At 33.3% G+C, this 72,089-nt stretch overlaps 3 pseudogenes; all 3 read left to right on the forward strand.

Annotated features, from left to right (window-relative positions):
* The first annotated feature begins 11,976 nt into the window (after nucleotides 1-11,976).
* LOC120174387 lies at nucleotides 11,977-12,982 on the forward strand (annotated as a pseudogene).
* A 1,727-nt stretch (nucleotides 12,983-14,709) lies between these two features.
* On the forward strand, nucleotides 14,710-38,853 carry LOC120174377 (annotated as a pseudogene).
* Nucleotides 27,709-32,944, forward strand: LOC120174388 (annotated as a pseudogene).
* Nucleotides 38,854-72,089: the final 33,236 nt, after the last annotated feature.

A 72,089-nucleotide genomic window follows, 5' to 3' on the forward strand; every position in this document is an offset into this window, starting at 1 on the left:
CAAACAATTTTAAATTAAAAGGGTATTACCCTTAATCCAATTATGTAATTATGTCAAGTTGTGCATATGAGGTCAGCATACAAAAATAAAAAATGATGCCAAAAAAACCTATATCTAGATAAATACACAAATAAATAATAATGCCATAACAAACAAACATAAGGATCGAAAAGAAATGCGCATAAAAACTTAAAGTTAAAATCATAAATTGAACACAAATTAAGTTCTAAAATATAAACCATCACATTCTATGTACTAAAATTGAAATAAATCCCTAAACATGCGTAGGACTGAAATTAAATTATAAAATAAAGAAACAAAATTATAAACATGAAAATTTTGACCTAGGGACTAAAATGAAACATGCAACAATTAAAAGTGAAATGTCTAAACAAAAGAACTTAAATACATTATATTCAGGACTAAAATTAAATGCAGGTAAAATAAAGTAACAAAATTAAATATACGTACACCTTCAATTAAGGATTAAAATAAATTAAAAAGAAAATCAGAACAGCCCAAACAGAAAATAACCCATGTGGAAAATGGGGTAACCTATACCCCTAAATACTACCGTTTCAAGGCTAGGATATAAAGGATGCTTAGGGTGAATTCTCACTCTAATTTCAATTGCAAACTTCCTCTCATACTCTCTCAGTGTCGTTCTTCACTTCTTCCCCTATCAAAATTTCAGTCGCCTCTCCCTTCTTCACAATCGACTGACAAAACAAAAGGGAAAAGAAGACCTTCCCCGAAGCCTTACCTCCTGATGCTATACTCGACTCTTCGATGATGAGATCGCAACGAAGGAAACTATATGATACAGGTAAGCCCGAACAACCCTCTTTATCTCTTACTCTCTTTATTTTTAAAAACCCTTATCTAAAATTACACTTATAGTCTACATGCAAGCCCTCCGAGAGATCCCCAACGCCGACCAGAACTGATCCCTCGCTTCGCAACCCGATGAAGAACGAAAACGACGCCTAATGTACGAAACTAGACCCTTCTATATTAATTCATTTAAAAACCGTAACAACAAAATGAAACCTTGCTGAAATATTTCTTTCTTTTTTATTTTCACGAGAAATGAAACAACGTACTTGCTGAAAATGAAGAAAAATAAAGGACCTTTGAACCTAGGTTTTTTTTTGTTTTTTCGAATGGATATTGCTTCGTTTCATTTAGTTGCAAAATAACACATGCACACACACAAAAACTAGAAAACCAAAAAGAAAACCCAAGAAGAATACCTCAAGAATCCTCGTATTTCTATTGTTTTCCCTATTTTTTTAATGACAATATTACATTTTTTTTTCTCTTTTACATTGATTTCCTTTTCGTTTCAAGGAAAGAGACCCACCAAGACTCTTGTTACCCTTGTTTCCCCCTGTCTTGTTTTGGTGTTCTTTGTTGTTTGAATGGTTCCCCCTGTGTTTTTTGTGTTTGTTCCTTGCCCTCCTTTTGCTGGTTATCTCTCGTTGATATGTGTTTTTTGTTTCTCTTCCTTCTCCCCATTCTCTTCTCTCATCGTCCCCTTTTCTATATTTTCCACCGAATTCTGCTTGTCTTCTTCTTTGATTTTCTTTGTTATTTGGTGAGATTTTGATAGGTTTAGGTATTGACTTTGATGACATTTTCGGTGGCTAATTATGTTTGTTGACTTTGGAGATATTTGGCTATGGATTTGTTGCAGGTTTCACGTGATATGCTGAAGATGGCAATTTGGAATGGTCACGGTCAGGTCTTTGCTAAACACGGGTTTGGATCCGGGTCTTGGGCTTGAACCGGGTTGTAACTTGTAATGGGTCTCAAAGCCTGCAAATGTAAAATACAATAATTAATAATAATTAATAATAATAATAATAATATACTATTAATATTTATAGCTCGGACAAAAACGGGTGTCTACAAATATAATCTATTATTTTATAATATTTTAAATCACATATTGTTTATTAATAATATATTATTATTATTATGATCTTATATTAGATTTATTTAATAATATTTATTTAAATAATATTTTATATTAAAAGTATTTAGTGACTTTTTTAATTCTCATGTATAAAATATTATAAAAATAATATCAAATTTATTATTTAGCCTACTTCTATTATACCTTAATGACACATGTTCAAGACTTTTTATACATTTCAATTTTATTTTTGTGCCAACAGTGATCAAAAGATGTATAAATAATAGTGTGAAAATTAACGTAGTAGAGAGAGGTTAGTGCAATAGTTGAGGTGTGTTTCTATTAGCCTGTCGAATGCAGATTCAATTCTCCATACTCTCATTTATGCTCTTTCATTAGTTTTTCACTTAATCGGGGTGGTGTTACATTCACCACCTGATTTGATAAAAAAATATTTAATAAAATAAATATTCTCCAATCAAGTGATGACACGTGTCACCATCGGATTGAAAGATTAATTTATTGAATTAAATTTAAATTGGGATTAAATAAATAATATATAAGTATTGAGGATTAAATCTAGAATTATTCCAATTTTTTAACTACCACATCAGTATTACCGTCAATTGTTATTTAGTGGTTTAATTGACAATAATTAAATAATTAAATAGTCTGATTGATAAAACTAAAAGATTGATAATAAAAGTAAAAGGACTAAATAATTGAGTGGTCAATGTTATAGTTTCCTAAAAAAGAATCATTTGGACAATCAAAGCGGTTTAAGTTTTGGGCTTCCCGTTTCAATAGTAAATGGAACTAGGCAGGCTGAAAGAGGCCTATTATTTGTCTAAGCAGCAGAGTTTTTATTATGGTTGTAAATGAGACGAGACATAGTGCGAACTACTCGAGATCGATTTAGTTAAGGCTCGATAATTACTCGGATCGAACTCGACTCGAATTCTTAACGAGCCGAAACAAACTACTTGATACTCGACTCGAAAAGTTCGTGAACAGCTCGAAAATATATATTAAGATTTTATTTTTAAAAAATAAATTATTAATAATATTAACATTTATGTGCTGATTTTTTTTAAAAATACAATAAGGATTTCATGTATTTAAAGTTCAAGTTTAAGTTTGAGGATTTAATCTTGTTTAGTTTAAGAATTTTTTTTTCATTTCGAGCCTATTCGAGCTGCTCACGAGCTTCAGTTCAAGATTTCGAGTTCGAGTCGAGCTTAAAAATTTTAAACTCGCGAGTTTTCGAGTCGAGTAGAGCTCGACTCGGTTGGTTTACTGATACATGCACCAGAGTCCATAATACATGCTTCTTTGGACTAATGTTTTTACTCGAACCTATTAGAAGAACAAAGTCTCAAAGATTCAAAGCATATCTATTCGGTAAGTATAATGTGAATGAATAATTAAACGATTCTAATGTTGCTCCCTTTAATGTTTCAGATTCGAGGTCGAATCTTTTTGAAGAAAGGGAGGACGATACATGCATCACAATGCTCACATCAAAGGAAGAAGTAATAACTCTTCCAAATGATCCACTCGTCCAAGCATTGGAAAAGAAGATCAGAAGAGAAGCAGACTTACGATGACTTTTTGAATGGTATCCTGATCTTATTTAGTCAATATTTCTTCTGGAGATACGACCGCCTGTCTCTTATCTTTCCAACGGTTCTTGAATCGTATCAATCCGATATCGGGAACTCAAGATATGGCTATTTTACTGAAGATGGTGCATGCAGAAAATCCTATACGGGATTTTGTAAATATTACGAATTTTCAATATTTTTATGATTATTTGTAATATAACCTAATATAGGATGATGCATTATCTTTTAGGATTAGATTTATATTTATTAGGAATTAAGGTTGGGTTAAAATATTATCTTTAGTTATTATTTTATTAGGAATTAGAGTTAAGATATGTTTAGTTTATTATTATTTTATTCAGTTATTTAGGACCTTTAGAACTCAGCCCCTATATAAAGGAGGCTTCATTAAACTTTTTAATTCACGATTTCTTTGATTAATAATACAACGAGAGTTCGTTTTGCAAGTGATTGCCTTGTGCCTTCGAAGCTTCTTCTCCTTGAGTTCTTTCAAGTTCTTGTGAGGGAGATTAATCTTCACACTCCAATTTGCCTTTTCATCGCGACTAGAAGGGTTAGTTAGAGCCATATTATCATGTTTGCCTTTTCATTGCGACTAGGAGGGCTCGATAGGACATTATCCATCGATTTTCCACATATCCATCCACGTCATCAATCATCTTTACCATTCACTTCATAAGGGAGATCTTTGATTTCTTGGTTATCTTATTTTATTTGCATTCCTTTATCTTTCTTTATCTTGTTTTAATCTTATTTCTTATCTTGTTTCTAGCACCAAAAAGAAACCCTAAAGAACCCTATTTATTACCGCCACCTTCCCCATTCATCCCTTATTGTTCTTCATCGAGTCTTAGATCTTTTCTAGGTTTGATTCTTCAAAAAAGCAACATTCATCAATCCGCCACCGATTCCCTATCAATTGGTATCAGATTTGGGTCGATTCTTGGAAAGAAGCAAGCAATCTTGCTTGTTCTTGCACACAAAACCGTCAAGGTATCCCAACGGAGCTAGTCCAGAAAAGATTCATTGTTTCAGGTTCTTTTTATTTAATTTTAATTTAGATTCAATTACTTCTTATTAGTTTGCTATTTTTTTCAAACAAAAAAAACAAAAAAAAAACAAAAAAGCCAAAATTTCAAAAAATTACAAACAACGGTATTTAGGGCTGATTTTATCCAGATATCATATTCATCCTAATATAAATCTCCAGTCCGAAATTCACCCAAATCGGAGTTCATTAGAGCCTTCAAATACATTCTTCAAGTTTCATCGGCAGATTTGGTCTACGATCTTGTCAAATTTCTTGAAAATTCTACAGGATTAATTTCGTGGTGAAAATTTCCAGATTGAAACTTCATATATTGAAGATCATTTACACAAAAAATCATAATATTTGGAGATCAAGAACACCTTCGAACAAAGTGATCAAGAAAAATAGATTGTTTGAGGACTCACCGTTCAACAAAGTCCACTGGATACTACTGAAGGTATTTGGTTCTGAAATTTTACAGGTAGTTTCTTGGCTCATTGAAAGACATTCAAGAATTTCCCCAAAATTTTTGGACACCGTTAAACTCCTCAAAAACGTTTCTCAAGTTGATCCAGCGTTTTCCAGGTTTCTGGGTTGGTTCTTTTTTTTTTCTTTGACTCTTAGTGCTTTAAGTTCTTTTGTTTTTTCTTTTTATTGTTCTTGTGCATTATATAACACATTATCTTTCTTGTGTTAGTAGGACTAAAGAGTTTGCATACTTCTTCCTTCTTTGCATGCTCGTTCTCTTGGAGTCTAACCCTTGTTTGGCCTCTTAGAACTTTTAAGTTTTTTCTTATCGCCTTTGCTAGTAATCAAACTCCGATACGAACTGTGGAAGACTACTTGGTAAAGTGAGTTTTAAAGAGTACAAGATCGGCTTAGTTGCCTCTCGTTGTGTTACTTTCTTGGAGTGACTTGTGAGGTTTCTTGCTTTGTTGAATTTTTTTCCTTTTAATTTTATTTTACTTTAAAATTTTGTTTTGAGTGTTATGATTTCAGGATGGGCGACATTAACAACAAGACACTTACGGATATCTTAGCCACACTTACCCGAATCACGACTCAAGTTTAAAGATTTGATGAAATCGTGAGAGAATGACAAAAACCACAACTGGATCTACCAAACCAGAATCCAAGACCTAACAATGCTGAACTTTTGGTACTCGGGCGAGAACAACCACGTTTTCAAGCACCCGAACTCTTTGCAAAACCAAAGTTCACGATCCCGTCTTTCAAAGGAGACAATGATCCAGACAGGTACATCGAATGGGAAGGAAAAGTTAATCTCATGTTCGCACACCATGACTGCCCCCAAGCTAAACAAGTTCACCTCATCACCACACAATTCGAAGGATATGCTCAAACTTGGTGGATGCAAACAAGGAAAAAGATCCAGAACTTCCAAATTCCAACAATCACTTCTTGGAACGACCTCAAACAAACCATGAGGAACCGATTCCTACCGACACATTATACACGAGAAGTTAAACAACGACTACACCGACTTCGACAAGGTAGAAGTTCAGTTGAAGATTACTACAAGGAGATGCAGTCCTTACTCAATAGGGCTAACATAACCGAAAAAGAAGAAGTCACCATGTCAAGATTCGTCGTCGGCTTAAACTCAAACATCACTGATCTTCTTGATCTACAAGGGTACGAAAACCTTGAAGATACACTAAAGAAAGCAATGACAATCAAAGCACAAATCCAAAAGAGATCTCGATTCAGTGAACATTACCAAGGTACTTCAACCTCTTACCAAGGTAATCCTTCAAATCCTTCCTCATCTTCTACTCCATCTTCTTTGAAAAAGCCAAGAGATGACAAACCTGACAAGGAGAAAGAAAGACCAGCAAAGAATGACACACTTCCAGTCCCTAAAGATCAAATGATAATTTATGAGGAGGTAGGGAAAGCAAAAAAAGAAAAAGTTGAGAAAGAGGCAAAAGCAAAAGAGGTCACTAGTTATAAAAGCCAAAAGAATAATGACCCATGGGAGGTGAGTGAACCTAAATGTGAGAAGAAAAAAGTGACTCAAAATCTATGTGTGAGCACAAAAGAATTGAGAGAGAACCTTCTTTACAAATAACCTTTCATCCTTGTTCGCTTTAGGGAATCAATTGTTTCGATTTTTAACATTAACAAGGATTTGCCTAGTGTGTTTTCATCTCTTTTACAGGATTTTCGAGAAGTGTTAGGCGATCTACCTAATGAACTACCACTGAAAAGAGGAAAACAATGCCAAACCAATCTAATTCAAGGTTCCATCATACCTCGTCAAACATACAATCTCGAAGAAACCAAAGAGTTGGATTTGTTACAAAAAGGCTACATCCAGGAAAGCCTTAGTCGTAACGGCATCTTAATGACGAAACATGATTTGAATAACACTACAGGCTTTATAGTTCGTGCAAAGGAAATCCATGTAAATGATGAAATAGTAAAAGCAACACGAGACTGGCCCACACCATCTTCCATAGCCAAGAGTTGTCGAATAATATTAGGTGACCCTCCTGACGGGTTACCACCTGAAAGCCCTAATCACTATGCCATATCAATGAAGAGTCACGATTTACGGGAGTCCAAAGGTAAGTATTTTATTACTCATTTTAATGACATTGTAACATACTTATTCTCCTTCTTACAAGGTAAGGCTCATGAAGTTGTCATCCATACTAAACACAACTCCTTTATGTGCGTAGCTGGCATAGGTAAGCAAAACACATTAGACGATGCACTACCACGAAGGTATACTCTTAAGCATGCTACTATTCCAAGAATTGAACATATAAAATATGTATATCACGATAACTCGGATATTTCTGATATTTCTTCCCATACTTTTAAAAGTACTTTTAATGAGTTTGATCTTGTATATGAGTTTCCTTGCCAACTAAACAGGTTCTACAATCCACAAATCTCCTGCCGAGAATTATTAATTCATGAACCACACTTAGGAGACTTAAGGGATTACTTTAACAAACCAAATGACATGGTTTTTAAACACTCATTCTCACCACACACGAATAAAACCATGGAGAAATTATCTGAAAAAATCATACATAAAGCAAACAGTGGTCGACACTATGTTGAATTTCAACCTAAACATCAGATTACAAGACTTGTATGCAAAAGTGGATTTCAAGACTACAAGAAATCAGTTCCTACAAAGAAGAAACCTTGACTGAAACGCATAAAGACACATCACATTGATCCTGGTAAATGTTTCACAAGTTTTCCTTTCAACACATCTAAGTCTCTTTCTCTTGGATTTTCAGATTCGAGGACGAATCCTTTAGAGGAGTGGGGGAATGATACATGCACCAGAGTCCATAATACATGCTTCTTTGGACTAATGTTTCTACTCGAACCTATTAGAAGAACAAAGTCTCGAAGATTCAAAGCATATCAATTCGGTAAGTATAATATGAATGAATCATTAAACGATTCTAATGTTGCTCCCTTTAATGTTTCAGATTCGAGGTCGAATCTTTTTGAAGAAAGGGAGGATGATACATGCATCACAAGGCTCACGTCAAAGGAAGAAGTAATAACTCTTCCAAATGATCCACACGTCCAAGCATTGGAAAAGAAGATCAGAAGAGAAGCAGACTTACGACGACTTTTTTAATGGCATCCTGATCTTATTTAGTCAAGATTTCTTTTGGAGATACGACCTTCTGTCTCTTAACTTTCCAACAGTTCTTGAATCGTATCAATCCGATATCGGGAACTCAAGAAATGGCTATTTTACTGAAGACGGTGCATGCAGAAAATACTATACGGGATTAATACGGGATTTTGTAAATATTACAAATTTTCAATATTTTTATTGATTATTTGTAATATAACTTAATATAGGATGATGCATTATCTTTTAGGATTATATTTATTATTTTATTAGGAATTAAGGTTGGGTTAAAAATATTATCTTTAGTTATTATTATTTTATTAGGAATTAGATTTAAGATATGTTTAGTTTATTATTATTTTATTCATTAGTTATTTAGGACCTTTAGAACTCAGCCCCTATATAAAGGAGGCTTCATTAAACTTTGTAATTCAAGATTTCTTTGATTAATAATACAACGAGAGTTCGTTTTTGCAAGTGTTGATTGCCTTGTGCCTTCGAAGCTTCTTCTCCTTGAGTTCTTTCAAGTTCTTGTGAGGGAGATTAATCTTCACACTCCAATTTGCCTTTTCATCGCGACTATGAGGGTTGGTTAGAGCCATATTATCATGTTTTCCTTTTCATTGTGACTCGGAGGGCTCGATAGGACATTATCCATCAATTTTCCACATATCCATCCACGTCATCAATCATCTTTACTGTTCACCTTCATAAGGGAGATCTTTTGATTTCTTGGTTATCTTATTTTATTTGCAATTCCTTTATCTTTTCTTTATCTTGTTTTAATCTTATTTCTTATCTTGTTTCCAGCACCAAAAAGAAACCCTAAAGAACCCTATCTATTGCCGCCACCTTCCCCATTCATCCCTTATTGTTCTTCATCGAGTCTTAGATCTTTTCTAGGTTTGATTATTCAACAAGAGCAATGTTCATCAATCCGCCACCGCTTCCTTATCATTTACACCCCTAGTTTTTATGGCAACCAATGAAGGGGAAATGAAATACCAACGTCCAACGGTGAAGATTGTGGGTTTAACGATGAGTCCAACTCCAACCAGTTGCGGTGACGAAGGCAGAAGCAGCAGCGGGGAAGAAGACGGAGACGCCGAGTGGCCATTCAATCTATAGCCGCTACCACAACGGCCTCTTTCTCTGCTATGAGCTCCGCGATTACAAAAAGGAACAACCTTTCGAACCCAGATACAAATGATTATGTTGATGAAGCTGATGAAATAGATCAGAAAAAGCATCCCCATAAGCTTACACACTACCAACTCAAGGTTCCCAAGCTTTTTCCATGCTTCTATCTTCAGTTTTTATTAGCATTAGCTTATCTGGGTAATTTTGTGAACAATTTGATTCATATCTACGTCAAAAATATGAACTTCTAGATTCCATGTTAAGTTTTCAGTCCAACTTATGGATTGATAGTTCCCATCAAATTCATTTCCCCCAATAAGTTGGCATCTAATTCAAGTACCGGGCAGGGATTTAAATTATGGTTGTGTTGCATTTATTGCTATTGCCGAGATATTAGGTTTTATTAAGGGTATGGCGAAGTCGGTTCTGCAATAACAATTATGGAGCGTATTTCAATACGCTCAACAACTTAAAGGGACTCGAACTTTAGTAATTGTCTATTCTTGATGTTTAATATTATATATACATTCGATTACAATATATTATTCTGTGTGAACACTTGTCCTGCACTGTTCTGTTTGCTAACTGATTAGAGTCATAAGCAGCACTGTCGTAGCGTCTTTCGGGTGGGTCTTGAATTGGATTACAACTTGAAAAAAAATAGGTTATACTTGCCACTGATCATTTTAAAAAAAAATATTTAGGTTGATCGGACACCATCTTACCTGATTTGCATTTTACCAGAAATGTGTCAGGTTCGGGAGTCGGTTACAGTCAAGGAATGATTAGCACCCTTGTACTGCCCTTTCGGTACCAATTAATTTGTTGGTTATCTTAATCACGGAAATTAAAATTTAAAAACCCGATTCGAATTACTTACCTTTGATTGGTTGAAAGTATCCCTAAAAAATAAAAATATTATAAGAAATAATTAATAAATATTAAATAAATTAAAGGAGCGAAAAAAAAGTAAAAATAAAAAAATATAAATAGAGATAAAAGTAAAAAAATAAATCAAAGGAAAAAAAATGAAAATGAAAATGAAAAAATAAAAATAAAATTTAATTTTAAATTTTAAAAGTAACAAAAAAATAATAATAAGTAAAAAATAAAAACAAATAATGAAAAAAAGCTAAAAAAGAAGAAAAAAAATGAATAACTAAAAAATTTAAAGGATTCGATTGAAACACATTGAAATTGATGGATCAAATTTGTACTAAAAATGAGTTGCAAAAGAAGATAAAGAGTTAGAGGGGTTAAATTGCAAAAAATGTAAATTATAAATGGGGATCGAATTGAATAAATTGAAGATTCAGAGGCCAAATTAAGCACAGTGACCGAAATGAATTATGCTTCAAAAGTATAGAGACTGCGGAAATAATTTAAAAATCTACTAATTATAATTTAGTCCCCATATAAATACCCCAAAACACACAAAAAATCATTTCCCTCATTTTCTCAAAAACCCTTCTCCCTCATCTCTCCCCTAACCGGTCGAAGGCCGGTCACCTTCCCCGGCCATGATTCCGCAGCCGACCGCCTCCGGCCGTCGCCTCTGACGGCCGGAAAAAATCAAAATCAATAGGCCAAACGCCCTAGATCTGGGCAAAAACCCCTCGGTTCCCTTACCTTTTCGACGACTCTTCGGTTTTCGAAGGTGTTTGGCTCCTCGTGGTTCCAACGAACAACCGATGTTATGTTTTTATACTATTTTTTGCTTTGTATTTATGTGGGTTTCGAATGTTTTTGTTTCGTGTGATTTGTTGATGCTTGTTTGCTTGCTAATATTTGGTTGTTTAATGTTGGGTTATTTTGGCTTCGTTACCTTGTCTTGCTTGGCCTCACCGGGGCTTTTTATAGCCATGGTCTTGGCCATTTTGAGTCCCGAACAGGATGGGATTTGTGGGTTGTTTGCTCATCTGATATTCTTGTGCACGTCTTTCAGTCGTTCGTGATACCGGTAGTTTCGGGATGGTTCAGTCCAGGGATTTCGGCCGAAAATTATGTTGGTCGTTTGGCGCATGGCCGCCACGCGCGTAAGTTGTTTCAACTTATGTGGTGCCTTGGCTGAAGCGTGAAAACCCTAATTCGGGATTGGGTTGGGTCAGGCCCAAATCCGATTAGGTTTCTGTTGGACCCGAACATTGGACCCATTGGACCTGTAAAAAAAAGAAAATTAAATTAAATAAAAAATAAAATAATATTAATAAAATAGTAAATAAAAATAAATAATATTAATATAATATATAATAATAAAAAATAAAATTTTAAAACTATATATCATATATGCGTTTTAAAAAAAATTATTTTCAAAACCATATAATATAATATATTTTCAAAAATATTTTAAAACTATATATTATACATATTTTTTAAAAATGTTTTCAAAACTATATATTATATATGCATTTTTAAAATGTTTTCAAAAATTATATATTGTATATATATTTTCAAAAACTATATATATATATATATTCAAAATGTTTTCAAAAACTATATATTATATATATTTTCAAAATATTTTCAAAAACTATATATATATTTCAAAATATTTCAAAAACTATATATTATATATATTTCAAAAACCGATTTTTTTTAAAAAAATTATACGATATTATTATATACGAAAATGAGTGTCTATAAACACAAGCTTTTGGATGAGGTTTTAGAGAAAAACTTAATGATTGTGAAGGATTGCAATGTTCCAGATGATGATAGTTTGGGAAACAATATCGGGGTTCGTTTATTTAAAAATTCTGCTCCTGGGATAGTATTTGACCATGTAGGTGACTATGTTTTTCGCTCGTTGTCATCTCTTGCTGCAGTTAAGAGAACATTTTACAATTTGCTTTTTTCAACCTTTTCCTTGTCTCTGTTGCTAGTATATCAGTCTCGAGTGTTCGATTCTGGATTCGGAGTTTAGTGAATGGGAAAATAGTAGAACCCTTTTTCAAGAACAAACGAAACTTTTCTCATGGATTCTATTATTTGTTTTGAAGAAATTTTTACATTTTTTATAGGATATCAGATGTATTGATGATTGGTGTTGATATGGCAATGTGTTTGTGCATTTGGTTTTCCATAGGTGATGGTATTTTAAGTATGTGAATCATTTGTTTGCTATCAGATGAAATTCAAGGACCCAGAAAGAAACCTAAAATCCTTCCCGGAAGAGGGATCGATGAGAACTCGATAGAGGTTCGCTTGTAGTCTTGATATCGCTTTTGATTCCGTTAACTCTTTTCTTCTCCCTTTTCACTTTGGATGAATCCCTCTTAATTTAAATCCGCCTATCATGGTGGCATGCAGTTTAGACGACAACTACGGTCTATAGCTGTGACTGAAAGGATATATTGGCTGCTGCAAGAGATGCAAGCCACAAAGCACTAGCTAGACTAGAAGCTAAAGATGCAGCAGCTAGAGAAAAGGCCAAGAAAGAAGAAGCAAGAATCGCACAACTGAAGAAGATAAGAGGAGAGAAATGGCTACCTTCAATGGCTAGAGAGATGCAGGTAAATCCCAAGTTTGAGAAATCATGATCTCCGTTGCATTTTCAGTCATCTAATCTCCTGTTTTCGTTTTTCGTTTTTCGTTTTCTGGATCAGTTAAGCAAACGTTCTGGTCAGCAGATATAGGCCAATCACTTGAAGCTGTTTAGATAGTTGTTTTTCCGTTATGAATATTACTGATTCGTAACCTAGAATGACAATGCCTCCCGTTCTTCCTCTACTTTTATGTTACATTTAACTTTTACATGTTCTGTAATAGTCTGTTTTCGAAATAGGAGGATGCAAGCTCCTCTTAATCGAGTTTTTTCGTACATGTAATAAGTACAAAGCATAGGATGAGTTATCAATGTTTCAACCATTTCGCATGGGGAAGCACAATTGTTTCCACTTTGTGGTAATACTAACTGTAACATATATAGAAAAAGGTTTGAGTTTTGTTATACCTCTTCCGGATATTAGCATCTCTGGAGAACAAACTTGCAATGAATGAGTACAGAAAAGAGTCTTCGGAATGCGGAATCTCAATCGGAGTTTCAAACGCCCAACATCCTTCGAGCGCTTCGAAAGAAAGATCTCGAAGACTTATCGACCTGACTTTTGATAGATCCACATGACCAGCTAGAACCAAATCCACCACTGAATATATGCCTATCAACCTATTAGGGGTGTTTAATAAGTCGAGCGGCTCATGAGTAGTTTAAACTCGACTCGGTCAAAATTTGGTAAAAGCTCGATTCGGGTTGACTTGACTCAAACTCGACCCCAATTCAAGTACTTAACGAGTTGAGTTGAGAAAAATCTAACTCGACTCAATAAGTTCGTGAACAACTCATTAATTTTTTATATATTTTTTAACAGTCATCTTAAAAAATTATTAATTCAAAAAATTATTAATTTATTCATAGATAATAAAAAAAGATGATATCTGTTAATTTTCTAATAAATAACAAAAAAAATACTAAGTTATTAATTAATATTTTATTATTCTAAAAAATCAAACCCTATTTATTATTTTAATATTTTGTGAATTGTTACTTCGGAGTTTAAACTTTGAAATTGATTCATACACTTTTTGATAATTTTTTTGTTAAATTTATTAATTTATGTTTATATTAATCTCTATATAGTATAAGTAGATTTTATCTATATTTAAGAAAACAAGGTAATTTTTTTGTGCATTTAACGAGCAACGAGGCAAGCAACAAGCTTAATTAGCAATGAGCAATGAGTCGAGCAATAAATATTTTATTGAGCACATGTTGAGTAAAATTTTAACAAGTTTAATGAACAATAAATCGAGTCGAGCAATAAAATTTTTAAGAGCACGATTCGAATACTGTCTAACTCACGATCGACTCGCTCAATAAGAACCCTTAATTATAATCATATAGTTAACACACACTAGAGACCTCTATAAAACCTCTTTAGGATGACTGAGAGACGAGAAGTGACATTGATGAAATTACCTTACCTTAAACTCTTTTTTGCATATTACACACATTTATTAGCACGAACTAAATTATTTTAGTTGTTAAAGAGATGATTGTTATCACTAAATATCTTATGTTCAAACACATAGTATGTCAAACGTGTTTGAACATTATTGTTTGAACATTTATTTTCAAATGGATTGAGTATATTTCGAACATATACTACATTATAATTACTATTAATTAATTAAAAAACATACAATCATCACTGAAAAATAAATGAAATATTTCAAATTGGAAAGAGAAAGGAAAATAGTCCACAACCCACAGAAAAGGCCTAGAAAGTTACACCCTAGGCCCAACAAATCCCAAATTAACCTAATTTCCCCCACAACACTTCGTCATATACTCTCAAAACCCTACTTCTGAAATTCTAAATTGGCCGTCGTCGAGTCGAAGAGGAATCAAACCCCCTTCTCCGCAGCGAAAATGAAGTACAACCCACGGGTCTCCTCCTCTCGCCGCAAAAGCCGCAAGGATCATTTCACCGCGCCCTCGTCGGTCCGCCGCGTGCTAATGAGCGCGCCGCTCTCATCCGAGTTGAGGTCCAAGTACAACGTCCGGTCCATGCCGGTCCGCAATGAAGACGAGGTCCAAGCTGTCTGCGGTACCTACAAAGGCCGTGAAGGGAAAGTGTTTCAAGTTTACCGGCGCAAATGGATAGTCCACATCGAACGCATCACCCGAGAGAAGGTGACCGGACGACCGTGAACGTCGGCATCAACCCATCCAAGGTCCTGATTACCAAGCTGAGGCTCGACAAGGACCGAAAGTCGTTGTTGATCGTAAGACAAAGGGACGGGCTGCTGCTGATAAGGATAAGGGTACCAAATTTTCTGCTGAGGATATCATGCAGAGTGTCGACTAAGGTTGCCTTCTTTTTCATTGTTATGATATGCACTTTTATGTTGCCATTTATTGAATTCGCAGCTATTGGACATCATTTTTCATATTAATTTTATTTTATAGGCTGGTTTTTTTATGAAGAATCTGGGATTTTGTGTCTTTGATAATGCTATATATTGCAAATTTTGTTTTTATCTTAATTTTGTGGGATTTATAATATTTTCGATTGCAACTGAACAAGTTATATTGCGGCCTGTTTAGGATATACAATTGAAAAAGTTATATAATTTGTAATAATTTCTCTTACAATCGAAAGAAAAAGGTAATATTTTCGATCCTAACCTAAAATGTTGCACCTTAAATAAAATTTTCAGTTGCAGCCAATTTATCTCGTTTTTAGCCTTATATTTTGGACTCTCACAGGTTTGTAGTCATGAATCTTAAGATGTTAAATTCACATCATTTGTTGCTTAAACGGTTGAACGCTATCAATGTGTCTTAAATTTTGGCCTTAACAAATGCATCAATATGCATTGTGATTTGATTTCTTTCAAATGCTACATCATCCATGCCTAGCTTTTGAATTCTTGCTTGTTTACCATTGTATTTGAGTTTGTTCTTTAGAAGCATAATGCATTTCTTGTTCAAATCCTATATATGTATTCTTTTCAACTGGATAATGTTTTAAGATTAATTTTCAGTTCTCATGAACCTTATGATTTCCAAGCTCCGAGAGTCATCCTGCACGAATGATATTTTAGGTATGACTGATATTTGAGCATATTGACTTAATGACTTGGGTTCTCTTTGCATTGTGCTGCATCGAGTTGCAGTGTTTTGTTCAGTTAATAAGGTTTAGGGGTTTAGATAAAGGGTTTAGGGTTGAGGCAGTGGCATGTTAATAAGCTTCCCATGATTATTGAACTTAGCTGTAATCAGTGTGAGATGATCAACAACATAGGCTCCAGTGGTATGTTAATAAGCTTACCATGATTATTGAACTTAGCTGTAATCAGTGTGATATGATCAACAACATAGGCTCCTCCAACGGTTAAAGTGTTCTCATCTGTTAAATACTTAATGATAATCTCGATGTACAGATAATGCACATAAGATGCTTTTATGTTGTCGCCATTGTCTCTTCTGAAAGAATTTGTGCCAAAAGATTAGAGTCTTGCTTATATCAAACGGAGCAAATATGGTTAGTTTACGAGAACTCAAATAGAAGCACATGAACCTGGTTTCGTCACACTAATACCAGCAGTGTACGGTAGGATGGTAACTCTTTTTTCCCTGAGTCATCTGGTTTAAATTCTTCTACTTGTTAATACTACTAAATTTGATCAAAAGTTTCATTTATCAGACCAGATTCCGTCAATGATCCAAGTTCCCCCCCCCCCCAATTTCAAATCCTTCAAAGATGACAATTTCACTCAACCTTCGAAGTTTTATCCTAATTTTTCATTTGGGTATTTATTAAATTCCATTGGCTCAATTGGGCTTGATCCATTAATGGCAATGGAGGCTGAGGAGGGAACAAAATAGACCAAAAATTACGCTGAATAACTTTGAGCTGATAGTGTGAAAGAAAATGAGGAAGGAGGAGATGAACAAAGTACAAGCAGAGGAGGAAATGGCCCGAAAGAAGAATGCTTTCTTTATGATGCGAAAATCACATCAGAAATTGTTGATGAATTTGACATTTCTTTAGCAATAATTACATAGATTGTAACAACCCAGAAATTTGAAAAAAAATATTTAATTGGAATTTGAGGAGTTAATTAAGTAAATTGGTGAAATTTAGGGATTAAATTGAAAGTTTTTAAAATTTGTAGTCTATTTAGAGTTAAAGAAAATTTAGGGAACAAACCCTGAATTTTCCTGGAAGTGTCGGCAAAACCATGTTATATACGTGATTTTCTGTTTCAAAACAAAAAACCATTCCCAAATTTACTGTTCGAAACCTATCATTTGAAACCCGATTCTGACGTTGTCTGACCTCTGATCGTCGATTTGAAAATACCATTGTGTTCATCATCGAGTGAGGAACAAATCCCTTAAATTAATTGAAGTGAAAAAGCTGCCAAACGCCGTGAATTTCAAGTCAAAGTCTCGACGTTTTTTTAGCACCATCGCCGAGAAAATCTTAAATTCATCATCGATCGTTGCTTCGTTTTCGACTCTTCCCGCACCATCGTGTTCCTTGTCGTTTCGAGTCCGTCGGTGTCATCCTTGGTCTCCGTCGACGGCAGCGCGTGAGGAGGTGAGACGGTCAAAGTTTCCGATTTGTTGAAATCGAGTTTTCCGCCGTTCAAAAATTTGAACCGAGCTTTGTAAGTACCTCGAAATCGCTCAAAATAATTTTTAGCATTTTTTTATGTGAATTTTACGCGGACGAAGAGGTCCCACGTGCCCCCATACGCCGCCACTGCGCGTGGGGAAGGTTAAAATAACCAGTTTGACCGGTTCCAACCCGACCTGACCGTTGACTCGACCCGACCCGTTGACTCAACCTGTTGACCGTTGACCGGGTGGTATTTTTGTAATTATTTTGAAATTGGTGGTATTTTGTTAATTATTTTGAAAATGGTGCTATTTTCATAATTTTTTTTAAATTGATAATTTCGTAATTATTTTAAAAAAAGTGATATTTTGTAATTATTTTAAAAAGGTGATAGTTTTGTAATTATTTTTAAAAGGGTGAGACAACCTTTGACCAGAACTTTGATCGACTTTGACCGATCATTAAACAGCCATTAATCTTTTCCGAGTATACTTATCCTGATATTTTTTGACGTTCTGAATCTATTTTTGGGGTCTGTTTTACCAAATTTGAACACAAAAGTCTCCAAATTGTCAGTCAAACCCGTTGACTTTGATTTTGACCAAGAATTCAAATTTCCGGAAGGTCGTATTTTATGTTTTTTGACGTCCTGAATGATAAAAGTCCGTTTTTCCAAATTCTGACCCGAAATTCCCGAATTGAGCATGTGAACCCAAAAACTTAGTATTTTAGTATTTTGATTATTTATTTGAGATTTGGTTAAGGAATTGATTCAGTAAAATATTTTATTAAGGTACTCGTGTTTCACCTGAGCGAGGATCAGTTAGGTCTGGTGTTGTTCGTTTGTTAAATCACCCGAACCGTATACTACAAGAATTACTCGTAGGTTTCCGTATATTATTTGAATAAAGATTAAGATTATTTATATTAGGATTCCAATAAGGATTTTTCCAATTCGTAGATCTAGCACTGCAGTAGAGTTGATCGACAGACCCAGTAATAGGCTTCCTATCTGATTTCTCATACTGTTACAGATGTGTTTCCTGACAGTGTTACATTACTGTTTAAAGTATATATATCTGAATATTGTATATCTGATATCTGATTTACCGTATATTTCTAATATGAGTTCTGGTTACGATATTTTATATCGATTTCTGAATACTAATTACCCAGTATCTAAATTAGCATGCATTACTGATTTGATTTTTTATTTATGTATTTTTGTTTATAGTTTTCAAGCTTGAAACATTTTTATGTTTTTAAAGAATTATTCATTGTTTTACTTGAATACATTCATGTTCATTATTATCATTGGGGGAATTATTGTTGGAGGAAGATTATCTGCAGGCTCCTCGGCTGTGTGCTCAGGGCCTTACTGGTTGTGCGGGATGTATGGTTATGGGGAACCTACACAAACAGATTGTGAAAGGCTGGGGGTAGTGTTCATGTTTTCAAAACATGTTGCATAAACAAATTTTATTGAAATATTTTATTAGTATATTTTTATACACTGTATGGAGCACACTGAGCTTTTTAGCTCATTCTGTAATTTTAACCTTTTTCAGATAGAAGCAGACAGTAAGTTAGCAGATTTGGCATCAGGGGAGATCAACTACTTTATTTTATACGAACATATATATCTCTATATTTTTCAGTTGTGTTTTGTGATATGTATTTTGCTATCATTTTAGGTATATTTGTATTATCGATATTTCATTTTGTATTACCTGTAATGTTTTATAAGTTTTAAAAAAAATCTTGAATGAGATATGTGATCATTTAGGTTTGAGTCTAACTTACAGACCGGTCTGGAGGTTACATTTGGTGGTATCAGAGCTTTCGTTGTAAACACTCCGACTGCATATGGGACCTAAACTTTGGATTTTAAGAAATTTTGAAGAAAAACAAAACGTGTCACCTTATTTTATGATTTAAAGTTTTCTCGAGATCCCTGATGCTAATCTGACATATGTTTCAAATTCTTTCTGTAGAGCCTTATAGATCCAGCGATGAGTGCTACTAGAGGTCGTAGGACAGGACGTGGCCGTGGTCGAGGACGAGTCACTCGACCTTCTGTTACGATAGACGATCCAATGTCACTACGTGATCTTCCTGTTCCGCAAGTAGATTCGACCCTTTCTCATGATGATCAGTTTACTCCTGTGAGAGACCCTCCCGTCACTGAAGATGAGGATACTGAGATAAACGAAGACGCCATTAATAGGTTATCTTTCGCATGTTTCAGAGAGCTGCCAGAGCCCCTAGTAATATGATTGCAGTGGAGATTTCGAATTCTTTGGTCACTGCTGGTGTAGTTCCATTCGAGGGTATTATTGGTGGACCTCCGACCGACAGACGCTGAGTATTGGCCGGAGGACACAGAGAGGATTATGGATGAGATGTATCTCAGACCTGAGCATAAGTTGAAGGGGGCCCTAATTATGTTGAAGAAAGAAAGCTTTAGATGGTGGCAATCAATTTCTGGTAGTATTCCGAGGAGCCAATTAACATGGGATCTTTTGAAGACACGTTTTCAGAGTCGCTATATTGGGGACAGATATCTGCAGGAGCGACGCCTGGAGTTTCAAAATCTGGAGCAGGGAAATATGTCTGTTATGGACTACGATGTTGAGTTCATCCAATTGAGTCGCTATGCTCCTGGACTTGTTGATACCGAGACAGACAAATGCTTGAGGTTCGAGAATGGACTCAGTATGAGATCAGAGTCGAGTCGTTACCCACCGGGAGAGGAATTTGACGTCTTGGTTGAGATAGCCAAGACTATAGGAAATAGAGTGATTGGGAGCGCAGAGAGATAGAGATCGAGCTCTAGACCGATTCAAGAGGCCTTCTGGTTCTGTTGTTTTTTTTGCACATCCCAGCAAGAGAGGTAGGAGGTGTCTTTTCAGAGAGGTGGGGCTAGTGTCAGGCCTATGGTATCTGGTTCTTCAGCTGTATATTCTTCTAGACATGGTGGTTCTTCTGGGTCATAGCCTTTGCAATTGTGTAATTATTATGGGAGACCTCATTTTGGGGAATGCAGGAGGAGATTGGGTACCTGTTTTAGATGTGGTTCAGGTGACCATATTGTAAAGGATTATCCAGAGTTAACTCATTCAGTTCAGACACCAGCTCGTGCTCCCGCTAGTTCTCATAGTACAGTTCAGACTCCAGCAGGGGGTCGTACTCAGGAGAGAGCACCTGGATCGACTAGTAGAGGCCGAGCATCTCAAGGTAGGAGTCCATTCAGATCTGAGGCCAGACAACCTGCATTGGTTTACACTGCTAGACTTCGACAAGATCGCGATAGGCCTAATGTGATTGCAGGTACTGTTACTATTCGTTCAGTTCCCTACTTTGTCTTGTTTGATAGTGGCTCTACAAATTCCTATGTATCACATTCTGTTTCTGAGGGTCTAAATATTCATGTTGAGAATATTGAGCATCGTTGATAGTTCAAAGTCCCTTAGGCAAGTCCATTGTGTTGGATCGTATTTTTATAGAGTGTCCTATAGAGATCAATGGGAGATTTTTCTAGCTGACCTAATGGAGTTACCTTTGGAAGAGTTTGATTTGATTCTCGGCGTAGATTGGTTAGACAAACATCGAGTAAATATTGATTTTGAGACCAAGAGAGCTGTTCTGAAGACCCTAGATAATCGAAAGATTGTAATGATCGGGGAACACCGTGGATTTCTGACAAATGTTGTGTTGCTTTGGTAGCTGAGAAGATGATCAGGAAAGGTTCTGAGGCATTTCTTGCTTATATTTTGATACTAGGAGTTCTCAATCTGATATTGAAGGCATCCGGATTGTCAAGGAATTTCCGATGTTTTTCCTGAGGAGTTGCCTGGATTACCTCCGGATAGAGAAGTTGAATTTGAGATTGAAGTATATTCTGGTTCCACTCCCGTTTCAATGGATCCTTATCGTATGGCCCCAAAGGAGCTTAAGGAATTGAAAGTCCAACTCCAGGAGTTATTGGACAGGGGATTTATCCGACCTAGTGTTTCATCGTGGGGAGCCCTAGTTCTCTTTGTCAAGAAGAAAGATGAGACATTAAGACTCTGTATTGATTATAGGAAACTGAACAAGCTCACGGTTAAAAACAAATATCCTCTGCCCAGGATCGATGATCTATTTGACCAATTTCGAGGGGCTTCTATCTTTTCCAAAATAGACTTGAGATATGGTTATTATCAACTCAAAGTGAAAGATTCGGATATTCTGAAGACTGCTTTCCGTACTCGGTATGGGCATTATGAGTTTTTAGTGATGTCATTCGGGTTAAAAAATGCCCCTGCTGCTTTTATGGATCTTATGCATAGGGTGTTTCGACCTTATTTGGATCAGTTTGTAGTTGTGTTCAGTGATGACATACTGGTGTATTCTAGAAGTGAAGCAGAACATGAGGAGTATTTAAGGATTATTCTACAGACTCTAAGGGAGAATAAGCTATACGCTAAGTTGAGAAAGTGTGAGTTTTGGCTCAGCGAAGTGACTTTTCTTGGACATATCGTTTCTGTTGATGGTATTCAGGTGGATCCAAGCAAAGTGGAGGCTATTCTAAACTGAAGAAATCCAGGAACGTTTCTGAGATCCGTAGTTTCTTGGGCTTAGCTGGTTACTACCGTCGTTTCGTTGAGGGGTTCTCCCTTATTGCAAATCCTCTGACGAAACTATTGAGGAAAGATGTTCCATTTGTCTGGTCTGAGAACCAACAAGCTAGCTTTAAGAAGTTAAAGACTGTTCTAACTCAAACCCAGTGTTGATTCAGCCTGAATCTGGGAAAGATTTTTCTGTCTACAGTGACACTTCTCACTCTGGATTAGGATGTGCCTTGATGCAAGATGGGAAGGTTGTCGCTTATGCTTCGCGTCAATTAAAGCCTCATGAACGTAACTATCCTATTCACGATCTAGAGTTAGCTACTGTGGTTTTTGCTTTAAAGATCTGGAGACACTACCTCTACGGAGAAAAGTGTTATATTTATACTGATCATAAAAGTCTGAAGTATCTGTTTACTCAGAAAGAATTAAATTTGAGACAGCGTCGCTGGTTGGAGGTTCTAAAAGTCTATGATTTAGAGATAGAATATCATCCAGGGAAGACTAATGTGGTGGCAGACGCCTTGAGTCGTAAGGTGATATCAGATCTCAGAGCCTTATTCGCCAACTTGATTTTATTTGATGATAACAGTTTGTTAGTAGATTTGCAGGTTAAACCTACTTTGGCCGAGGAGATTAAGACTAAACAACTTCTGGATAGCTCATTGCTTCCCATTATTGAAGCTGAGATCGAGTTCAGAGTATATTGTGGATCAGGATGGTATTTTGTGTTTTCATGGTCGTTACTGTGTTCCTAAAGATGATGAGTTGAGACGGATTATTCTTCAGGAGGCTCATAGTAGTCCTTATGCTATGCATCCTGGCGGGGACAAAATGTACAATAATCTTAAGGAGCGCTACTTTTGGACTGGTATGAAAAAGAATATTTCAGATTTTATGGCGAGGTGTTTGACTTGTCAGCATATTAAGGCAGAACATCAGCATCCATCTAGATTGTTACAGTCAATTAAGATTCCTGAATGGAAATGGGAGCGCATTACGATGGACTTTGTTACTGGTCTTCCTCTGACTTCTTCCAAAAAAGATTCTATTTAGGTGATTGTTGATCGACTCACCAAGTCAGCGCACTTTATTCCTATCCGGATTAATTATTCTCTGGACAAACTGGCTAAGTTGTACATTTATGAGATCGTTAAACTTCATGGTGTACCGTTGTCTATCATATTTGATCGAGATCCGAGGTTCACTTCCAGGTTCTGGAAGGCTTTGCATGAAGCTCTGGGTACTCATTTGAATTTCAGTACAACTTTTCATCCTCAGACTGATGGACAGTCTGAGCGAGTTATTCAGGTGTTGGATGATATGTTACGGGGTTGTGTGATTGATTTTCTTGGTAGTTGGGAAGATTTATTGCCGTTAGCTGAGTTTGCTTACAAGAATAGTTATCAGGCTAGTATTCGCATGGCACCGTACGAGGCTCTGTATGGACGTAGATGTCGTACTCCTATATGTTGGACAGAGTTGCATGATAGAAAAACTTTGGGTCCAGACTTGGTTCGAGAGACTGAAGATACTGTCAGATTGATCCGTGATCGCTTAAAAAGGCATTTGATAGGCAGAAATCATACGCAGATAAGCGACGTAAGGATATCGAGTTTGAGGTTGGAGATCAGGTTTTTCTCAAGGTATCTCCATGGAAGAAGGTATTGAGATTTGGATGTAAGGGTAAACTGAGTCCGAGATTTATTGGGCCTTATCGTATTCTGAAGAAAGTCGGACCTATTGCTTATCAACTTGAGTTGTAATGTTTTTCATGTGTCTATGTTGAGGCGATATAGTCCAGATCCATATCACATCATTCAAGTTGATGAGGTAGAGCTGAGACCTGATTTGTCATATGAGGAGAGCTTATTCAGGTTTTAGAGAGGGATGAGCGAGTTCTTCGGAATAGGCGTATTCTAATGGTCAAAGTTTAGTGGAGTAATCGTAGCCCCTCAGAAGCTACTTGGGAGATATTGGAGTTTATGGAGGCTCAATTCCTCATCTATTTTCATAAGGTAAATTTCGAGGATAAAATTTCTTGTATAGGGGGAGAATTGTAACAACCGAGAAATTTGAAAAAAATATTTAATTGGAATTTGAGGAGTTAATTAAGTAAATTGGTGAAATTTGGGGATTAAATTGAAAGTTTTTAAAATTTGTAGCATGTTTTAGAGTTAAAAGAAATTTAGGGACCAAACCCTGAATTTACCCTAAAGTGTCAGCAAAACCATGTTATATACGTGGTTTTCTATTTCAAAACAGAAAACCATTCCCAAATTTGCTCTCCGAAACCTCTCATTTGAAACCCGATTTCGAAGCCGTCCGACTTCCGATCTCCGATTTGAAAACACCATTGTGTTCATCATCGAGCGAGGAATAAATCCCTTAAATTAATTGAAGTGAAACGCTGCCAAACGCCGTGAATTTCAAGTCAAAGCCTTGACGTTATTTTAGCATCATCGCCGAGAAAATCTTAAATTCATCGTCGATTGCTCCGTTTTCGACACCTCTCGCACCATCGTGTTCCTTATGCCGTTTCGAGTCCGCCGGTGTCATCCTTGGTCTCCGTCGACGGTGGCGCATTAGGAGGTGAGACGGTTAAAGTTTCCGATTTGTTGAAATCGAGCTCTCCGCCGTTCAAAAATTTGAACCGAGCTTTTTAAGTACCTCGAAACCGCTCAAAATAATTTTTAAAAATTTTTATGTGAATTTACGCTGACAGAAGAGGTCCCACGCGCTGTCATTACACGTGGGGAAGGTTAAAATAACCGGTTTGACCGGTTCCAACCCAACCCATTGACCCGACCCGTTGATCGTTGACCGTTGACAGGGTGGTATTTTTGTAATTATTTTGAAATTGGTGGTATTTTGGTAATTATTTTGAAAATGATGCTATTTTCGTAATTTTTTTAAAAGTGATAATTTCTTAATTATTTAAAAAAGTGATATTTTCGTAATTATTTAAAAAAGATGATAGTTTTGTAATTATTTTTAAAAGGGTGACATTTTCGTAAATATTTCTTAAAAGGGTGATAATGTGTAAAATGGTTGATCATCTGTTGACCACCTTTGACCAGAACTTTGACCGGCCATTAAACGGCCATTAATCTTTTCCGACTATATCTATCTTCATTTTGTTGACGTTCTGAATTCGTTTTTGGGGTCCGTTTCACCAAATTCGAACCCGAAAGTCTCCAAATTGTCAGTCAAACCCATTGACTTTGATTTTGACCAAGAATTCAAATTTTCGGAAGGTCATACTTTATGTTTTTCGACGTCCTGAATCTGATTCCAAAGTCTGTTTTTCCAAATTTTGACCCGAAATTCCCGAATCGAGCATGTGAACCCAAAAGGCTTAGTATTTTAGTATTTTGATTATTTATTTGAGTTTGGTTAAGGAATTGATTCAGTAAAATATTTTATGAAGGTACTCGTGTTTCACCTGAGCGAGGATCAGTTAGGTCTGGTGTTGTCCGTTCGTTAGATCAGCCTAAACTGCATACTACAAGAATTACTCGTAGGTTTCCGTATATTATTTGAATAAAGATTAAGATTATTTATATTAGGATTCCAATATGGATTTTTCCAATTCGTATGATCTAGCGCTGTAGCAGAGCGTGATTGACAGACCCAGTAATAGGCTTCCCTATCTGATTTCTCATACTGTTACAGGTGTGTTTCCTGACATGTTACATTACTGTTTTAAAGTATATATATCTGAATATTATATATCTGATATCTGATTTACCACATATTTCTGATATGAGTTATGGTTACAGTATTTTATACCGATTTCTGAATACTAATTACCCAGCATCTGAATTAGCATGCATTACTGATTTGATTTTTTATTTACGTATTTTTGCTTATAGTTTTCAAGCTTGAAACATTTTTATGTTTTTAAAGAATTATTCATTGTTTTACTTGAATACATTGATGTTCATTATTATCATTGGGGGATTATTGTTGGAGGAAGATTATTTGCAGGCTCCTCGGCTGTGTGCTCAGGGCCTTACTGGTTGTGCGGGGTATGGTCCTGGGGAACCTACACAAACAGATTGTGAAAGGCTGGGGGTAGTGTTCATGTTTTCAAAACATGTTGCATAGACAATTTTTTTGAAATATTTTATTAGTATATTTTTATACACTGTATGGAATACACTGGGCTTTTTAGCTCATTCTGTAATTTAACCTTTTTAGATAGAAGCAGACAGTAAGTTAGCAGATTTGACATCAGGGGTCAACTACTTTATTTTGTACGAACGTATATATCTCTATGTTTTTCAGTTGTGTTTTGTGATATGTATTTTGCTATCGTTTTGGGTATATTTGTATTATCGATATTTTATTTTGTATTACCTGTAATGTTTTATAAGTTGTTTTAAAAAAAAATCTTTGAATGGGATTTGTAACTACTTAGGTTTGAGTCTAAGTTACAGACCGGGTCTGGGGTTACATAGATTATCATAAAATCAAGGGTAAATTATATGTTTAATACCTAAACTATCGGTTTTGTTTTGTTTTAATATTTAACGTTTATTTCTTGTTTCAAAATTATATTTAGCATTTACTTTTTGTTTTATTTTAGTATCTCACAGTTAAAAATTTAACAATACTGCATTTTTATAGATAAATTATATCATTCATCAATTAAACTTCTATTTTTGTCACTAAAGTTAAATTTTCAATTTAATTATTTAACTTTCAAAGTGTTCTTATTTTAATCACTTTAATTTATTTTATTAATAACTTTTGTAACATATCATTTTTATTATTATTTTACTGATATATAGTTAAAATAAAAAATAAATTTGAAAGTTAAGTAATCAATTAAAAAAATTTAAACTTCATTAACCAAAATAAAAGTGAGAAGATAGTTGAGTGATGAATAGTGTAATCTACTCATAAACAATGTGTCACATACAAGTTTCGTTGTTGACAGTGAGTACCAAAATGAAACAAAAAGTAAACGTTTAGTATGGTTTTCAAACAAATGAAAATCTAATTACTAAAAAGAAAAAGAAAAGAATTAATAGCTTAAGTATTAAATGTGTAATTTATCCTAAAATTAACATTAGCTTTACTTATTTTTTGAATAAAAGAAGAAAAAAAACCGACCCCTAGTTAAGCTTTTTTAAGGGTAAATTACACCATATATAAGGAAACTTTAGGTGTTGTATGTTTATACTATTAAACTTTTGTTTTGTTAACTATAACACTTAATTTTGATTTTTGTTTTAATTATAGCATTGAGTTGTTACATCGTTAACAGTTGGATCAATTTGATATCGCTTTGGCGAGGTGTCTAGGTAGACAATTGTCAGCACGTCATTGTGCCGTTAACTATTTAATGGTTCAATGGTAAATTGAAACGAAAATCAAAGTTTAGTGTTATAATTGATAAAATTAAAGTTCAGTGGTATAAATGATATAACACCTAAAGTTTAGAGGTATATGATATAGTTTACCTTTTTTATTTTCAGTACATGTTACATTAAAACCGAGCAGGCCCAACCCAAGTTGTATATAAATCATCGTCCCTCGAAATTAAAATTTAAACGATTCCTTCATTTCCCCCAATTTTCGATTTTTCAAGCTGTTCCAAGCGGGAAAAGTAACATGGAAAAGAGGCTCCGCTCCTCCCTCAAGTCCTCCGCCGAGGACTTCCTCTCCTCCCCGTGAAACTAACCCTAAAATCTTCAAAGGAATCTCTCAAATCCCTTTTCCACTCCATTCCTCCCTCTTCCCCTCTCTCCTCCACTCTCCCTCCTCCTCTCCACCTCTCCATCTCCGACTCGATTCGCTCACTCCAAAACAAAACAGCCCACCACGAAGCCGACTCCTCCCATTCGCCGCCCTCCAAGCGCACTTGCCTCTCCTGCCGGAGCTCCAGCCCCCAAGACGAACGAGTTGGCAATAGTAGCGAAACCCTTCGCACCCTCGCTTATATCACCGGCTTATGCGTTTCACATCCCCGAAACGTGTTTCAACACTCCGATTTAATCCCATCCGTCCGATATCTGCACGACAGCCTCATCGTTTTCGAGTCGGAGCCTGTTTTGTCCTATGAAATAGCGTGTCTATGTGAAGAATGGTGGAAACGGGACTTGCCGGAAAAAGAAATCCTGATTTCGCAAACGCTGCCGTTTTTGCTCTCGAAGTCGTTAACTATGAAGAAAAAGGTGGATGTGCACAGAGTTTATTCGCTCCGTGAAGCTTCAATTTCTTTGATTTTGAAGACGAAGGCATTGAAGATTTGAATCTGTTATTAATCCGATGTGTCATCGAGCCTTTGTATTTGAAAACGGAAGAAGGAAAGAGGTTCCTGGCGTTTGCATTTGGGTTAAGTCTGCAGTTCTTGAAGGAATGTTTGGCGATGATAAAAACTCAGATTCCGTTTGGGAGGAAATCAATGCTGGAAGCTTACGGGGAGATAGTGTTTAAGGGGTTGAAGGGGAACTGAAAAGGGAAATCGAAGATGGTTTCTTGATGGGTTTAGTTGAAGGAGCCATACATGCAAGCTCGAAAAGTTTGGGAAGTAGTATTAGAAGGGTTTTAGGTGGGTTTATTAACCAGAGAACTGTTGATGGAGTTGAGAAGTTGCTTTTTAGAGTAGCTGAGCCTGTGATTTTCCGGTCTTTGCAGGTAGATATTTTCCCTGAAATTTTGGTGTACTTGTCGTGGATGTGAATATCAATATTTATTTGGCATTTATTTAGTCTCTTCTCTTGTCGATATTGAAAGAACAAGAGAGAGGGGGGAAATGTTATGTTATGAAAGCAAACAAGCTCTTTTCAAGTTTGTAGAATCAAAGTTTTAATTTAATAAATAAGTGTGCATGATTTTTTCTTGTATAAATAGTTATGTTTAAATTGGGTTGTATTGTAGTTAAAATTTGTAAATATTCTTGCTAGAAATTTCATGGAGGCATGCCTTTTTGGATTAGATATCTTTAGCCTTATTAGGATAACCTTTTCTTTGTAAGTTGACAAGTTTTTAACTAGGTATTTGGGTGTTTTGGTTGAGAACTATTTCATCAAGCTGCGTGGTCCTTTGATAGGTTGCAAATTCAATTCACCAAAATGCATTGCATTTACTTTTAGACTTGTTTCCTTTTGAAGACCCTGATGCCACCAAAGAGGCTAAAGATGCATTGCTGGATAAACAGTTCTTTTTGTTGGAGAGGTTACTCATGGATGATTGTCCTGATGTGAGAGTTATTGCTGTGGAAGGATGTTTTCGCATTCTCCATTTGTTTTGGGAAATTATCCCTCCTCCTACCATTACGAAGATGATCACGAAAGTTTTCGATGAGATGGCATATGACGCATGCAGTGAGGTTCGGTTTTCCACATTGATTGGCATTATCTATTTACTTGGCAATCCCCAATCGCATGAAATTCTTAAAGTGCTTATGCCCAGGCTGGGGCATCTGATGTTAGATAATGTTCTTTCAGTAAGAGTTGCTATGGTAGATCTCCTCGTCCTTTTAAAGGACACTCGAACTTTCCAATTTAATAAGGTATAGAGTACTTTTCAAATTTAATCTTAAACCAGCAGTACCTTATTTTTCTAACGTGGGGTTTGATATTGTTCACTGCTTTATTTTTGAAGGTGGTTGGTTTAGAAGTTTTGTTGAATACACTTGCAAGTGACCAACCTCATGTTGCTCAGAAGATCACAAGATTGCTTATGCCATCATACTTCCCCGCGAGACTAGCCATTGAGGAGGCATGTAATCGTTGTGTCACACTTATGAAAAGGTCTCCACTAGCTGGAGCAAGGTTTTGTGAGTTTGCTTTATTAGAAGGTGCATCTCTTAAATCCATGATGGAACTTTTCAAGGTTTTCATCAGCTTACGGTTGTCGAATGCTAAACTCGGTGCTCCAGTTGTTGAGGGTTTACTGGTTGCATCAGCCAACCTTTGCAGTAGCCTAGCAAATGAACAAACCCAGCAGGATTCCCTTAGAGAGTTGTTTTCTGGTGGAAGAGTTAAGCGCTTGTTAGCCGTGGCATCTACTGCTCACCTTGGAAATTGCATGAGCATAGTCACTGATTGTAGTGATTTATCAGAAAATTTAGAAAAGCAGGCTGAAGTGAGGTCTTCCCTCAAATTATTGATATCATGTGATTCCTTTGATGATATGTTTGAGGCTTTAACAAGGCTTTTGCAAAAAAAACTGCCTATAGCTGTCATATTAAATTTGGCACTGAAGCACCAAAACAGAATGTATCTCCTGTGAAAAGAAAGAAAGCGAAGTCTTCATCAAAAACTTCTGTTAAATGGCAACATGTTAGTGGAAAAAAAGTAATCCAATTTCAAGGATGATTATTCAGTTGCTATTGGGTTATCGTGGCAGATAAAAGATATGCTTTCTTCCGAGGACACTCGGAAAGCTATGATAAGTTCTCAAGCTTTGGAATTGCCATTCCTTGCTTTAAAGGTTATCTCTGAGGTCAGCATCGAACAGTGTGAGTATTATGAATATCTGGACCCATATCCTGTGTTGGCATATACAACTCTTGCTCTGCAGATGGCCCTTCAAATGCAACTGAATCTGGTACTAAGAAGGATGAACAAATCAAAACATCAGGTCTAATTTCAAAGGCACGTTACGATTTCGACTTTTCTTGAACTTCTTATTTTAAAATTACTTTCTAGCTCTTCCTTCACGGAGTTATAACTGTTGATTTGCTCTTATCTGCAATTCTTCCACAGGGATTGGTCAAAACTTAAATGAACTTGAGGATTCCAGGTTCCTTGCAACGATTTTTAGTAGGGCCGAGCAACGAAACCGTGAAATCTGAAAAATCGATCTGAGCTGGACTATTGGTTTGGTTCGGTTTTGGTTTAAAAACATAAATATGCAATTCGGATCGGTTTCGGTTTTTCATATGTAAACTGTTTGAACGAATTTAAATAAATAAAATATTAAAACTAATAATATTTTTTATAAATTTAAATTTATATATTTGCACTCGATTTAAGTTTTAAGTTTGTCTTTTTTGGAGGTTGATTTTTATAAATAGTGAACAGTCAAAAACTGTCGAGCCGATCTGAACTGAATCAAAAATTGTGGTTTTTATGTCATTTGATTTCGGTTTCGGTTCCCATTTTTAAAAACCCACAAAGTGTGGTTCGGTTCATGTTTTAGTGAAAAATTCAGCCTAACCAAACCGAAACACACCTAGTTTTTAGTAAATAAGACTACAATGTTTTGATTTTCACCTGGTTGAAGCTTGTTAGTAGGATTAAATATTTGAAACTGCTACAATGTCTATCTTTGATATTTAATGCTAGAAATCTCTTCTCCTTAAAAATAAAATAATGGCTCTAGTAAAACTCATGCCACTGATGGGCTGAGTGCTTTGTTTATATATATATATTAATTCTTGTGTTAAATTTCAGACAGGCCATGCTAGTCCAGGTAATGGATCACCTGCTTGATTGTACAGATAAGCCCTTTGAAGAAGGTGACTCGGAAAAGAATGCGAAATCACTTCCAAAATCTAAGCAGAACAGCAAGAGAGCCACACGGCTTGAGAAGAAACAGGGAGAAGCTCAAACAGATGCCTCTAGCTCTAGTACTGATGGTAAGTGATTTGGATAATAATCCATTACGGAACTTGTGTATGTGGGTTGTGTTTAGACTTGGATAGAAAGATGAAGTACATTATTCGGAAATCTGCAACTATTAACTTGCATTTTTGGATTAAGAGAGACTACAAACATGAAAATATAGATTAGAATATATCCCTTGTATTAACTTCCATTTTGTAGGCCTTCTTGTGGTTCTTGTCTCTGTGTTTTGGAATAGGTTATGAAATAATGCATTGTTTTTTCCTATATCCATGTAGGTTCAGCATATACCAAGCAAAAACAGATGTCAAAGAAGGTTACAATGTTCACAACTGTTCTCAAGTTTATTGTCGATTCTATCGCAATGGGCTTTGCTCCTCGTAACCATACAAGGTGCATGAGGTTTTTGTCGGCATACATTCAGTACATCATCTGGTGCCTAAAGCAGCTATTTACAGATAAAGCTCAGTTGAAGGAAGAGAAATCAAAACAATGTTTTGTGTGTGTGAAGAGCTCTTTCAGCTATGCATTTAAGTTACTGAATCTAGTCCATAATGCTGCCACCGAAGCTTCACCAGCACCGGTGGAGTCTTTTAATCTTGCCAATGACTTGCTAGATCTCATCATCCCGGGTGAATTGTTTTTGTGTTTGAATTATGCCGCCCAACTTGTTGGTGTAGCAAAGCCTTGGCTCCCTGATTTGATTCTGGCACTAGGTTCTACAAGTATGCTTGAGCAGAGTATAGAGGCCATATTTGACTGCATTGGATCATATTAAGCCCCAATTTCCATCATGGTCCCTAATTTTGGCCAAGATTGAACTTGCCGAAATGAGTGAACATGATTGTGATGACGAGGACAATCAAGTGTCCGAACCGGAATTCTCCTAGTTCAAGAAACTCATGGGAATCATAGTTTCGTTACTAAAGGGAAATCGTAGCATACTCAATGCTATTGGCGTTATCTTCCTTGCTCCATCAGTTATAGGGCTAGAAAGAAAGGACTTTGATCTGCTACTTGGACTGCTAAGCTTTGTTTGCCCGAAGTTGATCGGACAAGAAGACCGTGAATGGGATGGGCTTGACATGATGTTGGTTTCTCTGCCGGACGTGTATCCTCCTATCGAGAGGGAGATCGGAGAACAAGATGATGATGATGAAGATGAAAGCCATAATAAATTAGCTAGTGCCAAAGCATCGCTTGAACCTGTCTGGTTATATCATGTTTATGAAACTCAAAAGGTTTTCAGAGGTGGCATAATAGATGGAATATAAAAATATAATATTTCATTGTAACAAGAGCTGATTTTGAAGCTCGGAGAATTTTATTAAAGAGTGCCTTAATAAAGTTCTCGTAATGTAGTTTATTCAATAATGATTGGTATAACGGGACGAGACTTAGATTTTTTAAATGAAGATAAATTGAATTAAAAGAGTTGCTCTTATAATGGTTAATTTTATTTAAATTAATCAATTAACTATAAATAATTAATTTTTTATTGATGAAAAATGTTTATCTTTATTAAAAGGATACATGGAGATATTATAATAGCTAAACATAATAAAAATATATATTAAAAACATAAGACTAAAAATGTAAAAAAATTTAATATATGATAGAAGATCTAAAAGTTATTATTTTAATGGTTGTTCTTTTTAGAGGTTTTAGGCTTGAGCACCAAAGATTATATAGAGTATTTGAGCGTTCATTGTCAAATGGTTGAGAGTTTATAATAAATACTACCACTTGTAAGCACCCTATTAATAAAAAAAATTACCCATAATTTTTCTTATGTTGATTAATTACATAGTTTTAGAAGATAAATTTGAGCACATTTAAAGTTATAAAATGAGAGAAATTACGAGCAAACACATTTGATCAATTGACCAACTACACATGTTTGTTCTCTCATATTCTCTTAAATTATGGGTTCTAGAGCCACTAAGAACACTCTCCTTTTTCATAGAGTCATCCCTTTTCCTCGATTGAGAAAAATGACAAAATTATTCTCAAAAGGGGATAAATTTGACAATTATATTTTGATAAATATAAAAGAATATGGCATACGAGGATCAAAAAAATACAAGTGTTATTTTTTATTAACTTTTCTAGCAAGACATTTTACATGGGACAATTTTTAAATTCAAAAAACATATATTTAATGCCAGAGTATTATAATTTAGGCTAAAGTGCATAAAATGTCTCTCGGTTATATGGTATTGTTTTATTAAGTACATCGATTATTAAAATTTACAAAATAATCATTGAAACATAAAGTCTTTCTTTGTTTTGTAATACCCCAAATTTTGGATAGTGACCAAAATGTAAAATTTGAAAGTTAACTGGCCAAAGTATAAAATTTAGAAAAGTTTAGGGACTAAAATGGTAATTTTAAAAGTTGCAATCCGTTCCTGTAAATAAATATTTTACCTCAAGAATGACGTTTCTGTGAGAATCATATTTTTCGTACGGATTTTGTATTAAAAGCTATAAAGTGATAAATTTTCAAAAAAATTCTGTAAATCGGATCAAATAGAAATTTTAGGAAAAATTGAAGGATGATAAATTAGGCTTAAACTATTATTTCCACATTTTAAAATGTTGGAAAATAATATAAACCATTGGATTTGAGGATTTAATTCCATGTTAAATCTGGACCGTTAGATTAAAGTGGCAAGATTGTAATTTTAGGAAATTTCAAGGGCAAATCGATAAAGTGTGAATTTGTTTGTTCATATTTGACTTTTGGAAGATGATAAGGTTGAGATGTCTTGGTTTTATGGTAAATATGAAGTTTCATTGAGGGTAAATTGGTATTTTCCCAATTAAATGAATTTAATATTCATTAAAACTTAAATTGAAGGTAAATTAGCATAAAATTTATCTAAAATTTTATGTCATCTTATTCATACGTGATAAACACTACCTTTTAGTACCATTTATGCTTGCTAATCTTGCTTGATTTCAAAGATCCCAAATCATAGGGTTTGTGTTCACATTCATGAAATTGATGATGAATCTTTATTTTTTGAGGTTGTAGATTCATTTTCAAGCTTGTTTGATGATTAAAACATGTTCAATCTTCCTATAAATGCTTCTATAATTTTTTGATCAAATGATGGAGTTGTAGAACTTTGTGTTTTGATGAAATTTGATTAGGACTTTGATTGTAGAGATGTTGTAAGGTTGGATGGAAGTGAATTTCATGCTTGAATCGAATCAAAATCGAGCAAAATCATGGAAACCTTAGTTGTAGACCTTTAGAACATTCAGCCAAAGCTTGTTTGGATGAGAAAATTATGGAAAAAATTATGTAAGGGCTGAAATGATGTAGGAAGTATTCTACAAGCCTTAGAAAAATTTGAGGATTATTTGAAAATTATTGAAAAATTGAAGGACCAAATCGGCAATTTTTGAAAAATGATAGGTTCTTGTGTAATTGTTCTATAATTGATGTACTATACTGGAAATTGTTGTTTGGGAATTGAAATGAGTGTAAGATTTGAAATTTGACCACTATGGAAGTTTAGAAAGTTTGGTGATTTAAATGTAATATTCGAATAGTTTGGGGTGTTTATTTGTAATTATGCCTTTGTATATGTACTTGGGTGGTAATTATTTCAAAGATGGAATTTCAGTATTGAAATTTTAAGTGGTGAAATGTTGAAGGATCATTTTATATAAATTGGAAAAGTTGTTAAAGTATTTGGTAGTGAATAAGATTCAAGTATAATTTTGGATTTTTTTAGAAATATATTTATGTTAGTGCAATACTAACATATGTATCGATATCAATTTGTGATTTTTGTACAGATCGTGATTTACCTTGCATTCGAAGTGAATTGAATAGAAAAAAGATTAAGTTAGAGTATAGTGAGGCAAAATCTTTTGAAAATTTTAAAGGTGAGTGCAATGCATGCATGACATTATACATGGATGTTTTATACATTATCAGGAAGACTTGCGACAAGTCTACCATGTTTATATTAGCATGATATTATGTCATTATTAAAAATAGTGATATAAACTTGATATGTCAAACTGTGAAATCATAATACATTGATCACTGACAAATATTATATTTTGTTATGAATGTCATTTTGGGTATGAACTGCCCTAATGATTATTTACATGAATATATGATACGATGGATGAAGTAAATGATATTATATGCCCAAGTAAGTCGTTGAAGGACATGGTATAGTTGGCATGCCATAGAGTATAGAAGCTGCATGTTTATATTAGCACTAGTGTCTAAGAACACTAAGTGCAGATGGTAGGCACGCCCTTATGTGTCATATCCGGATTAGCACTAGAGTGTAAACCTAGTGTAGGTGGTGTGTACGACCCTATGTATCATTTCTGGATTAGCACTGGAGCATAAACTTAGTGCATGTTTAGCACTACGGTGTATATATATTACTCAAATACCCATGGTCTTCATAGATTTACTTTTGGGCTATAGTTATTGGTAAAAATGATTATATTTATATCATATCATTTTGCTTATGGTAAAATATTGGACATGCAAGAAAGGTGATCTCATGGCATTGGAAAATGACATTAAATTTCATGCATGAGTTGTATTGCACTGTTTATTATTTTAAATGCCTTACTAAGTATATACATAGCGTGTGATGATTTTCACATTTAGGTAAGAAGCAGGAGTTGGAGTAAGGTGTACTGAGCAACACCAAGCATTGAGGAGTATATTACAATATCAATAAGATATCATTTGATTTGATTTTGACATAGTTAGTGGCATGTACTTATCAATGTCCTAGTTGCTTTGTAGAACTATTTTGGAACTGGTTTGTAATGGCTAAACTAAATTGTTTTACTCTATTTCACCATGGATAACATAAATCATTAATATTATTATTATAAATATGTATTTTATATTAATATATGTTTTAAATATTATGTGATAGTTTTATGTTATCAGTTACAATTTGAAAAAAATAAATAAATTATGTTTGAGTTGGTAAATGTTTTAAGTAATTCATGTGACATCTATAACATGTATTGACATAAGTATATGTGTTGTAGGTATTACATTTATTGGTATCAGAGCTACATGTTTAGTCGTTTCTGGACGTGAAATGGGTCTAAATTTTGTTAAGAATGTATACATGCCACTAGGATGCCAAAATTTTACTAATAATTGTATATATATATATACCGTGATGCTTATTATTTAGTGAAGTTACTCCTTACTAATGATATATGATTTTGACTATGTTCAGATGTCGAAACTAAAGACAAAGGTAAGAAAGTTGATAATGTTGAAAGGAAGGTCGAGATCGAAATCGAAATCGACCCAAAAGGATCTGACATGACTCACGCCATAGAAGAGTTTAAACTGTAAGAGATTTTCCTCCTTTTTGTGGAAGAAATGCCCCATCATTTAACAATGTTTTTGCATTAGAGGAATCCATTAAAAAATTTAAATGAATTACAGGAGAACTTGAATCGGATGAGGATCCAAAGGAGATTATTGAACCTATTAGTGACTCTGAGGTTTCTTCAGGTAAGCTTAAATAATTGAGGAATATTTAAGTACTAAATTGTTTAAAGAATTGTTGATTTGAGTAAGAGGAAAGAAGTAAGCAGTAAATAAGTTATCCAATAAAAGTTTAAAGAAAGCTGAGTTATGAGTGAATCAAATGATAATTAGGTTATCATTCTAAAGGTTTTAAAACGAGTTTGAATGAAATAGATGTTAAGTTTTATGGACTTGATAGAGTTACTTTACGAAGGTAAATTTGTGAAAATGGATTGTCTACCCATTCCATGCTACAATGAATTATTGCTTAGATTGAGATTGATTCTCAAGAACTTGAAAAGTTTTGACTTTGTAGTGGTAGAAAAGAAAGACTAAATTTGTTTACTAGTGTGATTTTAGCATTAACTGCTATGAAGTTATTGCTACAAATTTGTCAAGTCTTCTTATTGAACGACGTGGACATTTAGACTTTCATTTGAGATGGAAAATGTTTCAATTACTCGAGAATATTTTCTATGGATCTAGAAAAGTTATACAAATTACCTTAAGAATGAAATAAGAATATTAAATTAGATATATTTAACTCGACTTGATCTCAAGTGATATGATAGTGGAAACCCTATGGGTCATGATGCCAGTGTGAGTCGGACAATTAGTAAATGTCGATAAAATTTAGGAGGTTATGTTCCTGGTGAATCTGATGAGATTACCATTTAATGAGTTTAAGATCATATTGAACATGGGTTGGTTGTCTCTGCACTATGGTTGGGTTGATGGTCACAAGAAGTGATTAATTTTGAAAGATGCGGAGAAATTGGAAATTTTAGTGATTGATGAAAAATGAAATCATCACCAATATGATACCAACAATGGTTGCGATTAAAATGATGTAAGAAGCATGCGTATCTTTCCTAGCTAAGGTGATAGATACTCAAGTATCTGAAGTAAGATCATATGATATTCCCACAACTCGAGAATTTCCAGATGTCTTTTTAGATGAATTATCTGGGTTACTCCAAATCGAGAGGTAGAATTCAAGATTGATGGTTGTCAAAGCATTGATCATGTTTTTATGGTTTTGTGTCGAATGGCTTCAACTGAGTTAAGAGAATAAAAGCTCAATGGCAAGAGCTGCAAGATTGCAAATTCCTTAGACCGAGTGTTTCACCTTGGGGTGCACTGGTGTTGTTTGTGAAAAAGAATGATGGATCCATGCGATTATGCATAGATTATCAGTAGTTAAACAAAGTGACTATTAATAGTAAGTATCATCTTCCTAGGATTGATGATTTGTTTGATCAGTTAAAGGGAGCAGCAATTTTCTCTAAGATTGATTTCGATCAGGATATCACCAGTTAAAGATTAAAGAGGAATATATTCCAAATACAGTTTTTAGAACATGGTATGGGCACTATGAGTTTGTGGTGATGCCGTTTGGTTTGACAAATGCTCCGGCAACATTCATGGATATGATGAACTGAGTATTTCAGCCTTACCTGGATCAGTTTGTGGTGGTATTTATTGATGACATTCCGGTGTACTTGAAGATAAAGATAGAGCATGATGTTCATCTACATACTATGCCTGTAATACCCCAAAAATTTAGAAAATGACCAAAATGAAAATTGGAAAGTTTGATGGTCAAAGTATAAAACTTGGGAAAAGTTTAAGGAATTAAGTGATAAATTTCCTAAAAATAATTATATTCCATAAATAGATGGATTACTATTGAGAGTGGGGTTTTATAGAAATCATATTTTTGGATTTGGAATTTTAGTAAAGAAAAATTAGAAAGGGTTAAAACCGACAAGGAAATCGGTATTTTAGATCGAGTTGGAATTTTACAAAAGTTTGAAGGATGTTATAAATTGGTTGGAAATATTATTTTAATATTTTGGATCAGAAAAATTTGGTATAGATATGTGCAATTTTTCAGATTTAATCGAAACAGTGGAATTTAGTGACTAAAATGCAATTTTTGAAAATTCAAGGGGAATTTCGGAAATGAAAGTCAAATTAATTTATATTTGACTTTGTAATATGATAAGGATCAGAGGGCTTGGTTTTATTGTGAATAGGAAGATTCACTAAAGGTGAATTGGTCTTATCTCAATTAAATGAATATTATATTCATTTAAAGTGGAATGAAATGTAAATTAAGATGAGATGTTTCTCACATTTCATCCAAATTTGTTCATCCTCTTCTCCAACCAGACGTGACCTTCTTCAAAGGTGAGAGAAAGCTTCAACTTCATTTTTAAGCAAGTTCATTTGGATTTTGAGTATGCTGAAAATAGAAAATTGTTATATGCGAAAAACGCTATCATTTGGTACCAATATTGCATGATAATATTGTTAGTGTTCAAATTCATCTTGATTTGATGAAGGGGATGTTGATTTCTTGTGTTTTATGGGTTATGAAGAGTAAAGTGATTTAAAGAATTGATTGTAAGAGTTGATGAAGAACATAAAGACGAGGTTAAAGAAAACAGTTTATATTTTGAATTTTGCAGAGTTGGAAATTTACCAGAATTTTATAAAAAGAATTTGGATGTTATTTTTATATATTATGTTCATATATTGATCTAGTTCTGTTTAAAATAAACGGGATCAATTTAAAGGTGTATACAAAGAGATATGAACTTTTAACTAAGGAAATGCCAGAAAAATCGGACAGCAGATTCTGCAAAACAGATTCTGTTGGTCAACGTTGAAAATTCACCATAAATTGTACAGAATAAATTATAAGGATTTATTTATATGGATAATTCGTATTTGAGTCTAGTTTTCAACGGAAGAAACGAAATTTAATTCTAGTGTGTATATCAATACAGAATATTGATTCTTTAAAGGTAGTGCAAGTTGTCTGAATATGGAAAATTGATGGGTTGTTGTGTAAGTGTTGTATAATTGATATACTATGCTGGAAAATGTTTTTTTGGAATTGAAATGAGTGTTAGATGTGAAAAATGACTATTTTTTAAGTTTGAAAAGTTTGGTGATTTAAGTACAACATTTAATAATTGGGTACTTAAATGTAATTATGCTTTAGTAAAAGCATTTGAATGGAAATAATTTCAATGCTGGAATTATTGGTATTAAGAATTAATAAGTGTTAAAGTAATTAGTGGTGAATAGTTTGAAGTATGATTATGGAATTTATTTTGGATATATGTTTATGTTAGTACAATACTAACATATGTATCAATATGAATTGTGATTTATACAGATCGTGATTGATTTGCGATTGAAGCAAGTCAAGTATAAAAAGGGTTTATTGTGGACAATAGTGAGGCACATATTTTGAAAGATATAAAGTGTCAAGGTGAGTGCAATACATGCATGAAATATACATGGATGTTTTATACATCATCAGGAAGACTTGCGATAAGTCAACCTTGTTTATATCAGCATGATATTATGTCTTTTTTATAAATTGACATGACATTGATATGTCACAATATGAAATTATAATGCATTGATTATAGAAAATGTGATGATTTACTATGAATGTTATTTCGGGTATGAACTGCCCAATGTTAAATATTGTTGATATACTTTGCCATGGATGGATCGAATAAAATAGACTATATGCCCAAATAAGTCATTGAGGGACAGGGTATAGTTGGCATGCCATAGAGTATAGCAGTTGCAGGTTTATATTAGCACTATAGTGTGAAAGGGCACTAAGTGCGGTAAGGTGGATACGATCTTATGTATCATGTCCGAATTAGCACTATAGCGTAAGCTTAGTACAGGTGGTGGGCAAGACCTTATGTGTATTGTCTGGATTAGCACTATAGCGTAAGCTTAGTGCAGGTGGTGGGCACGACCTTATGTGTATTGTTCAGATTAGCACTATGGTGTAAGCTTAGTGTAGGTTTAGCACTACGGTGCATGTATATTACTCGAATACCAGGGTCCTCAGGGTTGTATATTGGGCTATTGTCTATTGTTTATGGCTATTGTCTATGGTATATGGTTATGGAATAATGACAAGTGTATTGGTAAAATAAGCTTACGAGCTTATGGAACAAATGGTAAGTATATTGGTAAAATAAGCTTATGAGCTTAAGTATATTGGTAAAATAAGCTTACGAGCTTATGGGATAAATGGTAAGAAGATTGATAAGAAATGTTATATTATGATGATCATGGTAAAATATTGAATATGCAAATAACATGATTTTATGGCATTTTGATTTTGACATTTAAATTCATGCATGAATTGTATTGTACATTTATTATTTTAATTTGCCTCACTAAGTATATACTTAGCGTGTGATGATTTTCTCGCGTAGGTAAAAAGCCAATAGTGGAATAAAGAGTTCAAAGTGACATCAAGCATCGAGGAGTATATTTCAATATCAGTAAGACATTCTATGATGAAATTTGATTTAGATAGTGGCATGTAATTAATAATGTTTGATTTGTGTTGTTGAATAAATTTGGTAACAAAATAGCAACTTTATAGTGATGAAAGGTTAATTTTTATGAGTTTTATATGTAATTTTGGAAGTTACTGTAGCAGTTACTATAGCAATAAACAGTACCCACGTTTTAAGAAAATTTCCAGAATGCTTAAGGGTGCCGATTGCCCTGATACAGGAACCGATACCCTCATGTTCATCACTATTCATAAAAAATCTTTTGAATCAAATTTGTTATAATGAAACATAATTCATATGAAAATGATATTTGTATAATATCATTTACCAATTAAATGAAAATAAATCTTTAAATATTTTTAAATGGGAAATGGTTTCACAAATTTGGGTGACATCTATAATCTGTATAGGTATAATTATACGGGTTATGGGCATTTATTGGCATCAGAGCTGCAGGTTTAGCCGATTCTAGGACTAAACCGAGGTTATTTTGAGTTAAAAAGTGTATACATGCCACTAGGATGTCAAAAGTTACTGATAATTGTATATATAATGTGATGATGCTTATAGGGAGTAAAGTTTTTCTTTACTAATATATGATGATTCTGAATATGTTCAGATGTTGGAACTAAAGACAAAGGTAAGAAATTCAAAATTGTTGAAAAGAAGGTCGAATTGAATTCGAAAAAAAGGGACCCGACGTGTCTTATGTAAAACACCTTAGAAGGGTGAATGTTGTTAGGGATTTTTCTCCATTTTGTGGAAGAAATGCCCAGCTTTCAATGAAGATTTTGAATTGGAAGAATCGATTAAAAGGTTTGAACGACTTACAAGAAAAGTTGAATCAATGAAGATCCATATGAGATTTTATGAATCTAGTAATGATTCTGAGATTTCTCCAAGTAAGCTTAAATAAATGAGAAATATTTAAGCTAAGCATTAAATTGTTTAAAGTATTGTTGATTTGAGTAAGAGGAAATAAATAAGCAGTAATAAGTTGTCCACTAAAAGTTTACAGAAAATTGAGTTAATAGTGAATCAAATGATTATGAGTTGGATTGAGAATAGATATCAAGTCCATAAAACTAGATAGAGTTACCTTGTGAAGGTAAATATGCGAAAATGGATTGTCTAGTATTCCATGATGTAATGAATTATTGTATAGATCGATATTGATTCTCAATAACTTGAAAAGTATCAGGTTCATAGTGATAGGAAAAATAGTAAATTTGCTTGATAGTTTGATTTTAGCATTAACTGCTATGAAGTTATTGCTACAAATTTATCAAGTTTTCTTGTTGAATGATATGAACATTGAGACTTTCATTTGAGATTGAAAATGTTTCAACTGTTCGAAAATATTATCTTGGATATGGAAAAGATATACAAATTTCCTTAAGAATGAAATAAGGAATTCTAAAGTAGAGATATTCACTTCGATTTGATAAAAAGTGTTATTATGGTGGAAGACCCATAGGTCACGGTCATGATACAAGTGTTAGTCGGACAAATAGTAAATGTTCGATAAAGATTCAGGAGCTTATGTTACCGATGAATATTATGAGATTATCATTAATGGGTTTTAGATCATTTTGATCTTGAGTTGGTTGTCTCTACATTAAGGTTGGGTTAATGATCGCAAGAAGCGAATAATTTAAAAAAAATGCGGAGAAATTAAAAATTTTAATGATTGATGAAAAAGTGAAATATCACTAATGTGATATCAACAATGTTTATGATTAAGATGATATAAAAAGGAAGCATAACTTTTGTAGCTAAGGTGATAGATAATTAAGTATCTGAAGTAAGATCATATGATATTTCCATAACTTGGGAATTTCTATAAGTCTTTTAGATTTATTAATTGGGTTACCTCCAGAGTGAGAGGTGGAATTCAATATTAATGGTTATCAAGGCATTAATCTTGTATCTATGAGTTCATATCGAATGGTTGTGATTGAGCTAAGAGAATAAAGAACCAATTGCAAGAATTGCTAGATCAATGATTCTTTAGACCGAGTAGTTCACATTGGGGTGAACCGATGTTGTTTATAAAAAAATGGATATGTATGATTATGCATAAATTATCGATAGTTAAATAGAGTAACTATCAAGAAAAATATCCTATTTTGAGGATTGATGACTTGTTTGATCGGCTTAAAAGGAGCAGCAATGTTTTCTAAAATTGATATTCGAATGGGATATCACCAGTTAAATATTAAAGAGGAAGATGTTCCAAAGATAGTTTTCAGAATACGATATAGACACTAAGAATTTGTAGTAATTCCGTTTGGTTTGAAAAATGCTCTTGCAACATTAATGGATTTTGATGAATCGAGTATTTTGATTTTACTTGGATTAATTTGAGGTGGTATTTATTGATGACATTCTGGTATACTCGAATACAAAGATAGAGCATGATGCTTACTTCGTATTGTGCTCGAGATACTTAAGGATAAAAAGTTATAGGCTAAACTGTCAAAGTGTAAGTTTTGGCTATCATAAGTTGATCTTCTTAGTCATGTTGTCTCGACATATGGCATAAGTGCTAAAAAAAAAAAAAAAGAAAAAGAAAAAGAAAAGAAAAGAAGAAAGAATAAAAAGAAAAAGAAAACAAAGAAAAAATAGAAAAAGAAAAAAAAGAAAAAAATGAGAGATGATTAAAAAAATTTATTTCACTAGTGGAAAAAATGAGACTAAAGACTTTGAAGTCAATTCTGATGGGTGTCTATTTTACCGAGGAAGAATTTGTATTCCTTATAATGATGAGTTGGAGAAAGATATTCTTTCTCAGGCACATTATTGTCCACTGACTATGCATACAAGTGGGAACAAAATGTATCAAGATGTAAAGAGTCATTTTGGTGGTCAGGTATGAAAGGAAACATTACTAAGTTTGTTGCTACATGTTTGGCATGTCAACAAGTAAAAGTTGAGCATAAAGTGCTTTCGTAATTATTGCAACTAATTTCTATTCCAGAGTAGAAATATTAAAGAGTCACTATGGATTTTGTTACTGGAATACCTTTGACATCAAATACAAAGGATTCTATTTAGGTGATAGTGACCGGTTAACTAAATCGGCGCATTTCATTCCGGTGCGAATGGACTACGCATTGGAAAAATATACAGAGTTGTATATTAAAGAGATAGTTTGGCTACATGGAATGTAATATCCATTATATCTGACAGGGATCCAAAGTTTACTTTAAGATTTTGGAAATATTTGCATAAAGTTTTGGGTATTTTATTGAATTTCAGTACGATCTTTCATCCACAGACGGATGGTAAGTCAAAAAGTACTATTTAAATATTAGAAGATATGTTGAGTGCATGTGTAATTGATTATAAGGAATCAGGGGAAAAGAAAAGTATTTGATGTTAGTAGAATTTATCTACAACAACAGTTATTAATTGAGTATCAAGATGGTTCCGTATGAAGCTTTATATGGGAGAAAATGTCGAACACCATTAAATTGGTTTAGGTTAAAAGATAGAAATCTTGTTGGCCAGATTTATTGAAAGAGATTGATGATAAAGTAAAGATAATTCAAGATAATCTCAAAATGGCATTTGATTGACAGAAGTCTTATGTAGACTTGAAGTGAAAAGAGATTGAATTTTATGAAGGCGATAAAGTTTTTCTTTAAGGTATCGCCTTGGAAAAAGATTTTACGCCCAAAATGCATAAAAAACTAAGTATACGATTCATTAGACCTTATGAGATATTAAAAAGAGTTAGACTGATGGCTTATCAGTTAACATTAACTCTGGAGGTAATTGAGATCCAGAGTTGGACAAAGTTCACAATGTTTTTCATGTGTTGATACTTAGAAAGTATCGATCAGATCCTTCACATGTCATTGCATCAGAGGAAATTGGGATATAACTAGATTTGATTTATGAAGAAGAATTAATTTGGATCTTAGCTCAAGAAATCAAAGAACTGCATAGCAAGACGATTCTTATAGTCAAAGTGATTTAGCAAAATCACCTTAGAAGACGTTACTTTGTGAAAGAGAGGATGACTTGGAGAAATAATATCCATAACATTTTCATATCAGGTTGAAGATTTGGATTAAACAGGTTCAAAATCTAATGATCTGCATGATCTTCACAAAAGTTCCAAATTAAGGAGGAAAAATCAGAATTTAAGAAGTTGGCAAGACAAGAAGAAGTATACAGTTAAGTGTGAGCACATCGTACCAGTTCGTATAACCCTAAATTAGGGTTACGAATTTACAATGAAAGTGCAATCTTTATAAAAGGGAAGTTAAGGTTTTCATAGAAAGTTTTAAAATTCGAGGATGAATTTTCTTAAGGAGGGGAGAATTGTAATACCCCAAAAATTTAGACAATGACCAAAATGAAAATTTGGAAAGTTTGATGGTCAAAGTATAAAACTTGGGAAAAGTTTGAGGAATTGAGTGATAAATTTCCTAAAAATAATTCTATTCCATAAATAGATGGATTACTCTTGAGAGTGGGGTTTTATAGAAATCATATTTTTGGATTTGGAATTTTAGTAAAGAAAATTGGAAAGGGTTAAAGCCGGTAAGGAAATCGGTATTTTAGATCGAGTTGGAATTTTAAAAAATTTGAAGGATGTTATAAATTGGTTGGAAATATTATTTTAATATTTTGGATCAGAAAAATTTGGTATGGATATGTGCAATTTTTAGATTTAATCGAAACAGTGGAATTTAGTGACTAAAACGCAATTTTTAAAAATTCAAGGAGAATTTCGGAAATGAAAGTCAAATTAATTTTATATTTGACTTTGTAATATGATAAGGATCAGAGGGCTTGGTTTTATTGTGGATAGGAAGATTCATTAAGGGTGAATTGGTCTTATCTCAACTAAATGAATATTATATTCATTTAAAGTGGAATGAAATGTAAATTAAGATGAGATGTTTCCCACATTTCATCCAAATTTGTTCATCTTCTTCTCCAACCAGACGTGAGCTTCTTCAAAGGTGAGAGAAAGCTTCAACTTCATTTTTAAGCAAATTCATTTGGATTTTGAGTATGCTGAAAATAGAAAATTGTTATATGCGAAAAACGCTATCATTTGGTACCAATATTGCATGATAATATTGTTAGTGTTCAAGTTCATCTTGAGTTGATGAAGGGGATGTTGATTTCTTGTGTTTTATGGGTTATGAAGAGTTAAGTGATTTAAAGAATTGGTTGTAAGAATTGATGAAGAACCTAAGGATGAGGTTAAAGAAAATAATTTATATTTTGAATTTTGCAGTGGGTTTGGAAATTTACCAGAAATTATATAAAAATAATTTTGAGGTTTTTTTTATATTATGTTCATATATTGATCTAGTTATTTTTAAAATAAACGGGGATCAATTTTAATGTGTATACAAAGAGATATGAATTTTTAACCAAGGAAAGGTCAGAAAAATCGGACAGTAGATTCTGCAAAACATATTCTGTTGGTCAACTTTGAAAATTCACCATAAATTGTACAAAATGAATTAGAAAGAGTTCTTTATATGGATAGATTCGTATTTGAGTTTAGTTTTCAAAGGAATAAACTTAATTTAATTCTAGTGTGTATAAAAATACATAATATTGATTCTTTAAAGGTAGTGCGAGTTGTCTGAATATGAAAAATTGATGGGTTGTTGTGTAAGTGTTGTATAATTGATATACTATGCTGGAAAATGTTGTTTTGGAATTGAAATGAGTGTTAGATGTAAAAATGACTATTTTGGAAGTTTGAAAAGTTAGGTGATTTAAGTACAACATTTGAATAGTTGGGTACTTAAATGTAATTATGCTTTCGTAAAAGCATTTGAATGGAAATAATTTCAATGCTGGAATTATTGGTATTAAGAATTAATAAGTGTTAAAGTTATTAGTGGTGAATAGTTTGAAGTATGATTATGGAATTTATTTTGGATATATGTTTATGTTAGTACAATACTAACATATGTATCAATATGAATTGTGATTATATAGATAGTGATTGATTTGCGATTGAAGCAAGTCAAATATAAAAAGGGTTTATTATGGACAATAGTGAGGCGCATATTTTGAAAGATATAAAGTGTCAAGGTGAGTGCAATACATGCATGAAATTATACATGGATATTTTATACATCATCACGAAGACTTGCGATAAGTCGACCTTTTTTATATCAACATGATATTATGTCAGTTTTATAAATTGACATGACAGTCACAGTATGAAATTATAATGCATTGATTATAGAAAATGTGATAATTTACCATGAATGTTATTTGGGTATGAACTGCCCAATGTTAAATATTGATGATATACTTTGCCATGGACGGATCGAATAAAATAGACTATATGCCCAAATAAGTCATTGAGGGACAGGGTATGGTTGGCATGCCATAGAATATTGCAGCTGCAGGTTTATATTAGCACTATAGTGTAAAAGGGCACTAAGTGCGGGAAGGTGGATACAACCTTATGTATCATGTCCGATTAGAACTATAGCGTAAGCTTAGTGCATGTGGTGGGCACGACCTTATGTTTGTTGTCCGGATTACCACTATGTCGTAAGCTTAGTGCAGGTTTAGCACTACGGTGCATGTATATTACTCGAATACCCAGGGTCCTCAGGGTTGTATATTGGGATGTTGTCTATTGTTTATGGCTATTGTCTATGGTATATGGTTATGGAATAATGACAAGTGTATTGGTAAAATAAGCTTACGAGCTTATGGAACAAATTGTAAGTATATTGGTAAATTAAGCTTACGAGCTTATGGAACAAATGGTAAGTATAGTGGTAAAATAAGCTTACGAGCTTATGGGATAAATGGTAAGTAGATTGATAAGAAATGTTATATTATAATAATCATGGTAAGACAAATAACATGATTTTATGGCATTTTGATTTTGACATTTAAATTCATGCATGAATTGTATTGTACATTTATTGTTTTAATTTGCCTCACTAAGTATATACTTAGCGTGTGATGATTTTCACACGTAGGTAATGTAGACACTCGTTTTTTCCGGGTTGAAAATATTAAAACTTAATATTATTATTAAGTGTGTTTACATGTTTTGCAGGTCCAAATTACAAGTCTCTCCCAAGACCCAATTACAACATCCAACCAAGCCCAATACAAGATCCAGCAGACCAAGACCCTGATCCAGCCCAAACCTGAATTGGCCCAATATGGTAACCCGTTTGAAGTTAGGGTTTTTAACCCTAAACTAAAACTGCCACCATCTCTAACAAATTAAGCAGTATTGCCGCCAGTGACCATCCAAATTCCAACCGGTGCATGAGCCACAGCCGCACGTATTCTCTGGCCGTGCATCACCGAGTCATCAACAAGGTCACCTGCATCATCGCCTACATCAACAACCATAAAACCATAAGCAACACCAAATCTACTCAAAAATCCACTGAATATATTTTTTATCAAATAAAATCTCAAAAATTCGTTATATGCTCTACCATTATTTGGACACCAGTGGAAAACCCACTACCGAGCACAAATAAAAGGAGGACAAAGAGATTTGAAAAGCGGAGCAGGGGAAAATACGAACAGAAGGGGGTCGAAAGCAATGTAATATTGGGAGTTCTTTACTCATTTTCGCAGGAAATACAGTAAAACAAAAGGTCTCTCGCTTTATTTTACTATTTTGAATGGTATTTGTGTTTTCCCCCATTTTTTTGCATCAATAAAAAAATAGAAATAAGAAATAAAGAGAGGTTTAGTTGTTACCTTGATCGGTTGAATCATATGGCAGTCGACATTGAGAGCTTCGGAACTCTCGGGAGTGAAATGAAAGGAAAGAAAGAGGAGAAGTCATGGGTTTGAGAGGGGAATAAGGAGAAAACGGTTGAGGGTTAGAATACACTGAGGATTAGGTTTAGTGTTTAGTTAGAATATATATAAAGATATTTGGGTTAATTATTGTTTAGCCATTGAATTTTAGAGAGAAAATTAGCTTTTAGTCACTCAAAGTTAAGTGTTTTTAAAACGACTATCTATAGGGTCTATTTTTAATTTAGCCTTTTATGTTTGTCTTGATTTAGTTATTTTCCAAATTTAGATTTAGTTATAATTTTTAGGGTTATTTGATATTCGGGTCATTGTGTATTTCTTTGTAATTTATTTAGGTCATCAAATCAATGTTTGTATGTTTATAATTTTGTCTCTTTAGTTTATATGCTTCTAATTTTGGTCCCAAGTTAGTGTATTTAATTTTTACTGAATTTAGACATTTGACCTTTACATTTTCGCATGTTTCTTTTAAGTCGTATATATGTTTAGAGGTTTATTTCAATTTAAGTACATGGAATGTGATGTTTTATAACCTGATTTGTATTTAATCTATGATTTTAATTTTTAAGTTTCACCAAATCTTTCCCCTCGTTTTATGGTTGATTTTTTGTGGTTGATGATAGTGATAAAGTAGGTAAGATTTGTTGTAGTGGTTTATATGTCCATTTATTTTCAACCTTTATGTTTCTTTTATATTTTTTATGATAATCTAAGTGTAAAGGTGATATTACAAAGTTTAGAAATGAATTAAATGGTTCCATAATAGTTTTAGTAAATTATATTTATATTAAGCAAATTTGTTAATTAGTTAGTTGTATATATATAAATTAATTAAGGAATATAAATCATGTTTTCATTTGTTTTAATAAGTTAACGTTATGAACATTAATTTTTGTTATATTATTATATATCTCAATATTTTTAAATAATTGAATATTCTTTATCTTTATAAAGGCATGGTAATTTTAATTTAATCTGTTTTGATGCTTTTGAATATTATAAAATTCACATTTTTGTTGTTATGGGGATCAAAAGTCAAATTAAAATCGAATTTGTAAATTTCATTGCAAAGACATTAATTAATCGTCAATGTACCGATTTGGGGCGTTGTGGGGTGCTTATCCTTCCCCACGCGTAACCGACTCCCGAACCCATTTTAATCGAATCTTTGGTAAACACATACCAACTTTTGTCTTAAAAAACGATTTTTCTTAAAATGGTTTTTAAAAGACGTTTTTAGGTATTCGACCTACCTAACCCAAAGGTTGATGGCGACTCTATCCAATTTAATTAAAAATAACCCATTTTCCAAAACTAAAATTTGCAACTATTTTTTAAAACAATTAAACGATTGTTTCAACCTAAAAATGGTTACGACAGCTTGGCGACTCCGCTGGGGACATTTTTTTAGAGAGTCAAGCTATAAGTTGTTTATACATTATCGTTGTGATGGAAATTATGAGTTCAAGTTTTTAGTTAATTTATGATTCATTTATTGAAGTTTGTAATTGCTTCATTTTTTGTTATACTAACATTTTGATTTTTGCTTTCAGATCTGTCCAAGTTTTTGTCGTGGTTTCATTTTCCTTTTGAGTTTAAAGGGTTGAATGTTCCTCCTCACACACATCACGTTCATTTGCATACCATAAGCTCACTTACGAGCTTTGTCCCTTTTAAGTTGAGATGAAAGCTTAACCTACGTGAGATAATTTGTTTCTCCGTATGGGTTTTAGCAAGTAATCTTTGGGGTTCATATACCTTGTGTCTACGTGAGTTAAATTATTTCTCCGCACGACATAAGGGAATGTATCCTCTCGAATTGAACTCGATCCGCACGAGCCTGTAATGGGCTAGGATTGAGGGTTTGGTAGCCCAAGGGGCACTGACATTAAGGACAATTTGAGTACCTTTTTCCCGTTAGAGCCAAAACTATGCATATAGTGAACCGTAGAATGGTCACACTAGGTATAAATATACCGAACCTCTGACCGTCAGTAGGTACCCAAATTAAGTGTACACAAAGGAGGAGCGTTTCTGAACCTTTTTATTTTCTGTTGAATAACAGCATGTGAACTAGATACCATGCGGTTATGATCATTTCATTGAAAATAATTATTTTGGGTAGAAAGCATGTTTGGGTAGGATCACTATCTAATAAAAGCATGATTGATTAGGTGTTATATTTATCTTTAAATAACATCTTTTAATTTTATTGATTATTTCGCCCATACTAATTTATTTCTTTTCTTTTGTGTATGCATTTTTTTGTCCTTTTTTGCATTGCATCACTTTTGTATATGTATTTGCATCTTCACATTCTGCATAATTATCATAAATAAAAGAAACGTGTTGATTAAACCAAGTAATCATCAGATTAGAAGAGCGATCATTGAAATCGAAAATAATTTTCATAAGAAGGAAAAACCCAATCCAACGGTTCAAGCTTGATTGGAGAAACAAAGGGTGAAAGGAGACAATTTACCTGGGGATTACGTATCACAGATGTCCACAGATATCAATCTCAAGAGGAACGATGTACGAGAATTAATAGAGATTTGAGAGATTTGGAGAGTAGTAACCAAGGAGAAATTTCACAAGAAATATGGTGACATGGTCTATCTCCTTTACGTAAAGATACATGAGTCGTTGGTTAAAGCTCTGGTCTGGTACCAGAATTTTGCATACATCTGCCCCTATGCAAATACGAAGAAAATGCTTCACTTCAAAAGATAATATTTGACACCAACAATAGAAGAGTATTTCTCTATTTAAATTTTGAAAGCCTCCAGGTGGATAGAATTCATTGGCTTCCGAAATTCCAATCCTTTAAATGCAAGCTTGTGAAGATTTCAATATTAACGATAGTAGAACACATCCAACAAATGGTAGAAAGGGAGTGTTTTCATTAGCATTGCCTCAAGAATGTGATACTAGAGCACATATATGAAGATAAGGAATTAGACACCTTTGCTCTGGCTATACATGGTTTAGTGATATTCTCAAAGATTGTGCTACACGTTGAGGCTGCTGTTGTAGATCTTTTGGATAGATTGGAGAAGGTATAAGTCTTGCACTGGCTATCTTGGCAAAAATCAAGATGCAAGCAATTTTGAGGTTCTATAAGGTGATTCCTTGGATAAATCAGAACGGAACCCTAGATTGTTCATTTAAGGTTCCTAGCAACTTTGAGGATCCTTTAGAGCAAGCAATTCAAAGGTGCAAAGTAAAAGAGAAAGAGGTTGTTGCTTCAACAGAGATTAATAAAATTAATTCATATGAAGAACACAGGGCACAAGAGGATGAGAAAGGAAATCAAAGCAAAAGGGCTTCCATGAATGTAATACGAGACTGGCCCATGGGTTTAAGAATGAATGGGGAAAATACAACCTTGAAGATATCTCAAACACCTATATCAAGTTTCCTGAATGCAAGTGGGGTTTTGGGCAGTACGCCAATTACCAAGGAAAATCGTTTCAGATCTAAATTTTGGCCTAATTTCCAATCAGGAAAGAAAAAATGATGAATAACAAGAAATTGGGATTTTACGAAAAAGCTGCTCAGGAGAAAGCATAAATTTGTGCATCTGATGGTACATCAAAAGAAGTCATGGCAAGTGAAATGGTCGAGAAATGGTGAGCAAATGAGGATAAAGATCATGTTCCGACCACACACCCAACATTCTAAGAGTAATGGGGCAGTTAGATAAACAAGTGGAAATTGTCATCTACCACAGTTGTATTTTATTTTCAGTATCTTGTTTGAACATGTTTTTTGTTCCTTTCTCCACCTTTTTGTAATAAATAATTTTTTTTGCTTTTAAGGTTATGAGCATTGAATCAATTTTGCAATCTTGCAGTTCTTTGAATATCAACAGGATTAAAAACTCTTTATGATTAGAGTTACACATCTTTAACAAATTATCAAGATTGAAAACTGGTAAAACAAGGACCTTGACCTGACTTCAGATGAAATATACCCAAACATTGTACCCTTCTACAAATATGAGTTAGCCTTCTCCATGCAAGGAATTAGATAAAAGGCTTGGTATTTACATATAGGAGTGTACAACATGGGGCATCTTTTGTGTGACTTTGCAAAATTGTCCAGATTACTTTCTAATTATGACGTTCAATGATGAAATCTTCACAATTAGGTAAATTCAGTTGCTTGGGAATTGAACTCTAATGACGAGATTTTCTAATTTCCATCAAACCACCTAGACTATAACAAGTTCTTCTTAAGATTTATATATCCATGTTATATTATTATATATACAATAAAGCTTGAGTTGTCCCTCTAAAGCAATTGGTTAATAGCCCCGACTTTATGGATAGAAGTTAGCTAGCCTGATAAAGGTGATTATATTATATGTATACAATAAAGCTGAGCTATTCCGCTAAGGCAATTAGTTTTAGAGGAAACTCGAAAGCCCTAGCTTTATGAATAGATTATATTCAAACCATGACCTTGATCGGGTACTTGGCAATTCGGTGTATGCTTCACTGTGATTGTCAAGTTAAAGACTTTGTGATGAGATGAACCCTTCAGCTGACCCGATAAAGGCAAATTACAATAAAGTTGATCTCAGCTAGCCAGATAATGGCAAATTAAATCAATTTTATAAATAAGGAGTTTCGGTAAATATGGAATAAGGGAATTAAGGAACATCTGTTATAGTCAACTACACACGAGCACGCAGAAATTTCATTTTTAGATTGATATTTTTGCATTGCTTTGGTTAAAGAGAAGATTTCAGAGAAGTGAAATAGAGGTATTCTAGAAGGTCTAGTAATTGGCTATGCTAGTTGCGTCATTTTGTTCGCATTCGGTTAAAATACCAAGTCAAGAAAGTGAGGTATGTGGCAATGTTACAAAGAGTGAGAGATGATTTACATCTTCAATAGATGTGACCATAGAAAATAAGAAAGCCAACCTGAAATTTACCCATAAATTTTGATACATGTCAAAGAACTATAACTTTAAAACATTAAAGAGTTGTTAATTCTTTTGATATTCTTTAAACTCATGCTTATAATTTGATTCTATTGTGAACCTATAAGAAACAATAATTTACAAAATTCTTTCATTCTTTGATAAAGAAAGGAGGAAAACATTTTCAAAAGGACAGTCTCAAATGAGAAAGGTTCTTGAAGCAAGTTGAGGACTGTTATGCCTCTATTTGAGAAAAAGAATGAGCGATGCCAAAATGAGGAAGCACTTCACATTATTGAAAGCAAGTGGTCCGGAAGATCATGAGGGTTGGATGAGAGAACTTGTAACACTCTCTTGTGACATTGTCAACAACTGATAAAAAGATGATGATTGTCTCGTTCGAAAAAAGGTCACATATCTCAGTGCATAACAAAAAGGCAAGAATGCAACCAGTCAAGCAGAAGATTACCACCTTATTCAGAAGAGGCACATATCTCAGACATTTATGATATAATGATTGATCACTTCTTAAGTTTATGACAACGTAAAGATAATCCCTCGAGTTACTTGACAACACTATTGTTCAGTAACACCGGAATGAGAGCATTCAAGATAAACAAATTTGAGCACAAATAGAGCCACAATGATCCACAAATGGGGCATTATCAAAGTTGTACCTCGTGGAAATCATGAGATTCAAATTCAGTGGACAGTGAGAGTGAACCTTTTAACTTGAAGGTTAGATGTATTTTTGAAGGCCCATATTATCCATGTGAGTATCTTGAAGGCTCACATCAGCATGAAATGACAGAAATTATCCATATGGGTCATTTTAAAAGCTCATGTTGAGGCATTTTGAAGGCTCATATCAGCAATAAACAATTTTGAATACATTTTGAACGTTATATCAGCAAATACTGGGGCATGCTGAAGGCCATATCATCATCATTGATTTGAACAAATATTTCCAATGAGATAAAAAGTTGCATTATTCTGGTGATTTGATGCTGGTAAACCAAAGCGTCCCACTTGTGGTCTCAACGAGCTTTGTTCTTAAGTAACGTCCTACAAAAGCTCTTAACACTATGCAAAGAGCTCCACTGACAAGAAATCTGGGCAGAAGCCACAGGATGAATGTGTGGTCAAATGTTTTACGAAAATATGGACAGAAGCCACATGAAAGGATGAATGTGTTGTCAAATGTTTTACGACCATGATTATGGTGCTGAACAAATGTTGTGATCATATGGTATTTTCATTTATTGATATGAGATAAAGTTTGACTTCTTCAACCCCAAGATAGAAGTGAGATATGATGAAGATTTCTTCCACAGAAGGGGAGCTAAAATTTTAACAACAAGAAGCTAGTGGAGCCAACTAAGATTGAGAGGTTGTTGTTAAGCATCTCGACATGATATGGTCTGAATGGCTTTGTTCGAGATCTGATTAGATGTGGAGACATGAAAAGAATTAGGATAAATCTTCCTTTTAATGTATTTCAAGAGTCAAGTCAGAACAGACGCTGCTCTCCTAATTAATCTCTGCTGAGTTTGACATATCTACATCTACATTTTTCAAAGATGATAGATTCTTTTTTCAAAGATGAAAGCTTTATTGGATTTATACACAAGTCCAAGAAAAGAAAGCTGGTTTTATCCAGGATAAAATGGGGCATCAAGATCATAATTCTGACTATGGTAAGAGTTCCACAAATGAAACATTTCTTTTGAGACTTTAATAAAACAAACAAAACACAAAGATGCAAGTGGATTAGATGGTTCATTAGAAATGTCAACTTGAAATGACATTTTGACTAAGTGAAGGAAGACCGAGTTTACCACTTTGAAGTCAAATGAAGATTGCATCAACATTTTTGCGTTCATAAGAACATCATTTGCATATAAGAAAGTCATGCATTACATGTTGCATTCATATTTCATGCATCAAAGCATATTTTTTTTACAGATTTTCCAAGAAAATAAGAGAAGAAAAAGACAGAATTCAAGCCTTGAATGAAGGGAATTATATTTCGATTGGCAGAACCTCAAGAATTGAGGAGCCCAATCTAAGAAGAATCATTACTTTGATATGGGGTCACATTACCCAAACAACATGATGTTTTCAAAAGTTTTTTTAAGAAACTAAGCCTTCGGGGGTTTCTTGATTTGTAAGTCCTTCGGGTCATCCATAAGACCTTCAGTGCAGAATGTTTTCAAATGAGATTTTAGAAACTAAGCCTTCAAGGATTTCTTGATGCTTAAATCCTTCGGGTTATCAATAAGTCTTTCGAGCATGATGCTTAAATCCTTCGAGTCATCTATAAGTCTTTCGAGCAAGATGATAAGTCCTTCAGGCCATCCATAAGACCTTCGGGTAGGATGCTTTCAACATTTTCGTTGCTCGACTCATGAATTTCGAATCAGTGACACCTCGCTTGAGGGATTGACATTTCCAATTGAGAGTTCATAATGAGAAGAACTCATCCGATAGAGGGAGAAGAAGTTCATAATGAGAAGAGCTTTTCGACCTATCACTCGATTCATGTCATTTCAAATCAGTGACACCTCGCTTGAAGGATTGATATTTCCAATTGAGAGTTCATAATGAGAAGAACTCATCCGACAGAGGGAGAAGAAGTTCATAATGAGAAGAGCTTGTTCGACCTATTACTCGATTCACGGTATTTCGAATCAATGACGTCTCGCTTGAGGGATTGAATTTCTAATTAAAGTTTATAATGAGAAGAACTCATCATAAAGAAGAAATTTCATAATGAGAAGAACTTATTCCTTTCAAATTCACCACAAAAAAGGTGAACCAACATTTCCAGAAGAGTTCATAATGAGAAGAACTCGTCCTAAAGGATAAAGTTCATAATGAGAAGAACTTGTTCCTTTCAAATTCACCACAGAAAGAGGTGAACCGACATTTATAATGAAGAGTTCATAATGAGAAGAACTCGTCCTAAAGGAGAAAGTTCATAATGAGAAGAACTTGTTCCTTTCAAATTCACCACAGAAGAATGTGAACCAACATTTCCAAAAGAGTTCATAATGAGAATCTCATCCAAAGAGGAAGAATAAATTCATAATGAGAAGAACTTGTTCAACCTTGCATTAACATTTTCAGTGGAGAGTTCATAATGAGAAGAACTCATCCAATGAGGAAGAAGAAGTTCATAATGAGAATAATTTTTTTAACCTTGGTTCGATTCCATCACAAAAGGAGGTGAATCAACATTTCTAATGGAGAGTTCATAATGAGAAGAACTAATCCAAAGAGGAAGAAGAAGTTCATAATGAGAATAATTTGTTCAACCTTGCATCAACATTTTCAGTGGAGAGTTCATAATGAGAAGAACTCATCCAATGAGGAAGAAGAAGTTCATAATGAGAAGAAATTTTTCAACCTTGGTTCGATTCCATCACAGAAGGAGGTGAATCAACATTTCCAATGGAGAGTTCATAATGAGAAGAACTCATCCAACGAGGAAGAAGAAGTTCATAATGAGAAGAACTTGTTTAACCTTGCATCAATGTTTCCAGTTAAGAGTTCATAATGAGAAGAACTCATCCAACAAGAGAGAAGAAGTTTATAATGAGAAGAACTTGTTCAATCTAATGCTTTACAATGAAGGATATTCAAATCACACACTAAAAAAGAAAACCAGACAAAAAACTGGTTGTCTTTTTCATCTTTGCCTATTCTTGTTAACACAAGAATGTACAAAGAGGGGCAGATGTAGACACCCGTTTTTTTTCTGGGTTGAAAATATTAAAACTTAATATTATTATATTATTATAATTATAATTATAATTATTATTATTATTATTATTAAGTGTGTTTACATATTTTGCAGGTCCAAATTAAAAGCCTCTCCCAAGACCCAATTACAACATCCAACCAAGCCCAATACAAGATCCAGCAGACCAAGACCCGGATCTAGCCCAAACCTGCCATTGTCTCCAAAAAATGAAGCAGTTGCTGCCGCCAGTGACCATCCAAATTCCAACCGGTGCATGAGCCACCGCCCCACGTATGCTTCGGTCGTGCATCACCGAGTCATCAACAAGGTCACCTGCATCATCGCCTACATCAGCAACCACAAAACCATAAGCAACACCAAGTCTACTAAAAAATCCACTGAATATATTTTTTATCAAATAAAATCTCAAAAAGTCAGTATAATGCTCTACCATTATTCGGACACCAGTGGATAACCCACTACCGAGCAATAATAAAAGGAGGACAGAGAGATTTGAAAAGGGGAGGAGGAGAAAATACGAACAGAATGGGGAAAATAATTGTAACAGGGGGTTGGCTTCTAATTTCTAGCTATTTTTTTATTCGAAAGCAATGTAATATTGGGAGTTCTTCACTCATTTTCGCAGGAAATACAAAAAAAAACAAAAGGTCTTTCGCTTTATTTTACTAGTTTGAATGGTATTTGTGTTTTGTTTTGTTTTCATTTTTTTACATCAATAAAAAAATAGAAATAAGAAATAAAGAGAGGTTTAGTTGTTACCTTGATCGGTTGAATCATATGGCTATCGGCGTTGAGAGCTTCAGAACTCTCGAGAGTGAAATGAAAGGAAAGAAATAGGAGAAGTGATGGGTTTGAGAGGGGAAGAATGAGAGAAACGGCTGAGGGTTAGAATACACTTAGGATTAGGTTTAGTGTTTAGTTAGAATATATATAAAGATATTTGGGTTAATTATTGTTTAGCCACCGAATTTTAGAGAGAAAATTAGCTTTTAGTCACTCAAAGTTAAGCGTTTTTAAAACGGCTATCTATAGGGCCTGATTTTTTATTTAGCCTTTTATGTTTGTCTTGATTTAGTTATTTTCCAAATTTATATTTAGTTATAATTTTTAGGGTTATTTGATATTCGGGTCATTGTGTATTTCTTTGTAATTTATTTAGGTTATCAAATCAATGTTTGTATGTTTATAATTTTGTCTCTTTAGTTTATATGCTTCTAATTTTGGTCCCAAGTTAGTGTATTTAATTTTTACTGAATTTAGACATTTGACCTTTACATTTTCGCATGTTTCTTTTAAGTCGTATATATGTTTAGAGGTTTATTTCAATTTAAGTACATGGAATGTGATGTTTTATAACCTGATTTGTATTTAATCTATGATTTTAATTTTTAAGTTTCACCAAATCTTTACCCTCGTTTTATGGTTGATTTCTTTGTTGTTGATGATAGTGATAAAGTAGGTAAGATTTTTGTAGTGGTTTATCTGTCCATTTATTTTCAACCTTTATGTTTCTTTTTTATTTTTTTTATGATAATCAAAGTGTAAAGGTGATATTACAAAGTTTAGAAATGAATTAAATGGTTCCATAATAGTTTTAGTAAATTATATTTATATTAAGCAAATTTGTTAATTAGTTTGTTGTATATATATAAATTAATTAAGGAATATAAATAATGTTTTCATTTGTTTTAATAAGTTAACGCTATGAACATTAATTTTTGTTATATTATTATATATCTCGATATTTTTAAATAATTGAATATTCTTTATCTTTCTAAAGGCATGGTAATTTTAATTTAATCTGTTTTGATGCTTTTGAATATTATAAAATTCACATTTCTATTGTTATGGGGATCAAAAGTCAAATTAAAATTGAATTTGTAAATTTCATTGCAAAGACATTAATTAATGGACAAGGTACTGATTTAGGGCGTTGTGGGGGTGCTAATCCTTCCCCACGCGTAACCGACTCCCGAACCAACTTTAATCGAATCTTTGGTAAACGCATACCAACTTTTGTCTTAAAAAAGATTTTTCTTAAAATGGTTTTTAAAAGACGTTTTTAAGTATTCGACCTACCTAGCCCAAAGGTTGATGGCGACTCTATCCAATTTTATCCAATTTAATTAAAAATCACCCTTTTTCCAAAACTAAAAGTTGTAACTATTTTTTAAAATAATTAAACGATTGTTTCAACCTAAAAACAGTTACGACAGGTAAAAAGCCAGTCGTGGAATAAAGAGTTCAAAGTGACATCAAGCATCGAGGAGTATATTTCAATATCAGTAAGACATCCTATGATGGAATTGATTTAGATAATGGCATGTAATTAATAATGTTCGATTTGTGTTGTTGAATAAATTTGGTAACAAAATAGCAACTTTATAGTGATGAAAGGTTAATTTTTATGAGTTTTATATGTAATTTTCGGAAGTACTGTAGCAGTTACTGTAGTAATGAACAGTACCCACGTTTTAAGAAAATTTCCAGAATGCTTAAGGGGTACCGATTCCCCTACTACAGGAACTGATACCCTTACTGTTCATCACTGTTAACTATTCATAAAAAAATCTTTTGAATCAAATTTGTTATAATGAAACATAATTCATATGAAAATGATATTTGTATAATATCATTTACCAATTTAAATGAAAATAAATCTTTAAATCTTTTTAAATGGGAAATGGTTTTATAAATTCGGGTGACATCTATAATCTGTATAGGTATAATTATATGGGTTATGGGTGTTACAATGCCCGAGATACTTAAGGAGAAAAAGATATATGCCAAGCTATCAAAGTGTGAGTTTTGGCTATTATAAGTTTTTTCTTGGTCATGAGGCCACGATAGAAGGCATAAGGGTTGATCATAAGAAAGTTCAGACGATAGTGGAGTGGAAACCCCCAAAGAATGTTGCAGAGGTTTGAAATTTCTTAGGACTTGCTGGACATTATCGAAGGTTTGTGAAGAACTTTTCGATGATTACTTCTCCGTTGACCAAGCTCTTGAGAAAGGATGTTTCATTTGTTTGGATAGAGAAGTGTCAAGAGAGTTTTGCAGCTCTAAAGAATATTTTAACGGAAGCACCAATGTTGGTACAACCGTAATCTGGTAAAGAGTATGTGGTATATAGCGATGCATCTCATAATGGTTTAGGTTGTATACTTATGCAAGAAGGTAAGGTTGTAGCTTATGCTTTTGAAAACTAAAGGCACACGAGAGAAATTATCCCACTCATGATCTTGAGTTGGCAGCAGTAGTATTTGCTTTAAAGATTTGGCTTCATTATTTGTATGGTGAGCGGTGCTACATCTACACGGATCATAAGAGTCTGAAGTACCTATTGACTCAAAAAGAACTAAACTTGAGACAGAGAAAATGGATAGAACTCTTAAAGGACTATGAGTTGATCATTGATTATTATCCAAGAAAGGCAAACGTCATAGCAGATGTAATTATTTGGAAAACTTGTGCAGCTTTGCGAGCTATGGATGTGCGACTATTTTTGAAAGAAAATGGTGCACTATTGGCTTAATTAAGGATAAAGTTTATGCTTCTAGATTGGATAAAAGAGCTACAAAAGAAAGACGGAAAATGCTTGGAAAATATTGTACAATTTGAAAAAGGTGAGACTAAAGACTTTGAAGTCAAGTCTGATGGATGTTTGTATTATCAGGGAAGAATATACATTCTGTATGATGATGATTTGAAGAAAGACATTCTTTCTGAGGCACATTATAGTCCATTGAATATGCATCCAGGCAGGAACAAGATGTATCAGGATGTAAAGAGTCGGTATTAGTGCTCGGGTATGAAAAGAGCCATCACTGAGTTTGCTTCTACATGTCTGACATGTCAACAAGTAAAAACTGAACATCAAGTGCCTTCGGGATTGTTTCAATCGATTTTTATTCCAAAGTGGAAGTGGGAAAGAGTCACTATGGATTTTGTTACAGGGCTACCTTTGACACCAAATAAGAAGGATTCCATTTGGGTGATAGTTGACCGGTTAACTTAGTTGGCACATTTTATTTCAGTACAAATGGATTATTCATTGGATAAATATGCAGAGTTGTATATAAAGGAGATAGTTCAACTGCATGGAGTGCCAGTATCGATAATATCCGATAGAGATCCAAGGTTCACGTCAAGATTTTAGAATTCTTTGTATAAAGCTTTGGGTACTCGATTGAATTTCAGTACGACCTTTCATCTGCAGACTGATGGTCAGTCGGAGCAGACTATTCAATTATTAGAAGATATGCTGAGGGCATGTGTGATGAGTTCAAGGGATAATGGAAAAAGTATTTTTCTATAGCAAATTTTTTCTCAGAATTATCCTACAACAACATTATCAATCGAGCATCAAGATGGCTCCGTATGAAGCTTTATATGGGAGAGAATGTCGAACACCATTAAATTGGTTCGAGTTAAAGATCGAAAACTTGTTGGCCCTAATTTATTGAAAGAGGTTGAGGATAAAGTGAGGATAATTAAAGATAATCTCAAGATGCCATCTGATTGGAGGAAGTCCTATGCATACTTTAAGTGAAAAGAGATTGAATTTCATGAAGGCGATAAAGTTTTTCTTAAAGTATCGCCTTGGAAAAAAGATATTGCATTTTGGGCACAGAGGAAAATTAAGTCCCAGATTCATTGGACCTTTTGAGATCTTAAAGAGAATCGGACCGGTGGCCTACCAGTTAGCATTGCCTCCAGAATTGGACAAAGTTCACAATGTTGTTCATGTGTCGATCCTTAGAAAATATCGATAGGATCATTATGTCTCATTGCATCGGAGGAATTGAGATCCGACCAGATTTGACTTATGAAGAAGAACCAGTACAAATTTTGGCTCGAGAAATCAAATAACTGTGTAGCAAAACGATTCTTTTAGTCAAAGTGTTTTGCAAAATCATAAAGTCGAAGAAGCCACACGGAAAAGAGATGAGGACATGAGGAAGCAGTATACACACCTCTTAACATCAGGTACGTCTTAAAATTCGAGGACAATTTATTTAAGGGGGAGAATTGTAATACCCCAAATTTTAGGTAGTGACCAAAATGTAAATTTTAAAGTTAAGTGACCAAAGTATAAACTTTGGAAAAGTTTAGAGACTACAATGGTAATTTTAAAAAGTTACAATCCATTCCCATAAATAAATAGTTTCCCTCAAGAATGACATTTTTGTGAGAATCCAATTTTTTGTACATATTTTGTATTAAAAGCTATAAAGCGATAAAGTTTGAGAGAAAAACTCGGTAAATCGAATCGAATAAAAATTTCAGAAAAAATTGAAGGATGATAAATTAGGCTTAAAAATATTATTTCTATATTTTAAAATATTGGAAAATAATATAAACCATTGGATTTAAAGATTTAATTCCATGTTAAATCTGGACTGTTGGATTAAAGTGGCAATATTGTAATTTTTGGGAAATTTCAAGGCAAAATCGGTAAAGTGTGAATTTGTTTGTTCATCTATGACTTTTGGAAGATGATAAGGTTGAGGTGTCTTGGTTTGATGGTAAATATGAAGTTTCATTAAGGGTAAATTGGTCTTTTCCCAATTAAATGAATTTAATATTCATTAAAGCTTAAATTAAAGGTAAATTAGCATGAAATTTATCCTAAATTTCATGTCATCTTATTCATCTTCTTCTCCATTGCCGTGAACCCCTCCAAAGGTGAGAAAAAATGTTTTCCATTTTTGAGCAATTTTCTTTGGATTTCGGATTATGCCGTGTAATAGAAAATTATTCTACGTGAGAAACACTATCTTTTGGTACCATTTATGCTTGCTAATCTTTCTTGATTTCAAATATCCCAAATCCTAGGGTTTGTGTTCATATTAGGGTTCATGAAATTGATGATGAATCTTGATGTTTTTGAGGTTGTAGATTCATTTTCAAGCTTGTTTGATGATTAAATTATGTTCAATCTTCCTCTAAATGCTTCTATGATTTTTAGTCAAATGATGGAGTTGTAGAACTTTGTGTTTTGATGAAATTTGATTATGGCTTTGATTGTAGAGATTTTGTAAGCTTGGGTGGAAGTGGATTTCATGCTTGAATCGACTTAAAATCGAGCAAAATCAGGGAAACCTTAGTTATATACCTTTAGAACATTCGGCTACAGGTTGTTTGGATGAGAAAAATTATGTAAGTGCTGGAAATGATGTAGGAAGTATTCTACAAGCCTTAGAAAAATTTGGAGACCATTTGGTAATTATTGAAAAGTTGAAGGACAAAATTGACAATTTGGAAAATGATGGGTTGTTGTGTAATTATTCTATAATTGATGTACTATGCTGGAAATTTCTGTTTGGGAATTGAAATGAATGTTAAAATGTGAAATTTGACCATTATGGAAGTTTGGAAAGTTTGGTGATTTAAATGCAATATTCAAATAGTTTAGGGTGTTTATTTGTAATTATGCCTTTGTATATGTACTTGGGTGGTAATTATTTCAATGCTAGATTTTGGTATTAAGATTTTAAATGGTAAAATGGTGAAGGACCATTTTATATAAATTGGAAAAGTTGGTGTTAATATTAAAAGAATTAATAAGTGTTAAAGTATTTGGTGGTGAATAAGTTTCAAGTATAATTATGGATTTTTTTGGAAATATATTTATGTCAGTAAAATACTAACATATGTATCGATATCAATTTGTGATTTTTGTACAGATCGTGATTTACTTTGCATTTGAAGTGAATTGAATAGAAAAAAATATTAAGTTAGAGTATAGTGAGGCAAAATCTTTTGAAAATTATAAAGGTGAGTGCAATGCATGCATGACATTATACATGGATGTTTTATACATCATCAGAAGACTTGCGACGAGTCTACTTTGTTTATATCAGCATGATATAATGTCATTATTCATAATATCGACATGACCTTGATATGTCAATGTGTGAAATCATAATGCATCGATCTCTGAAAAATATGACATTTTGCCATGAATGTTATTTTGGGTATGAACTGCCCTAATGATTATTTACATGAATATATGATACCATGGTTGAAGTAAATGATACTATATGCCCAAGTAAGTCGTTGAAGGACATGGTATAGTTAGCATGCCATAGAGTATAGCAGCTTCATGTTTATATTAGCAATAGTGTCTGAGAACATAAGTGTAGATGGTAGGCATGACCTTATGTGTCATATCTGGATTAGCACTAAAGTGTAAACCTAGTGTAGGTGGTGGGTACGACCTAGAGTTGGGTATATGGGCTAAGGCCCGCGGGCTACCCGTTTAACCCGCGACCTGTGCGGGCTTCGGGCCTAAAAAATTGAAGATCGTTTAAATTGCGGGCTTTTTAGCCCGGACCGTTAAACCCGCTGGTTTAATGGGTATAACCGCGGGCTACCCGCGAAACCCGCAAAAGCTCGCTTAATTTAAAATTTATAAAATTTTAGAAAAAATAAACTTAAGAATTTTATAGAAAAAGAAAATAAATTACCTATAAATATGATGTTACTTATAACTATTGTAGTTCTTAAATTTATTAGGGCGTTTTTCATAATTCTACCGCTGCTTGATTTTTTTTTCATTTAAATATACATCATTAATGTATCAAATTATTCTTCATTTTAAAAAATAAAAATTAAAAAATTATATAGTATTTTAGTCTTATAAAATTTACATCATTATCACTTTGGTATTTAAAGATTTTTTTATTTAATTTTGACCTTTATTTTTTTCATTAAGTATGTTATCTATTTCGTTCTTTAATTATAAAAAGTCACGTGATATTCTAATAATATATCACATGACACGTAATATTTGGATTAAAAATAAGAAAGAAAAGTAAAAGAAAAATTGAAAACATACTTTCCAACTTTTAAAGGCTTTTACAAAATAAATATATTTTAACAAATTAATGACTTATATTTTATCAATTTTAGTATATCTGTATCTTTCAAATTTACTCTTATATTGTAAGTATTTTATTTTATATTTTCATATTATTTTTTAGTCTTTCTCTAAAGTATCCCTAAAATACAATTATTAGGACCACTTGACAACTTTCTTGTTAGATTTGTATAATGTTTGACTTTGTTAAATTTTTATGTTTGAATTTCTGCTTACAGACACTTCTACGTCTTCATATTATAGCCTTGAATAATCATGTTTTATAAAAGTATAATGTGGTTATTGTTTTATTTGGCTTTCAATTTGGTGATATAAGTAATATTGTTTTTTTTAATTTGAGTTTAAGTAATTATATCATTATATATATATATATATTAATGATTAAAAAATTAAAAAAATATTATTTTATAATCATTTCCGGCTATTTAAAATAAAATTTAAATATTATTTATTATTTTGACGGTGCTACCTTCCTTTTCAAGTTACTCGATCATTTTTAAAGGTGTAGTAAGTTAAAACATTATATTTTATTGCATTTAAAGTATTTAAAATTATTTTTATTAAACGGGCCGCGGGTAAGCGTTTAGCCCGCAGGTTCAATGGACGGGCCGCGGGCCTTAAAATTCAAAACCATTTATGAATGCGGGCTTTTTAAACCGCTCTGTTTAAGCCTGCACCGTCAAAACCCGCGGGATAAACGAGCGGGTAGCCCGTATACCCACCTCTAGTACGACTTACGTATATATCTGGATTAGCACTAGAGCATAAGCTTAGTGTAGGTTTAGCGCTACGGTGTATATATATTACTCGAATACCCAGGGTCTTCATAGGTTTACTTTTGGGCTATAGTTATTGGTAAAAATGATTATTTTATATCATATGATTTTGTTTATAGTAAAATATTGGACATGTAGGTAATGTGATCTTATGGCATTGGAAAATGACATTAAATTTCATGCATGAGTTGTATTGCACTGTTTATTATTTTAAATGTCTCACTAAGTATATACTTAGCGTATGATGATTTTCACACGTAGGTAAGAAGAAGGAGTAGGAGTAAGGAGTACTGAGCAACACCAAGCATCGATGAGTATATTACAATATCAGTAAGACATCCTTTGATGTGATTTTGACGTAGTTAGTGGCATGTACTTATCAATGTCCTAGTTGCCCTGTTGAACTATTTTGGAACTGGTTTGTAATGGCTAAACCAAATTGTTTTACTCTATTTCACTATGGATAACATAAATCAATATTATTATTATTATAAATAAATGTATTTTATATTAATATATGTTTTAAATATTATGTGATAGTTTTATGTGATTTAATATTTTTATATTATCAGTTACAATTTGAAAAAAAAATTAAATTACTTTTGAGTTGGTAAATGTTTTAAGTAATTCATGTGTATAACATGTATTGGCATAAGTATACGAGTTGTAGGTGTTACATGTTGAGTCCCTCGACTATTAAAAGTTACAAAATGGTCATCTGACTATTCATTATGCCAAACTCTTCATTTTCGTTAAAAATTTACTATTATTTAAGTTGGACGTTAGCACGATAGACTATGATATGATAGTCGTTTGAGATTCTAGGATCATGTTTTATCATATCACAGTCAACCGTCCAATTTTTTTAAGGGAAAAGGACGAGTTTGGAACATAATGAATAGTTGGGTGATCATTTTGTAACTTTTAATTGTTGAGGGACTCAACAAAGCAACATTCTATGGTCAAATGACTATTTTGTAACTTTTAATAGTTGATTTAATAAAGCAATATCCTATAATCGGAGACATTTTATGTACTTTATCCTATAATTTATTAAATTTATAAATTTAATTATTTTTAATTTTCTAAAAGGGATTTGTGTCACTTAACTAGTAACACTACATTTAATTAAAGGTTGTAATGAGTTTTATTTAATAATTCCGGTATTTCTTTTCTTGGTACTTTTTCCTATGTACTTTTCTATCATTAAACTCTCATTTTTATTTGGTTCATTGGCAGATTATTTTATTTTCATTTTTTCTTTTTATGTACTTTTTCTTAAGAATTGTTGTTATTTTTTAGGATCCGGGTTCAACCATATAGAGGTCAACGTTCAAAGTCAGAAAGTTAAGAATTTTCTTTAAACATATATTACCTTATACTTACCCCAAACTATTTATACACTCATTTAAAAAATCAATCAAATATTCTATTTTTTTATCTAATTAAGTTATCAAATAAAAAAATTAAATTAATTAATTTTCAAATAAAAAATTACATCAATTATTTTTTTATTTACTTCTTACTCTCAACTTTTTTTTTTGAAATTATTAATGACAGATTATCAAAAATAAATCCTACTCTAAAGAAACATTGCAGCAATGATAAACATAATCGTAATTAGGTGTTCATTTGTATGTTTCAATTTAAAAATGTTGACTTTAAAACATGTTTGTTGAATTTAATTGCAATTTATTTAATGGATAAATACACATTTAATAATTGAATTTTATTTTCTCTTATTTCATTCAATGTACTCTTAGTTTCTTTAATTTATTTATTAAATCTTATAGATTAAATTTTTTATCACTCCGTCGTTAGTCTCATAACCACGTTATGACATGACAAATTTAAAAGTTTTTTAAATTAAAAAATACCTCTTTAAAAACCCTTAAATGTTTCACCTTATAAATCTCATTCTATCCATTTTCCCCCTAAAGAAGCTGTAACCAGGCTCGTAAAACACACAGCTCCAACACCATAACCCGTCATTTTTTGTTTCCAAATTCAACCTCACATGGTACGTTCTTTCTCTTCCTCCTTCAACCTGACTGAACTTTAAACTTGAATGAAGATCCAAACTCTGGGTTTGAATCAACGAGGAGGAATACAATGTTGTGTTGCCAACCGTTCTCACGCTTTTCTCTTGTCCAGTGACCCTTTATTCAACACCGGCATCGTTTAAACATCCATTGTCACCCTTCAACCATGTGCTCTTTCTTCTCATTCCCAACATTGTACCTATGTTGCACTAATATGGATACAGGGACGGGGACGGAAACGAAAAATGACAATTTTTAAATTTCAGGGTATAGGGACGACAAGGGTACGTCATATATTTTTTTCCAAAATTATAAATAGATGTAAAAAAATCATAAATAAAATCAATACAATAAAATCCATAAAAAACTACAATATTAAAATGTCAAATCTCAAGATTCAAACCACAATATTAACTCTAGAACAATAAAATCTATAAACAAACCATAATATTAAAGTGTAAAATCTCAAGACTTAAACCAAATTATTAAGTTTAGAACAATATTAAACAATACAAATCAAACGATGCTAACATCTTCCGAGATTAACTCGCTCTCTAAATCCGGCTCATAAAATTTTGAGTTATTCGAGTAAATCTTGAACTTATTCCTAGTTATTCCGAGTTAATCAAACATTGCTAACAAACACTTGGAAGCCACACACTAAGGGTGAACATTCAATAGACTTGAGTCAAGTCAAACAATTTCAGGTTATTCAAGTTGACAAGTCGTATTTTACAACTCAAACTTAACTTAAAATTCGTTCAAGTTGAGTTGAGTTTAATAAATTTGAGTTAAGTTATTCGAGTCAAGTTATTCGAATTTCTATACTAATTTTAGTATAATTATTTATAGTATTATGGTAAGGATTGATTCCAATTTTTCGACTTTCTATATATATATATATATATATATATATATATATTCTTTTCACATTATAATGTTATTTAATATATCAAATACAATCTAAAATTATAAAAATATATTCACAATACTATATTTTTCTTTATTTTAAGGGTAAAATATTTATGAGAGTATAAAGGAGTTAAGAAATTAATGAGAAAAAAGAATTTTTAAATAATTGCAGTTAAAAGTCTAAATTGAGTAAAATGAAAAGTTAAGGAGTAAAATGAAAAGTTAAGGGAGTAAATAAAAAAGAGTACCTTGTAGTAAAAAAAATAAGAATTGAAGGTACATAGGTATTCTATAGTGGTATATGAGCATGTGATTCAAATTTTGTAAAAAAAAGGACTTAAAATAAAGGATGAATTGAAGAAATAAAGAAATTATGAAAAGCTGAGAGACTAAACTGAAAACTAGAAAATTGTTATAAAAAAGAGGGATTGAAAGTACATATATATTCTATAAAGGTTTAAGAGTATGTGGTTTAAATTTGGTAAAAATTAATTTAAAATGAATGTGAAATTAAAGGACTAATGAAATAAGAGAATAAACCGTAAAATTGTCAAAACACTTAGTCAAGTTTTTGATTTTTCGAGTAACTCAATTTCGAAACTTTAATTCAAGTCGAAATCGAAAATCAAATTGATAATTCAAATTGACTCAAATAACTCAATTAAAAGAATAATTTTTCGAGTTCAGCCAAGTTTCTACCCATGCACCCCTAAAGCTTAAAACAACTTTAAACCCAAACACCCAAAACCATAGAACAAGCGTGAAATACCCAACTAGGAAAACTCATCCCTGGCATCATCCTTATAATCGAAGACCTCCCTAAAATACCCATTCAAAACATTGTAAATTTTACCAAGACTAATTAACATCCAAAGATTAAAACAAATGGATGAAGAATATAACGATAAATGAACAGTAATTAATAAAAAAAATATTAATTTAATATAAAAATAAATAAAAATGCTATGTCATCCCAAATTTACGGAGAAAATGATGGAGGGATAAAACAAATTCAATGTATTAAGTTCAGTGATTATATTGAAAATATTGAAATCATAGTGAATGAAATAAGAGAGAGAATAAAATTCGGTAATCAAACATGTAATTTACCCTTATTTAATTCAAAATGCTTTAGTTTAAAAAAGGCATAATGTAAACAAATACCCTAACGTTTGATAGTATTGTCAAATTTACCGTATTGTTTTTTTTGGAACATTTTACCCCAAATGTTTCATTATGGGTAAAAAAAAACCTTCGTTTGATGAAAAACGTTAGTTAACTAATGGTCAACGCATGATGTTGATCAAGAAAGAACACGTGGACCCAGATGTTGATGTGGATTGTCCAAGTCATAATAGATGATGACATGACACTACCATGTCAGATTTTAAATAAAAATTAAAATATTATTCTTAATATTTTATATTTTTATTTAATATTTTTTGTCCATGAGATGATGACAATGTCAACACCATATTGGTTTAAATTTAAACCAAGCAAAATATGCTTTTATGGGGAGTTGAACCTAGGTAAAATGCTTGGAACCCAATCATCTAACCACCAACCAAATATTTCATTTTTTATCTTTTGCATTACAAAATATTTAATATATACGTTATGTCTCTCACACATTTTATCAAACACCTTCTTCATCCCTTCTTGACATGCAATTTCTCCCTCGACGTGATTTTACTCAATGCATCTCTCCCTGTAAATTTTGGAGGTGCTAATCTGGGTTTATAGAACTTATCTTACAACAAGATTTCAGGCCAGTATCACCAGATTTTGCAAAGCAAATTCCTCATAAAGCTATCGTTGATCTCTCATTTAATAAATTAAATGGTGCAATCCCGGAGTCTGCAACTTTGATTAATCAGAAAACTGAGTCTTTTTCAGGTAACTTGGATCTATGTGGTAAACCATTGAAAAACCCTTGCTCGATTCCTTCAACACTTTCAACTCCACCTAATACGTCCTAATCCATATTACCAGCCATTGCAGTGATACCCAGGTCAATAGACTCAACCCCAGTTGCAAGCTCAACACTTGGAGAACCAAATAACATCCAAAACCAAGCGAAAGCCGGTCTAAATCCAGGCACAATAGAAGCAATAGTTATAGCAGATTTATCTGACATCTTCAATATCGACATGATCGTTCTCTACATATACCAACTCAAAAAGCAAAAAGCTCTCACACAAAGCATCATAACAACAACAAGCAACGTCGAGAAAAAACCAGAAGTTTCTTAGAGAGAGTAACGAACATAGATGAAGAAACGAGGATGTATGGCCGTCGTAACAAGCGGATGAACGACGAATAGTGGCTAAAAGGGGTGGCGATTGGTTAATGGTGCGTGTAGGCTGTTGGTTTCGTGGAAACAAGGAAGAGAAAAGGCGGCTAAAAGGTCAAATAAAA

This window comes from Hibiscus syriacus, unplaced genomic scaffold, assembly GCF_006381635.1.
Source record: "Hibiscus syriacus cultivar Baekdansim isolate YM2019G1 unplaced genomic scaffold, ASM638163v2 tig00112072_pilon, whole genome shotgun sequence".
Taxonomy (NCBI): Eukaryota; Viridiplantae; Streptophyta; class Magnoliopsida; order Malvales; family Malvaceae; genus Hibiscus; species Hibiscus syriacus.